The sequence below is a fragment of the Acomys russatus genome, chromosome 6 (genome assembly GCF_903995435.1).
Source record: "Acomys russatus chromosome 6, mAcoRus1.1, whole genome shotgun sequence".
Lineage (NCBI taxonomy): Eukaryota > Metazoa > Chordata > Mammalia > Rodentia > Muridae > Acomys > Acomys russatus.
In genome coordinates this window covers 70,796,251-70,867,988 of record NC_067142.1, presented here as the reverse complement: position 1 = coordinate 70,867,988, position 71,738 = coordinate 70,796,251, and the positions used below count along the sequence as shown (strand labels likewise).

Sequence of the window (71,738 nt, the reverse complement as noted above, 5' to 3'; positions counted from 1 at the left end):
TGGCTCTGTGCATTCACTTCATTTCGTTGAGCACTAGGCTATTTTGCAAAGCAGAAACCCTGACTCTCCTCCCAGGGGCAGTGTGATGATGAGAGGGGCAGGCAGTGTTTGCTCACCGTTGGCTCCCCTTGCCTCCACTTTGCTGAAGCTACATGTCCACAGCAATGTGTGAAGGGGCTGGGCCAGGTGATCCCTCCTACCTCAGTCAATAGTCTAACAACCCCTGAAACCAGCACAGATGTCCCTCAGGGAATGAGGAGGTCACATCCTAAGAGACCTGTCACAAGCTGGGTCTATGGTTAACACACCAAAGCCACAGAACACTGGCCTAGCGTGTGCCCCATCGGACAGTAGGCTGTCTCATTTCCATGCCCCACATGACAGAAAAAGAATTAACTCACTCACTCCCACAAGTTCATACACATAACACACACACACACACACACACACACACACGTACACACACATGTGTGCACAGATACATTTTGTTTGTGTTTTTCTTTTTTTGGGGGGGGGGTAGGTTCAAGAGAGAATGTCTCTGTGTAGCCTTCACTGTCCTGGACTCAATTTGTAGACAGGCTGGACTTGAACTCACAGAGATCAGCCTATCTCTGCCCCCCCTAAGTGCTGGGATTACAAGCGTGTGCCACCAGGCCTGATTTGACACATTTTATTATTATTAATGTGTATCACACGTATGGGGAACAATTGTTGGGATGTGAACAAGATTCTCCAGGTCACTGTAGAAGATGAACTGTGTGGGCTTTGAATGAGAAATGGTGAGGTCATTGGGTGAGACTAAGTAAGAAGAAAAAAATCTGTAATATAGGCTTAGAGCCCAAAGCCACTGCAGTGGTGGCCCTTCCTAAGGCCTACAGTGACAAAGCCTCTCTAGGTGAAATGGAAGGTGTGTGTGTGCTATCTTTAGCTTTGTTGTAGTAGCAACCAGACATTACCACAGAAGAAACCACACAGGGTCTTTCCAAGTGCAGAAGTTGTTAGATTCATGTCCAAAGAAATTTCAGCAGCCTTGTGGCTAAAGAGAATGGACTGAAGAGTCCAGAGGTGGCAGGTGAGATTGGGGCAACTAGAGGAGGTGTGGTGTCCCCAGCTAACAGGTGTCCAAGAGCACATGAGCCACCTGCTGCGGGTCCACCCTGCTGAGAGCAAGGGTTGACAGGTGTGGTGGTCTACCTGTAGCTACTTGGGAGACTGATCACTCAAACTGAAGAGTTCAAGACCATCCTGAACAACCTAGGCATATCTTTTCTCAAAAAAAAAAAAAAAAAAAAAAAAAAGTGGAATATTGGGCCTGGAGAGATGGCTCAACAGATAAGAGCATTTACTGGTCTTATAGTGAGCCTGACCTTTGTTCCCATCACCCACGTTAGACAGCTCGTAAATGCCTATAACTCCAGCTCAGTGGGCTCAGTCACCCTCTCCTGGCATCCGAGGATGTGGTGGGTAAACTAAGAATGGTCCCTAGAGGTCATGTTATTTGAATGTTTGGATCCCAGTTGGTGAAGGACTAGAAGGTGTGGTCTTATTGGAGGAGGCATGTTATGGGGTGGGGGTGGGCTTTGAGACTTCAGAAGCCTACATCAGGCCCAGTCTTGCACTCTTTCTGCATTTCGCTTATGGATCGGATGTAAGTTCTCAGCTACTGTTCCAGCACCATGCCTGCCAGCCAGATGCCATACTTCCCACTATGGTGATCATGAAACCATAAGTAAATCATAAGTTAATTGCTTTCTTTAATAAATTGCCTTGGTCATGGTATCTCTTCACAGCAGTAGAACAGTAACTAAAGGCAGAAGGTACTCACATGCACACATGCATATACATACACATACATATAAGTATAAAATAAAGTAACAATGTGAATAATAGCAGTATAAAACATTTATTACATACATGCATATATATAAAAGAAAATGAGGCACTTGGGAGGCAGAGGCAGGTGGGTCGCTGTGAGTTTGAGGCCAGCCTGGTCTACAAAGTGAGTCCAGGACAGTCAAGGCTACACAGAGAAACCCTGTCTTGAAAAAAAAACAACAACAGAAAAAAAAACAAAAACAAATTAAAATTTTTAAAAGAAAATGAGGCTTAACTCTGAGAATGGCATTACTGATTGCTGAACTCATTTCAAGCTAATCTCTTATTTCACACTCCTTAATTTTTACATACTTAAAAATGAAAATGAATCGTGAATATCAGAGCAGGGCATTGTGGCACCTAACATACCTGTAATGTTCAGCTTTGGGGAAGCTGAGGCAGGAGGATCAGGAACTTGAAGGTGGTTTAGACTGACAGAGAGAGAGAGAGAGAGAGAGAGAGAGAGAGAAAGAGGGAGAGAGAGGGAGAGGGAGGTTGGGGGCATGGGGGGTGGAGGAACCGGAACCATCAGGTAGGAGAGACATCACATGATTATTACATTATCAATCCCAAAACCAAGTATTGAGCCTTCTCCTGCACATCCTCTCCCCTCTACAAATGAGTAATTAAAAGGAGACCTTCATAGAAATGAGGAGCTTAACAAGCGCTTTTCTACTGAAGGCCAGAGCAACCCAACCCTGTGAACTAACAGTTCAGAACTCAGCCTTGAGCATCAAGTGTGGTGTGACATCTAGTGGGGAGAGATGCTAACTTCTCTTCCCTCTTAACTATTCATAAGTAGACACAGTATTCCCCAATACCAAAAAGCATGGAGCAACTACCACATGTAAACTGCCATACTGAATGCTGAGAGGCGAGTCAGTAGTGGAAATGTGCCTGTGCTGTCTGTTTCCTTTGGAGCCTGCAGACCTGATAGAACGCAGAGAGGGCGGTCTTTAGCTATTTCAACACTGATGTAGGCTTGGCCTCGAGGAGACTCAGGGCCCATCTGCAAGAAAGTGACTATGGAGACTTGAATGTGGGTGACACACAGGAACACTTAGTGAGTACAGGATAGTAGTTCAGTATATATTTCCTATTGATAAAAATTGCTCAATTAAAAACAAAGTCAGCCCAATGTGGACCCGTCATTGGTTTGCCATTCCCTCAATCTCTGCTGCATCATTATCCCTACACTTCTTGTAGGCAAGACAAATTTTGAGTCAAAGATTTTATGGGTGGGTTGGTGTCACACATCCCCTCCACTGGAAGTCCCACCTGCCTACAGGAAGTGGCAAATTCAAGCTTCATGTCCTCCGCTGTTTCCTAACAGCTGATATCCCTTATCAGCTACAGTCATGTCCATAGACTTCTAGGGGCCTTCTCATCCCAGAGATGCTCCCCCCTCCCCACTGATTTCTGATCTCTCTTCCCACCCACTCTACACCTGATGCCCTGCCCCCTCGTACCCTCCCCACCCCTTCCCCCACCCAGCTCCCTCCCTTCACCTACTTCAGATGTCTATTCTATTTCCTTTTCTGTGTGAGATTCAAGACCCGCCCGCTCGCTGCCCTTGGGTCATCCTTGGCTTCTTTGGGTCTGTGGTTTGCAGCATGATTATCCTGTACATTGTGGCTAATGTCCATATACTTACATATACCTGAGTTTTGACAAGAAAGCCAAAACTATACAATAGGAAAAAGAAAGCAGCTTTAACAAATGGTGCTGGCCTAACTGTATATCTGCATATAGAATAATGAAAATAGATCCATATTTATCACCCTGCACAAAACCCAAGTCCAAGTTGATCAAAGACCTCAACATAAAAATCAGACATACTAAATCTACTAGAAGATAACATGAGGAAGAGCCTTGAACTCATTGGCACAAGAGACAACTTCCTAAACAGAACACCAACAGCTCAGGCTCTAAGATCAACAAATAAATGAGGCCTCATGAAACTGAAAAGTTTCCGTAAAGCAAAGGACACTATCAATAGGACAAAACAGCAGTCTACAACTGACAGAGACCTAATATACAAAAGATACAAAGAACTTAAGAAATTAAACACCAACAAACCAAATAACCCAATTTTAAATATGGGGTACGGAGCTAAACAGAATTCTCAACAAAGGAATCTCTAGTGGCCAAGAAGCACTTACAGAAATGCTCAACTTTCTTAGCCATCAGGGAAATGCAAATCAAAATGACTGGGAGTCCATCTTACACCTATCAGAAGGGCTAAGATCAAAACTTCAAGTGACAGCACATGCAGGCAAGGATATGGAGAAAGGGGAACATTCCTCCATTGCTGGTGGGAGTACAAACTTGTACAACCACTTTGCAAATCAATCTGGTGCTTTCTCAGAAAACTGGGAATAGCTCTACCTCAGGACCCAGCCATACCCTCCTGGGCATACACCCAAAAGATGCTCCACCATACAACAAGAGCACTTGCTCAACTATGTTCATAGCGGCTTTATTTGTAATAGCCAGAATTTGGAAACAACCTAGATGTCCCTCAACTGAAGAATAGATTAAAAAAAAAAAAAAACTGTGGTACATTTACACAATGGAATACTACTCAGCTATAAAAAAAACCAAAGACATCATGCAGTTTGCAGGCAAATGGATGGAATGAGAAAGGATTATCCTGAATGAGGTAACCCAAACCCAGAAAGACACATATAGTATATACTCACTTAGATTTTTAAACAGATTCTCTCACTGCACCTGAAGCTTGTTTTCAAATTTCTAATTTTTACTTACAAATATATTAATCTAATAATTTATCTTGCAAAACTATAAAACAGGGCTGGAGAGACGGCTCAATAGTTAAGAGCACTCACTCACTGCTCTTGCAGAGGACCTGGGATTGGTTTCCTAGACCCATGTGACAGCTGACAACTGTCTGCAAACTTCAGTTTCAGAAAATCTGATGCCCTGTTCTGACGTCTTGGGCATCAAGCATGGATGCGCTGCACATACACATGCAAGCACAACACTCTTACACATAAAAATAAATAAATATATAAGTAAATAAATAAAAATGTAAAGCTATATGGAAAAGCCAAGACTTTTAAAAAGAATGTCAGAGGTGAGCTGGCAGTCTTTGGGAAGTTCTTCCATGGCGCCAGTTACTCTATAATGTTCTTCACCTGCCCGGAAGCATTCCCAGCTGTGCTCTCCATCTTCCCGGAAGCACCCCAGCTGTACTCTTGGCCTGAAAAGCACCTCTGAGGCTTGGAAACAAACAGGCCAGAGGCTGCACAAGCACAAGACAAACAAAAGAAACGGTCCCCTCCTACCTTCCCAAAGACGGGAGACAACGGGTCATGCGCATCTGCATTTATCTCACGCAATCTCCACTAACTGTTGGTTCAGAATAAGCCAAGTCCAATCATGATGGCTGAACCCACGAGCACACTGAAAGTTAAATATAAACATGTACCTGGCAGCACTGTCACCACAGGAACTGTTAGGAGAGAAAACCTTTGCTCTAATGCAGTTAAGGCAGACTGGAAGGAAATATACTTACCAGGAACATTCAAGGTGTGAGAATTAAACCCAAGGCCTAAAAAAGGAACCAGGGATGGGCTTAGTGGGTCAGGAAGAGCCTGAGCTGGAGGGGATGCTAAGGCCGGTGAACTGCAGAGACCGAGACTGTGAAGGCTCCTGACGGGGATTTGCACTGGACTCTGGGTATGAAGATTCATAGTTAAGATTTTACAAGCCAGGTGTGGCTAGCGCACTCCTTTAATGCCAGATTTTGAGAGGCAGAGGCAGGTGGATCTTTCTGAGTTCAAGGGCAGCCTGGTATGCAAATCAAGTTTCAGGATAGCCAAAGCTACACAGAGAAACCCTATTTCAAAACAAACAAACAGAAACAGAAACTTAAGAACTTGAGTAATTGGAAGGCAGAGGCAGGCAGCTCTCTGTGAGTTCAAGGCCAGCCTGGTCTACATAGAGTCCCAGGATAGCCAGGACTACACTGAAAAACAAAAACAACAACAACAAAACAAATTAGATTTGTCTTCCTTTCTCTATCCTTCATTTTACTATTCCAGAGGAGGTTTTGTTTTTCACGTATTACATTAGTTTATTTATTTGTTCCTTTATTTATTGTGGGGCGAAGGAGGAGGAGGAGACATGCCTCTGGAGGTCAGAAGATAACTTGGAGGAGTCAGTTCTCTCCTTCCACCATGTAGACACTGGGAATTGAACTCTGGCCATCAAGCTGAAATGTCAGAGGCTTTACTGACTAAGCAATCTCACCCTCGTCCAGGAGCGATTCTGAATACAACAGGTAGAAGGTACACGTCAGCCTGGCCCGAACTGAACAGGCAGGCTATAACTCAAAGAACAGACTGTCTCTGCATTTCTCATTTCCGTTTTGCACTTAATCTTTCCTTGTCACAGAAGCTTGGAGACTCCTGATGAGCCACACACAGAGTGGGGTATGGAATGACAGCAACGCCGGGAAAAGGGCCTCCCAACCCCTCGTGCCTTTTCTCTTCTGCTTGTCCCTGCATTCTCTTTTATCCTCCACATCGCTCCATGTTCCAGCATGCACAGAGCCCTGAGTTTCATCTCCAGGATAACATAAATCTGGCATGGTAGCACATACCTATACTGCCAGTACTCTCTGGAGGAGGAGGCAGGAGGCAGGAGAGACAAACATTCAAGACCATTCTTGAGTTTCAGGCCAGCCTGAGTTGTATGAGACTGTGTCCCAAAACATGATAGTAAGACATGAGTTAACATAAGAAGCCATGACTGATTGCACTGGATCTTCAGACTCCGCCCATGTGGAATGTTCAGTCTTCAGTGTCAACATGGCAGAGCAGGTCAGCTCAGGGCTCTTCCTATGCTGTGTGTTCTCCGTAGCCATCACAACCATACCATGGCTATAACTCACTTCAGTATAGATGCTAAGCTCCATATCTATCAACTAACTCTTCACTGGCCTCAGTCACGAGTCTCAAAGGCACTCCAATCTAACCATAACTGATACCCTACACCAGCTTGACCCAGTTTCCCAGGCATCTGAGCACTGATTATGCAAATGGCTGTAGCCATACACTCACTAACTAATGACACGATCCTCTATCTGCTCTTAGCCGCTAACACTACCATCTCCTCCTTATTTTCTTCATAACATTACAAAAGTGTCTAATATTTCCATCTAAATCAAAACCTTCTTGAGCAAAACTTGCATCTTTCCTCCTTCACCCACCACAGTGCTCTGCTTCTTGTCTGCACTCCATGCTGAGTACCCTCAACACTCCTACCTCAATAGATATTCTTTTCAAGGTCCAAATGGAACCCATTGTCCCAGTGGTCCCCATGGACTTACCCACTGAACGGCCGGTGGGATTCACCAGAGCCCTTCATCCCCTCTTGCGTGGAGTTCTCCTAGGGCGCATGGACCTCATAACTACACAGCCCCCAGCACTTGCTCAAACCCACAGCATCCCTCTTGGCTCACAGGCTCTTGCCCTGCCTCAGCCTCCTTCTACCCTGCCTCATATTTCCACCCTCATCACTGCCTTGCTCTACCTGGCTAATAAGCTCACGTCCCGTGCCTTCAGAAAACTTTCTCCCGCATTCCTCTAAAAAATCATAGTTCCAAGCCAGGCGTAGTGGTGCATGCCTTCAATCCCAGCACGTGAGAGGTAGAGGCAGGCCTGGTCTACAAATGAGTCCAGGACAGGTAAGGCTACAAAGAGAGACCCTGTCTCAAAAAAAAAAAAAAAAAAAAAAAAGAAAGAAAGAAAGAAAGAAAGAAAATCATAGTTCCTAGAAAACCATGCCCTAGCACAGAGACCATGTTCATGTTTACTCCTTTGGCATCTCCCCAAAGTCTCTGAGGGCATTTACCACAGGTAGGTAGCCAACGATTAGATGTCAGGTGTGACGGTTCCTGCATAGAACCCCAGCGTCTGGAAGTAGAGGGAGAATATTCTCTTCCCACCCCAACAGGTCCTAAAAGTGGGTTTCCTCTCGTGCAACAGGTACACTCCTGGTGTCTTTGAGGGTTATGCAGACCCTGGGTATAGCAGGAAATGCCTCTGGCTCTTAGAAAAACAGGCTTAATTCTCTTTTTCTGGTTGCTTCCAGAAAGGCTGCTCTCCAACATCCTTTTCCCTCCATACCAGAGTCCCTTTTCTTTGTCCTTTCTTTCAGGTCCCTCTGTGTCTGAAGAATTAGTAAGCCACAGAATACTTCCTGCTGCCAGCATATCATTTTCCACCCAGGGCAGTAGGGATGGGAGTCAAGAACCCACAGCTGCACAGCTGAGTCAGGGGAAAGGGGAGCCAAGCTCTCCAGCTGTGGACATGGGATCCTTGAAGCCAACCCGCAGCTGGTGTCCCCTGGCAGCAAAGACTCTGGATTGTGCCTGCTCAGCTCCAATCTGCACCACTCAGCCTTAACCGCAAAGGGTTATAATGAGAGGACAGTGACTTGATCTGGGCTATGTGTATTCGGGGGGTGGGCACACAGTCCATTAGGACTAAAGTTATGGACCTCATCAGCAAAGGGAGAGGTGCATGTGAACTTGTGAGCCCAGTACTGCCCAGTACTGCCAATGAGAATGCTTCAAAGAGTACTTTCCCAATAACCATCACGGCCCCACTCTAAGCTAGAGTTAAATTCTACAATGTGAAGCCTTATCTCGGGAATGGGTTTGATAGCATGTGATCATAGGTTCAAATCACCACCCCAGGCCATCCCAGCGCCTAACCTAAAGCTCCCTGAGTGTCAGACTGATGACTTGTAAATGACAAACTAGTAAGAGCCAATAATGGCAGGGGTGCCGACTGAGGAGGCTGCATTCCACTACAGGGCTCCCTGCTGTACTGAAGGGTGGGATAGAGAATTAGGTAAGGTGGAAGGATGTGAGAACTAAAGATCAAAGAGTAATCATATGGATTATGGGATTTCACACCTAGTGCTGAGGGGTATTGATGCTTTCCAGACCAGAGTAAAGAGAACACTGAAAGTGATTAATTAAAGGGCAAAGTAGAAAACCCAGAGGGCCTCCTGACAGGGGAGACACTCATGGTAACTCTATAGCACACAAAAGTGAGGATTAGGCCCAGGGGATAGATGAACCAGCAATAGAACACCCAGGAAAGTTGAACTCTCAAGCTAAGCATGTTTGACATTCCAAGGTCAGGGTACTCAAGACGGGACATTGTGGAAACATCTGGTTCAATCCTCATGAAAATCTTGAACCTCAAAGTTTGCCTGAAAGATCTCTTCTGGGTGCTAGAGAGATGGCTCGGTGGTTAAGAGCACTAGCTGCTCTTCCAGAAGACCTGGGTTCAATTCCCAGCACCTATGTGGCAGCTAACAATTGTTTGTAACTCCAGTTCCTGGATCAATCTCTCTCTCTCTCTCTCTCTCTCTCTCTCTCTCTCTCTCTCTCTCTCTTTCTCTCTCTCTCTCTCTCTTACACACACACAACACACACACACACACACACACACACACACGGGGGGGGGGGGGGGGGAGGAATAAAACACCAAAGCACATAAAATAAAAATAGTTTTAAAGAAAGATTTGCTCTGTTCTATACAAGCCATGTTAAATCCTTTCCCTTCCCCCCCCCCCCCACCAAACCATGAGATCTTGGAACACAGCAGATATCCCTGCCTAGGAGATCCCCGTCTCTCCACCTGGACATTCTATTAACAATTAAGTTCGGGCATAAGCCAGTTGCATAAATTGTACCTTGAACCTGGTCATTAGGAATATGGCCAGTTGGAGCGCTGGGCATGTCCTTTTCATGCGAGCTGCAGGACAAAGGAAACACATGTACATACCCCCAGTAGCCTGGACTGTTGATTATGTGAGAGGAGAGGTGAATGGTAGGAATTCACAGATTACAGTCAGATAACGGATAAGTTCTTTTTAAAAAATATTTATTTATTTATTATGTACACAGTGCTTTGCCTGCATGTACACCTGCATGCCAGAAGAAGACATTAGATCACATGATAGATGGTTGTGAACCACCATGTGTTTGCTGGGAATTGAACTCAGGACTTCTGGAAGAGCAATCAGTGCTCTTAACTTCTGAGCCATCTCTCCAGCCTGGGATAAGTTCTTTGTAGATGAACATTCTCCCATCACATGGACTTGTTCTACTGCCAAGGAACGAAGAAGACGCTGTTGCTAGTGCTGTGCCAGGGTGCCTCTTGGAAGCTCAACTAAGTAGAAGCCCCAGCTGTGGCTGCTTCTGACAACATGTGGGGTATCTGTTGGTGAATACTAATGTTGCTTTGGGCGTGGGATAACTAGCCCTCCATCTTATAAGCTGCTTATTTTCCATCCATGTAAAAAAGAACTAAAAATAGTTTGCATTTAACTTGGGGTAGATTAATCCTGCTTACTGGACACACTGCAGGGCTGTGTTAACTTTCCCAAGCTCTGCCATATTGCAGTCCAAAGAGACACAGAATTCAAATGGGAAGGGGAGAGATGAGTGAAGGAATGTGGGGAGGGACAATTAAAACTAGAGGCCAGGCCAGGCATGGTGGCACACGCCTTTAATCCCAGCACTCGGGAGGCAGAGGCAGGCGGATCGCTGTGAGTTCGAGGCCAGCCTGGACTACAAAGCGAGTCTAGGACAGCCAAGACTACACAGAGAAACCCTGTCTCAAAAAAACAAAACAAAACAAAAAAACCCAAAAACCAAAAAACAAAAACTAAAGTCCATTTGAGGGGCCTTTGGAAACCTAATACAGTAGATGCTTCCTTTAACATACACATATATGAAGGTCATCTAAATGAAATCACCAGATAGTGGGAGACAGAGCCCCAATTGGACATCTCTCATCACCTAATGAAGCATCCTAGTCCCAGCCAATGACACACATTCATCCTCAAAGCCCCTCCTACTGCCCAAGGCTTATAAGTCCCCGTTTCACATGAAATAAAGAGAGATGCACCGTCGACTTCATCAATGACCGTCTGAGACTCATTTATTCTAGGGGAAAGAAGGCTCCTCTCCTCCACAAAGAATTTGCTGCTGGACCCGGGAGTTGACTGTTCGTCAAGCAGCCACAGCAGAACCACTTCCGCCGCAGCTAGAGGCTGAAACCTTCTGCTGCGGTGCCCGACTGTGCCATTAGACTCCCTTCAGTCAGGCAGGGCCCTTGGTGCCACCTGGCTCAGGTTGTGGAGCCCTGAGCTCCCTGCTACCACCTGGCCCGGTGCTGACAGCCCAGCTGAAAGAGCAGTGACCACTTATTATGAGAAATCTTTTCTCCCACACCTTGGGACTAAACCAGAGATCTTCTGGCATGGATCTTGGTTCAGTATTCCACCGTTTTCAGCCCAGAGACCCCAGTTACTGGGAGCGGCGGAACCTTTGACCTGCTGCTTCACCTTTTTCCACCACGAATTCAACAGTGCTCTGACCTTCGCTCGAGAGAGCATGCCCTTCCAGCCAGGTGACATCTGGGCCTCCTGGTAGACGTGGAACCACAGGCCACCACCAACAAATGTCAACTAGAGGGTGCAGTGGTGTCAGGGGCACATTAGCAGTGAGCTCTTCCATGCAGTGTTACTAACATGAGCATCCCTGCTGTGTGTGGAGGGCACTGGTCACCAAAGATTTTTCTACAGGAAAAACGGTTTGATCTGAGTTTTGGAGCCTTTTTTTAAGTGTTTGCCTAAGAAAGAGTTTTCAGAGTTAGTAGTAAGCTTACTGAGCATTTGGTGTATCTCAGTATCAAATAAGGCCAAGTGGCTCTCAACCTGTGGGTTGTGACCTCTTTGGAGTCATATATCAGATATCCTGAATATATCTACATTATGATGCATAGGAGTAGCAAAATTACAGTTATGAAGTAGCAATGAAATAATTTTATGCTTGGGGGTCACCACAATATGAGGAACTGAAGAACTATTGTGCTAAGCCTTTAAAAGTAGGCAACAACAACAAAAAAGACAAATAAAACAAGACTAATCAGTTTTTCAAAAACATTTATTCATTTATTATGTATACAGTTCTCTGCCTACATATATACCTGCATGCTAGAAGAGGGAATCAGATCACATTATAGATGGTTTGAGTCACCATGTGGTTGCTGGGAATTGAACTGAGGACCTCTGGAAGAGCAGTCAGTGCTCTTAACCTCTGAACCATCTCTCTAGCCCGACTAATCAGTTTTTAAAAATCAAATGAAAAAAGCCCAAAATAAACATGGTAGATAAGACGTCAGGTCTTAGAGAATTAACTTTAACTCTTGCAGGGAGGAAAAGTATCTTAGTCAGGGTTTCTATTGCTATGATGAAACTCCATGACCAAACAAACAAACAAACAAAAAAACAACCAAGTTGAGGAGGAACAGGTTTATTCAGCTTACACTTCCACATTGCCATCCATCAGCAGAGTGAGGACAGGAACTCGACCAGGGCAGGAACCTGGAGGCGGGAACTGATGCAGAGGCCGTTGTGGGGTGCTGCCTACAGGCATGCTTATAGCTTTGCTCAGCCTCCTTCCTTCTAGAATCCAGGACAAAACAGCCCAGGGATAGCACCACCCACCGCGGGCTGGGCCCTCCCACATTGATTTAATTAAGAAAATGCCTTAGAGCTGGATCTCATGGAGGCTTTTTTCCCCCATTTGAGGTTCCGTCCTTGGAGATAACTAGCTTGTGTCAAATTGGCATAAAAGCAGCCAGGATTTAAAAAAAAAAAAATTGATCATCAAATACAAGAACAATAAAAAAGAAATCCCAGCGTGATGGCGAGGTAGAGCCCATGATGAGACTCGGAGGAAGCCATAGGTCATGAACCAGCATGCTGAGGAGGAGACAAACTTTGTGAGGCAGCTGAGTTCCAGAGAAGCCACACTTTCCCTACCGTTTCTCCTTCAGGTGCTTGGCTGGTGTTTATCCTCATTTCCCTCCTGGGTCTCCTGCTTCTCCTGTAGTGGTTGATAGATATCTATGGTGGTTTGAATTAGAAATGAGCCAGTCATGGTGGCATGCATGCCTTTAATCCCAGCACTCAGGGAGGCAAAGGCAGGCGGATCTTTGTGAGTTTGAGGCCAGTCTGGTCTACAACAGAGTCCAGAACAGCCAAGGCTACACAGAGAAACCCTGTCTTGAAAAAGAAAGAAAGAAAGAAAGAAAGAAAGAAAGAAAGAAAGAAAGAAAGAAAAAAGAAAGAAAAAAGAAAGAAAGAAAAGAAGAAGAGAAAGAAAGAAAGAAAGAAAGAAAGAAAGAAAGAAAGAAAGAAAGAAATGCCCCTCCCAGGCTCTGGTATTTGGATATTTGACCCCCAGTTAGTACTCCTGTTTGAAAAGGTTAAGAAACATTTAGGGCAGTGGTTCCCAACCTTCCTAAAGCTGCAACCCTTTAACACAGTTCATGTCCTGGTGACCCCAACCATACACTTATTTTGTTGCTACTTCATATCTGTAATTCTGATAAAGTTATGACTGGTAAATATCTGATCTTGCTTTAGGGAGTGAGCCTTGCTGGAGGCAGGGCATCACTGGGACAGGTTTGGAGGTTTGATAGGCCGGTCTCACTTCTTGTTCGTATTCTTCTTTCTTTATGAGGATGAAGGTCTGCCAGCTTCTCGCTCCACACTGCCCTGCCTTCCCTGCCTGTGGCACATCCTCCACACCATGATGGACTATCCCCTCTGGAACACTAAGAGAAAATTTCTCCCCAAGGTTGTTTGTTGTTCAGACAGAGAAGTGATAGACACGATCCTCGGCCCTCTGATGTGTCAGATCTAGGCAACTTCTCCACACTATAAAATTCTCCTATTTCAATTATCTCTGAGGTTTTACTGCCTCTTTCTGCTAACCTGGGCCTAGTCCTGGAAGCTTCTATCCTCCATACAATTTAACCTAGGCCTAGAACATTTTCAGCCTCTGAGACTTACTGCTTAATAAGCTCACCCTTTCTTGTTCTTACTAAGCTCTGGGCTGGCTGGTTCAACTCAGCTGTTCTGGCTCAAACTCCTTTTCCAGCTGACTTATATAATCTGGCTTTTCTCTCAGCCTTTGAATTGCTCTGCTTGGCCTCAAACTAACTCCAATAATCTTTTCTAATCTTCTGGGTCCTTCTCATTCTCTGGCTTGTTCTCTCATTCAACCTCTCTCTGTAAAACTCTCCTGGTAAGGCTTGCCAGGCCAGGCCAGGATCAAGGCCAGCCTGGTCTACAAAGAAAATTCCAGGACAGCCAGGGCTATTACACAGAAAAACCTTATCTCAAAAACAAACAGCCGGGCATGGTGCACGCCTTTAATCCCAGCACTCGGGAGGCAGAGGCAGGCAGATCGCTGTGAGTTGGAGGCCAGCCTGGTCTACAAAGTGAGTCCAGGATGGCCAAGGCTACAGAGAAACCCTGTCTCGAAAAACCAAAACAAACAAACAAACAAACAAAAACAAAACAAACAAACAAACAAACAACAACAACAACAAAACCCAGAACAAAATAAAACAATAAACTCTCCTGGTGAAACTGCCTCTTCTCTCTCTGCATTGCCTTTTTCCTCTCTCTTCTTGGCAGAGTTGGTCATATTCTATTCTGTCAACTCTTTCTCTGATTTGCCACTTTGTATGCCACTCATAGACATCACTTTCAAACATGGTGCTCCCTTCCACAAACTAACTTTACCTTCATTGTTTGAGGTTAAAGACACGTACCTAAGCTTTTCTTTACCTGAAACTTTCTCTATACCAGGCTGGCCTAGAACTCAGATCTGCTTGCCTCTGACTGCAGCCAGGTCACATGGATCTAGAAGGTCTTTGGATGTGATCTCTTGCCCAAGCAAGCAACCATGTTCTGAATTAAAATTCCTGTACACTACACTCTTCCTTCAAGCATCCTTGGCGTATGCTAAGATGCAACACCGTCTCCCAGACTCATTGTCTGGACATATCTTGCTGCTGTTTCCTGAGCCAGTGAATTTCTTCCTTCAGTTAATTCTGAGCTTGAGAGCTTGAGTTCTTGACATCCACCTAACGTATGTGGCCAGCTCTCATCCTCTTGAGGCCAGCTTTCTCCACTTGGCTGGTTTCCCTGGGAACCCCAATGTCTAACACTGTGTGGCCATACCGCAAATGCAAAGGTTGAGTGAACTTTTGTGTCTCGATGGCCCTCACTGACGTAGCTTCCTATCACAATCCTAGCCCCTTGGCTGATGACTGTAGGGGGTACTAGGGATGCCTTGAGACCCTCTGCTGGAGTTGGTATTGTTCATTACACAACATAAAGCATAAGGAACATAAAGCAAAAAGTAGCTGTTGTTGCAGACAGGCTCAGAGCCTGTGGCAGAAGGGACGACAGTGAGCTTTTGGGTGCATGTTGCTGTGCACAGAGAAAGCTAGACTCTGCTCACATGTGTCTGGGGGGCTCAGCTATGAAGAGACGAAAGACTTTGTACTGACTCAGGGGACTGGCAACAGGAACCATCTGGAAGCATTCCAGACTGAAGCCTGGGCCCAGCAGGTTTGAGGGCTGGAGTGACTGTGAGGACTGGAGAGCCTCTTGTAGCACAGTGGCTGCACTCCAAATCCTTTAAAGCAACCGCTGGAGAACATGAGATGCAAGAAGCTAAGACAGTAGCTGACCATCTCCAGGAGACAGTCTCAGACCACGCTTCATCTGGATACTGCCTTTTCTTAGCACCCACTCGCACAACTGAAACTAATTGGCAATTTTCATGCTATGGATGGTATCACTTTGCACCTAGGTCATTTATGGTTTTCTGTTAAATTTCCCCAGCTGAGTAATTAACCTCATTGTAAGCCATGTGTTTTAAAGCTCATTCCATGATTCCCTCTGACCATAAGGTCAATTTTCTCTCCTGGGTTCTTATCCTGTGGTCTCTGTTAATGTTCCTTTGTGGATTCTCCCAGCTCTGATGTTATGCAACAAAGGGGTATCCGTTCTGTAGCCTCACAATATGTTTATACATGATGTTTTGAAGCAACCATAATATAGTTGGGTACCAGGAGGGCATGTGCAGGCCTTGACTATTTCCCAAATGCACAAGCAGTGGTCAGTGTGCATTTAATGACTGACCTCTCCCCATGGACATTTGAATTCTCTGAGACTATAAGTCTATTTAAGCACCATGCCAAGACCAAGTAAACCCCTTATGATCATGGAGCAGAACTATTTTAGGGGGTTCCTCACGGCACCAAAGAAAGTTGAGTAGCTTAGGTAGTAGGCCATCTGATCTAGGCCTGTTTGTAGATTTTGTTCTTCAAGACTTTTCCTGGAGCCAGGCGTGGTGGCACACACCTTTAATCCCAGCACTCAGGAGGCAGAAGTTTAGGTGGGTCTCTGTGAGTTCGAAGCCAACCTGGTCTACAAAGTGAGTCCAGGACAGGCAGGGATAACATGGAGAAAACCTGTTTCCAAAAACAAAACAAAACAAAACAAAACAAAAAACAAACAACAACAACAAAAGACTTTTCCTGAAGCTTATCAGGGGCGTACATGAAGAACACTTCTTCCGTCAAAAAGCATTTTAGCGTGATCCTGTCCTTACCCTTCTTTGCTCCTAAAATAGGTACAGGAGGTTTCTGTGTCTTTTGGTTCCTTTCACTGATGGGAAAAACAGTGGTGTCTGTATCCCAAACTGCCTCCCAGTTAGAGCTGGGCTCACAGGAGTCAGATCTGCATCATATAACACCCAGTCTGGGGCAGAGACGCCAAGTTTTTACATAATAAGACATCTGGGAAAATAATTCTTAGTGGTGACGCGTTTATATAGCATCCTTGGACTGTATCTAATGGGGGGACACATGCTGTACCCCTATAGTAACACCTAAACTGCCTGCCAACGTTGTCAAGTGTGCTCTGAGTGAGGAGTGAAGCACTGGTCTGGAGGCCGCTCCAAGTTTGGTCAGACAGCCGGCAGCATCAGCATCACCTCAGAGCCTGAAAGAATGTAAAATAACCCGGGTCTCTTAGAACCACTTCCCAAACCCCCAGTTTTTCAAGATTCTCAGATGATTCCAATGGCCAGGAGTTGGCAGCTCCTGAGAAAGAAATCAACAGGATGGATTTTTTCTTCCTGTGCATCCTGACTCATCTGAACTTATGATCAACTTATGGAGCACATACCTTGAGCATGCTGCCCAGGGAGGGGCAGCAGTTTGGCATCAGATTGTCCTGGGTCCAAAAGAAAGGGTCTGTGCTACAAGTCTAATAGATTAGTTGACCTCTGTCTTTTCCTTCATACCTTAATAAAATCTTCCTAGGCTTCAAAGCAGAAAAAACTTCCTAAGCAGGCCACATGGGATCTGCACCCTTCGATTTAAAGTTACCCAGTCACTCGTCTTTTCTTCCCAAGTGATAACAGCGCCTAGGTGATGGAGCTCCCTCTGGCAGCCAGTTCAGAGCCCACAGGCCTCTGCTGATGACTGTAGGAACCGACAAGTACCACCAGGGGGCGGGAGCGACCTTCTTTAAGTTTTGGAGAGCCACATTGTGGCTACTGAACTCTCAATTTTAAAAATAGTGAGTTTATATAAACATCATAAAGATTCCCTCCAGCCAAATGGAAAATCACATGTAAATGTTGGACTTGACACAAGCTAGAATCATCAGGAAGGAGCATTAACAGAAAATTCCTCCAAAAGATTGAGCTGTGGACAAATCTGCAGGACATTTCCTTATTTAGTGATTGATGGAGGAGCCAGTCCATCATGTGTGGTGCCAGCCTTGGGCTGGAGGTCCTGGTTTCTAGAAGAAAGTAGACTGAGCCGGCGTGGTGGTGCACGCCTTTGGTCACGCAGCACTCAGTTTGCAGAGGTAGGCAAATTACTGTGAGTTCTAAGCCAGCCTGGTCTACAAAGCAAGTCCAGGACAGACAAAACTATACAGAGAAACCCTGTCTCAAAAAAAAAAAAACAAAAAACAAAAAAAAAAAACCAGACTGAGTAAGCCATGAGAAGGCAAGCCAGTATGCAGAACTCTGTGTGAACTCCTGCTTCTAAGTTCCTGTCCCGACTTCCCTTCAGTGATGAACAGTGACGTGGAAATATAAGCGAAAAAGCCCTTTCCTCCCCAAACTTGCTCTTTTGGTCACATATGGTCTTTCACCACAGCAAATAGTAATATTAAGGCATGAGATTACAGAAAAATAAATGCATCCCCTTATAATAAACGCTGGCGGACTCTCAGAAAAACTGAGGAGCAAGACTTCTGGTGCTACTAAGGTAACCAGCGCTCGCGGTGATGTCATCCAAAGAGGTGCTTGCTGGTGAATTAAAGGGCGGGATGTGCGGGTCTAAGATTACTAGAATAAGCAAAGTAAGGGCCAGGATAAAAACAATCTCTGGCCACTGAAATCGGTTCTTTCCCAAATGTGGCTGTGATTGTATCTTTATAGGATGCCATTGCTGAAAGATGAACAATTATATTAATTCATCCCGGAGCGCCTAAGAGGGGAACATACAGCAGCCAGCAGCTAATGTGCTAAAACAGAATGCCACTTCAGTCTGGAGCAGGCGCTCGCCTGTAATCTTTCAGGAGATGCTGAGGCAGGGGGATCAGGAACTTCCAGACCTGGGCTGCATAGTGAGTCCTGTCAAGGCTGGTTGGAGCAACTTAGCGAGACCCTGTCCCAAAAAGTAAAGAAGTTGGAGGTGCATTCAGTGGACCTCTGGCAATCGATGCTATCCCTCCCTCCCTCACTCCCTCCCTCTCCTCCCATCCTCTCCCTCCCTCCTCTCTCACTATGTAATTTTAGCTAACCTGGAACTGACTCTACAGCCCAAATTGGTCTTGAAGTCGCATAGGTCTGCTTCCTGCATGTTGAGACTAAAGGCATGCACCACCACACCATCATGCCAGGCCTTAAGACAATCCTTTCTCTTTGTGTGTGTTGGGGGGGGGGGGGGATAGAGAGAGGAGGTGGTTGAGACAGTGTTTCTCTGTGTAACAGAGCCCTGGCTGTCCTGGACTAGCTTGGTAGGCCAGGCTGGCCTGGAACTCAGTGACACCCCCACTCACCCAGTACTGGCATTAAAGGTGTGCTCCAACACTGCCCAGCCCAGCTTTTAATACATTCTTAAGAGTCTCTGATTCAAACGCCATCAAGTACATGCCTTTAACCCCAGCACTCCCCAGGCAGGTGGGTCTCTGTGAGTTTGAAGACAGCCTGTCTACATAGTGAATTCCAGGACAGACAGACAGCTAGGACTGTGTAGAGAGATCCTATCTTAAAAACAAACAAATAAATAAACAAAACTACTGCTTTGTTGTAGTAACTAATGGCCACAGTAAACCCATCTTTTGGCACTGTAGTAGATTACAAAGTCCCAGTTATTGCCAGACATTCCAGGCACTGGACTGCACTGGCATTGCAGTATCGGGCAAGGTGTTTGCTTTAAAAAACTGGCTGATCGGACTGGCATAGTGATGCACTCCTTTAATCCCAGCACTAGGGAGGCAGAGGCAGGTGAATAGCTATGTGTTCAAGGCCAGCCTGGTCTACAAAAGAGTTCCAGGACAGCCAGGGCTATTTCACAAAGAAACCCTGTCTCAAAAAAAAAAAAAAAAAAAAAAAAAGCTGAATCAAACCCATGGCCTGAGCTGTATCTTCAGCCTTCAAAACTAATCTCAAACAGAAAGTCCTGGGTGTGGTGGCACATGCCTTTAATCCAAAAACTTAGGAGGTAGCGGCAGGCAGGTAGATCTCTGTAAAGTAGGGTACGGACTGATCCACAAGAGAATTCCAGGCTAGCCAGAGCTATATAGACTATGTCTCTGAGAAAACAGTAATCTCAACATAACATAGGCTAACTGAGAGACGCCTCTCAGTTCTATATATCGGCGAATAAATTCTATCATAATAGAAGTTGAAGCATGCCAATATTGAATGCCAGGCTAGCTTGAGCTTTGGGCAATCTTGCACTCACACATGCACATAGTTGCACTTGTCAATTTTAATCATTTAAGAAAATGTAGACATTTATTGATGAATTTCTTTCCTCCTCAGAGATGGAAAGGCAAGGCTTATGCTATACATCACAACAACGACAAAACCCAATCCCACGACCGCTGCCCTCCAAGTCCAGTCCTCAGCTTTTCTCCCCACTACGCAGACTCTGCTCATCTCCAGCCAATTCCTGCCACATCTCTAAATGCGTGCGCGGGGGGGGGGGGGGGGGGGGGGGGGTAAGGTAAATCTTATGTCTTTGTTTTTCCCTGTCGTTTTGAACGCCTGGGTGTAGGTGAACCAGAGCGGAAGAAACACGGGAGTATAAGGAAAGCCAAGTAGCAGTGACATCCAGGTCACTCTGAGCAAATACATAGTATTTCCAAAAATAGTTAGTGCTGGCAGTACCTTAGGGAAGCCCAGTCAAGAATCAACTTCAAGTTGGTAAGCATGAACTTCAGGGCCTTTGTCCACTCCTCCTCGGTGTTCAGATGGGTCCTGATGGCGTAGCGCTCCCCAGTGCCCCAGGCATCCTCCATCATGCCTTCATTCACGTGGACCCTGTAGGGCAGGCAGAGATATCCCTTGGCCTTCTCAGCCTTCTCCACGAACTGCTCCAGACAGTCCAGGAAGGCCTTCATCCCGCAGTCAAACTTGTTATTCAAAAAGACGCTGTGGCTCCCGTCGGAAAACAACAGCAACACCTCATCCCCAGTCAAGGACTTTAGGTAGGAATGGGCCCCGCGGGGAACCAGTTGGTACCTCTGGAATTGCAGTCCAGCTCTCTTGGACAAGCTGAAGAGCAGTAAGGCTGTCTGTCCCCAGGCGGCGTTGATCTCATTCCATCCCACCCGGAGTCCCGGGAGGCAGCCCAGCCTGAAATTGTTGATTACGCCCAAGGGACCCTCCACCGAGATGGTAAACGTGCTATTGAAGATACTGGTCTCTTTCAAGAGCCGCTGCTGCCTCAGGGCCCACGCCAGTTGGTTCTCTACACTGCATAGCTGGTCCATCAGCTCCAGCTGTTCCATCTTCAAGGCCGAATACTCCATCCAGTACTGCTGTTTCTGTTGATAGAGCTTCTTGTTCTCTGCCTCGGCTGCTTGGAGGTCAGCGGCCACTCTTGCGCAATGGTGGTCTACGTCCTCCAGCTCCTGAGCCAGCTTTGCCTCCTCCTGCTCCAGACACAACAGCTCAGCCTGGAGCTTCTCCTCGTCAGTCACCATCAGCTCTCTCTTCACGAAGCTCCTGTAGGTCTGGTTGTCAGACTCAGTGAGAGTGAGTTCGGCGTCTAGTTGCATCAGAAGACTATCGGTGCAGTCCACACACAGCGGGTGATCCACGTCCTTTTGGCCCGAGAGGATTTCAGCGGTCTCTATAGTAGTATTTTGGATAATGGTCAAAGATCTCAGAGAGAGAAACTCACCAAGCAGAGTAAAGACACGTTCCTGGGACTTCTCGCCACCGTCAGGGTGAGACGTGCAGGAGGTGCTGGCCTCTGGTTCCCCAGAGACCGGCATCTCTGTGGAGGGGCTGGCATGATCCTGGGCTTCTGAGGGTGCCCTCTGCATCGCAAGGAGCTCCTTTGAGAGTTTGAGGGGCTCATTGCAGCGCTGGCACAGGAAGAGGGTGCAAGACATCCTGGAGGTTTGCACTCTCCCCGGAGTCCAGGTTTTGTTCTAGCCGTTTGAACTTCTGGCAATGTATCTCTCCCACTTCCCTCTAAACCTCTTCACAGTACTGGGCCACCTATTAAGTTCCTAGAGTTCCTTACAGGGCAGTGATTCTCTGGAGAAAGAAATGCCAAAAATATTAAAAAAAAAAAAAAAAAAAAAAGAAAGAAAGAAAGAAATGCCAAAAATATTAAAAAAAAAAGAAAGAAAGAAAGAAAGAAAGAAAGAAATGCCAAGTGTCTTCCACCACCACCCCTCCTTTAAAGTCGTTGAGACACACCTTAACCTATTTCTAACCTTTACATCTGCTCATGAGTTATCCCACCTTAAAATTCTTAATGCTGCCAGGTGGTGGCTGCGGCGGCAGCACACATCTTTAATCCCAGCAGTTGGGAGGCAGAGGCAGGCAGATTTTTATGAGTTCGAGGCCAGCCTGGTCTACAAAGCAAGTCTAAGACAGCCAAGGCTACACAGAGAAACTCTGTCTCAAAAAAACCAAGAAGAAAGAAAAAAACAAAAGAAAAGAAAAAGAAAGAAAAAAACCTAAGTTGGGCACGATAGCACATGCATGTAATTCTAGCATTCAATATATGGACGAAAGATCTTGAGTTTGTTTATTTATTCATCTTTGAGGCAGGATTTTGCTGTGTAGGTAGCCTGGAGCTCTCTAGACCCCACTGCCCTTCACTTGCCTCTGGCTCCCATGTGATGGGATTAAGGCATGTACCACCACACCCATTGACCTTGGAATCTGTTACCTGCCTAAATTATGCAGTACTGGGAAAGCCTGGCGAACATACTGAGAACCTGACTTTAAAAAAAGAGAAGAATCAGCCAGTGGTGGTCCACGTCTTTAATCCCAGTATAGCAGAGACAGGCAAATGTCTGAGTTTAAGACCAGCCTGGTCTACAGTTTGAATTGCAGGATAGCCAGGCTACACAGAGGAACCCTGTCTTGAAAACCAAAAGGAAAAAAAAAAGAGAGGCCAGGTGTAGTTATACATGCCTGTGATCCTAGGATTCTTGCTACCCTTAGCTACATAATTAATACCAGACCATCCCAGTTACATAGCAAGACTGTCATGGAAACAGAAGACAAGGACATGCATGCCTGTAACCTTAGCACTTGGAGGGTAAATGCAGAAGAATCAGAAGTTCAAGGCCAGCCTCAACTATGTAGTAAATCTGAGACCAGTCTGGGTTCTAAGTGGCTGGCCCTATCTCAAAATATAAACACAACAAGAAGCCTAGTCATGCCCATGCAACTCCAAGGTCCAGACTATTGCAGCCTCCCTCATCCTGTCTCTTTACATGACTTGATTTTAATTGTCAGTATGTCATATTTCCCACCACCCAAATTGCTCTGTTTCCCTTTAAAATCAGTTTTTGAACCGCATATTTATTGCTGGGGGAGCATCCATGTACCATCATGCATATGTGGAGGTCAGAAGACGCCTTTCAACAGTCGCTTTGCTTATCTTCTACCGTGGGGGTTCCAGGTATTGAACTTAGGACATCAGTTTGTGGGCAAGGACCTTTACCCATTGAGGCATCTCCTCCAGGAAGCCTACTCTGACCTACAAATTTAGGCTGCTCTCCCAATTCACTTAGAAGACTTTATCATACCACAATCTAGCAGGCATTCATGGTAAAATGTTCTCAATCAATGAAACAAAAATAATTTGGATACTGGGTGGTGGTGGCACACACCTTTAATTCCAGCACTTGGGAAGCAGAGACAGGCGGATCTCTGTAAGTTTGAGGCCAGCCTAGTCTACAGAGTGAGTCCAGGACAGCTAGAGCTGTTACACAGAGAAACCCTGTCTCAAAAAACAAATAAAAATAGTTTGGAGCTGGGGGGGGGGGGGGTTGGGGGGATCAGGGGGGGGGGGGTGGCGCACACCTTTAATCCTAGCACTCAGGAGGCAGAGGCAGGCAGATCGCTGTGAGTTCGAGGCCGGCCTGGTCTACAAAGTGAGTCCAAGACAGCCAAAGCTACACAGAGAAACCCTGTCTCAGAAAAACAAAAACAAAAACAAAATAGTTTGGAGATACGCATTTTTATCATCAGCTCAGCTATAGGCTAAAGTGTCAGTCAATACTGTAATCCCATACTTCAGAGGCTGAGGTGAGAGGATTAGGAGTTGAAGACCAGCCTGGGCTACATATTAAGACTGTGCCTCAAAATTAATTAACTAATTAATTGATTAATTAAAAGAGTGTTCAGAGGAGAGTCAAAAATTAGCAGTTCTGGGCTAGCCAAGATGGCCCATGCCTGTACTCCCAGAACTCAGGGAGGCAGAGGCAGAGGCAGACAGATATCTATGAGTTTGAGGCCAGCCTGGTCTACAAAACAAATGTAGGACAGCCAAGACTACATAGAGAAGCCCTGCTCAACAAACAAACAAATAAACAGAAAAACAAAAATAAAACAACAACACATTAGCAGTTCTATTAACCCTTATGGCCTCCTGAAAATATCTCTGATGCAATAAATAGGAGTGTCCTCTCTCAGTCAACTATAGACCCTCTTCTCCAGCCAGCCAGTATTCCAGGGCCTGACAACCAGGCCAAAGATGAGCCGGCGGTGGTGGTGCATGCCTTTAATCCCAGAAATTGGGAGGCAGAGGCAGGCGGATTGCTGTGAGTTCGAGGCCAGCCTGGTCAACAAAGTAAGTCCAGGACAGCCAAGGCTACACAGAGAAACCCTGTCTTGAAAAACATAAAACAAACAAACAAATAATAACAACAACAAAAAATAAAGAAACAAACAAAAAAAGCATTCAGGTGGTGGTGGCGGCCCACACTTTTAATCCCAGTACTTGGGAGGCAAAGGCAGGCGGATTGTTGTGAGTTCGAGGCCAGCCTGGTATACAAAACAAGTCCAGAACAGCCAAGGCTACACAGAGAAACCCTGTCTGGAGGAAAAAAAAAAAAACACGAATGAGGCTTAAAACCATGGTGGGACATTAGCTGAGGCTTTAGCAATAACAGTTGCAAAGTCACTGAGGCCCTCCACCTCTCCTAGTCAGAGTTGGGAAAGATGTCCAGAAAGCCTGCCTTTCCTTTCACAGGGTTTTCCCTCAAAAGATTGATTTACATTCAATGCCATGGTCCTGGAGCTATGTAAATTACAGGCCAAGGCTATACCATTCCAACTGAGCCTCCATTAAAACTAACAAAATCTCAGCACACCTGACTAAGGTTGGGTCTTCTGAGGACAGTTCCTCAGAAGGGGGGGATGGACTGGTCCTTCCTCAGTGGAGGAGTAGGTGGAGCTAGCATGCTGCTCTTGGGAGAAGAAAATCCTTCTCATTTCTGGAGACTCCCCAACCAAGTCCTTCCTTCTCATCCCCAGATCCTGACGCTGAGGAGGGCCCCAAGAGACCTCTATGGACTGAAACGTGACTCCTGGAGGGTTTTTGTTTTTGTTTGTTTTGTACTGAATTGCTGGGACCAAGGAAGGTCATGACTTCTCACTAGTCCCCTGGGTCCTGTTTGCTGCAAAACTCTGTGAGGAATTATCTTCTCACTGTGTCCCAGTTCCTTCATCTTAGGCTCATTGGCGTCAACCTTCATTCTCACCACACCACTGAAGCTCCTCTTACAAGGCCACAGATGCTACCTAGTCACTACATGTAACCTCACTCATAGAACGGGGAGCATCCTAGTACTCATGTGACGCAATATTTGGATTCGGGCAGCCCCAGATGCTAATTTTGTTTCACTAACAGTTTGCTTAAGAACTTGATGTTCAGATTCTGAGTTGGGGAATGAGTGAAACACAAACTATCTCAGAATGCAACCTGGGTGATCAGGTAATGTTGCCTGTTAGACACAGTGATGCTTACTTAGGGTGTGGTGGTGCATGCCTGCAGTTCCAGATGAAGGCCAGTCTGGGCCCAAAGAGAAGGTAGGAGTGAGTGTCTGGGCAAGCAGACAGGTATTGGAGAAGGAAGACGGGAAGAGGGAAAGAGACGCCGCCCTTCGTGAGTTCAGCTGAGCAAAGCAACTGTGCCGAGGGAAGGGTTCTCGGGTATTTAAATGACTATCTCATTCAAGGGAGAGTCATTACTTCCATTCGTCTGGCTTTAGGTTTTATTACATCTGCATTTTCTAGCTTCAGGATGGGGCTGCCCAAGGGAAGCTCCTGATGTCTGCATGAAAAGTGTGTTATCAGCCGGTACAGTGGCACACACCTTTAATCCTAGCACTCGGGAGGCAGAGGCAGGCAGATTGCTGTGAGTTCAAGGTCAGCCTGGTCTACACAGTGAGTCCAGGACTGCCAAGGCTGAACAGAGAAACCCTGTTTCGAAAAAACAAACAAACAAACAAACAAACAAAAAAGGTGGGGGGAGGTATTATCAGTCAGGCTTTAATCCTAGCACTCGGAGGCAGAGGCAAGAGAATCTCCATAAATTCAAGGTCAGCCTGGTCTATAAATTAAGTCTAGGACCGCCTAGGAAAAACCCTGGAGAGAGAGAGAGAGAGAGAGAGAGAGAGAGAGAGAGAGAGAGAGAGAGAGAGAGAGAGAGAGAGAGAGAGAGAAAGAAGCGTATTATCTGCCATTAACCACACAAATTGTCTTGGAGGAAGGCATTTACTGACACTCATAAGTCTCACATGTTGTCCAGGAAGTACTTGGCTACGGGAGGACCTTACAGCCTCTTCCTTTCCATCTAGCTTTAGGTTTAAAAGTGAGAAGAATTGGGATTGGGAGCAAGACTGTGTAAAATCAGTCCTAGTCAATGTCTAGTCCTCAGCTCAGGACCAGGAGGCGGTCCCGATGAGATGTTGCATATTAGCTCAGTTGGTCAGAAGAATGCTTGTCTAACATATGGGAGGGCTAGGTTCGAGCCCCCTCACCCTATGAACCAGCAGTGGTGCAATGTGTCTGTTATCCCAGCACTCAGGAGGTGAAGATCAGAAGGTTCAAGGCCATCCTCTGGCTGTGTGACAAGTTTGAAGCCAGATTAGGATGCGAAAGGCTTGGCCTCAAAACAAACAAAAAAGGACAGGTGTGTTGGCGCACGCCTTTATTCCTCGCACTTGGGAGGCAGAGGCAGGTGGATCTCTATGAGTTCAAGGCCAGCCTGATCTACAAAGCAAGTCCAGGACAGCCAAGGATACACAGAGAAACAACAAACAAAACAAACAAACAAACAAACCACAAAACAGAAGTTGCTTCATTTCTGAATGGCTGTCATTGCCTGAGGGGACAATCTGAGGCCTGTGAGATGAGAAGCTCTATAGTATAGCCTGCCTGTTTTTAATCATTTACTCTTCTCTGTGCCATTTGACCTACCCTGCCAGGCCTCAGTGTTTCCACAATCTAAGGTGACTGCTGAGTTAGGACAAGGATTCTTTGTGGCTTCAGCCTTAAAAGGGATGAAATGGGTTTAGGGATCGCTGGTTTTTATATAGTTATACAGTCACACTTTAAACGATTAACTTCCCTGTGTGTAAAAGTAAGCAGGTGGCCCGAGGTAACCCAGACTGATGTACAGATGCCAAGAACAGGTAGAGATGCTAGTCTCCCACCCTCCACTTAGTTAAATTGTGGCTTTTAATCCTCCACATCCTAAGGAAGTTGATCTCATGGCTGCTCCCAGGTGCATCTTTGGATCTTCAGGCCTTTAGTGGGTCAGAGCTATCTCTGGAAGTGCAGCCCAGTGCATCTTCAGGAGTGTGGGTACCACAGGCCTTCTTCACTGAAGCAGAACTTAGGAGCTACTCCCCCTCTCACCCATACTTCAGGACCCCAGAGCATCCCTGGTGTCTTATCTCTGCCCCCCCCTCCCCAGCATCTTATCCGTCTGGGTCACAGCCCACCTCTGAGGTGCTCACACTGCTTTGAACACACTTTGTGTGCCTCAAAATACCAGGGAAGAAAGGCTGATAGGAACTAAAGAGGGGAGAAGAAAGTGTCAAGAATGAAGGGGGAGGGCAGCTGGAGAGATGGCTCAGCTGTTAAGAGTGCTTACTGTTCTTGCAGAGGACCTGAGTTCAGTTTCTAGCACCCATGTCAGGAGGCTCACAACCGCCTGTAACTCCGACTTCAAGGAACCCATGGCCTCTCAGGGCAACTGCTCTCTCATGCGTGCGTGCGCGCGTGCACGCGCGCGCGCGCGCGCACACACACACACACACACACACACACACACACATTAAAAATAAAATACATGAGCTGGGCTTGGTGACACACGCCTTTAATCCCAGCACTCAGGAGGCAGAGGCAGACAGATCACTGTGAGTTAGAGACCAGCCTGGCCTACAAAGCAAGTCCAGGATAGCCAAGGCTACATGGAGAAACCCTGTCTTGAAAAACTAATAATAATAATAATAATAATAATAATAATAATAATAATAATAATAATAACAACAACAACAACAACAACAACAACAACAATAATAAAAATAAACATTTTAAAAATAAGAATGGAGAAAGCTCAGAGCTGCCCTTGCACACATCCCAGGGAAGTTCTGTGTTCAGTGGGAAAGGGTACTGGGGTACTTGACTCTGCATGAGGGGTCAGGGTGCAGGAATGCTTTTGATTCGGAGTGAGAGTGCCATATGCATTGTAACAAGGCCCCAGGTCTCTTTTGTGAGGGTGTATTGTTTCAAGACAGGGTTCTCTACATAGCCTTGGCTGTCCTAAAACTCACTATGTAGACCAGGCTGTCTCAAAATCTGCCTGCCTCTGCCCCCTGAGTGCTAGGATTAAGAAGATGCACCATCACTGCTTAGCTAGCACCCCAGATCTTAGTAGTACCCTGGACCTTAGCATAACCGACTCTGTGAAGGAAGTACCACTCAGGCTATAAAACTCAGAACATAGATGGCAACATCTGGCAAAATGAAAATAAAAAATGTCCATGGTGCTGGAAAAGTCTAGATTGACTAGCCTTGCTTTTTGGCCTTTATAATTCCACTTCTGGCTAACTGTTCTTTTGTTTGTTTGTTTGTTTTTCAAGACAGAGTTTCTCTGTGTAGGTTGGCTGGCCTGTACTTGCTTTGTAGGCCAGGCTGGCCTCGAACTCACAGAGATCCACCTGCCTCTGCATCCCAGAGTGCTGGGATTACAGGTGTGCGCCACCGTGCCAGCCTCTCAGCTAACTGTTCTTGTTAACTATAATTATATCAACCCAGAACATGGATTTTGTACTTAAAACTCATCCTGAGAAAGGCTCAGGCAATACTGGTATCACGAACACCCAGTATAGTAGTCACCAGCTGGCTATTAACTTTCTATTGGCTTCAACCCCTGTTCAAGCAATTTTCTCTGGTGGACACTCCACAACAACATATATGATGTTTGTATGGTGGAGAGATGGCTGGGTCACTAAGACTTCTAAAATAACCATGAGAACCTATTGCCTAGATAGATACAAATTGGTGTGGCTGCAGAGATGGGGCCAAGTTCCCATGAGACATCCACACAAGGAAGCCCCGGGGAACCCATCTTGCTATAGTTACCAGTGGTCTGGCCTTCCTTCCTGGCTTAGCCCCAGCCCTCAGGAGCCCTATGGGCAGACTGCTGTAGGGAGGATGGGGAAGAGCTTCAGCCAGGCCATAGCTCATCCCTAGCAGGAAAATTCAGATACAACAGCCCTGGGAAGGACCAGGGGTAAGCTGGCTGCCCATCTGCTCTGGTCTAGGACCTTATCCTTTCCTACATGATCTGACCTGGTTACCAATGAGGCTACGGCAGCCTGTCTGTAGCGGGTGAGAGGTAGATCTGGGAGCCCTGCGACTGAGTGGCCTCTGGTTAATCACTAACCTGCCTAGGCTAGAGGCATCCCTCTGACTGCCATGGGTATCTCCCTTCTGACCAATCTGGTGCAGAGAGTACTTCAGATCACCTGCAGGCAGTGGCCTCTCTCACCTAGGTTCCCTGTTTCTCTCTTGCCTGGACTCAGCTTTTTGAGCCCCAGCATCCCCAAAGTACTGCTGAGGTCCCTTCAAGAGGCAGGACCAGACTCTGGGTGATTCCTTTGAGCTCAGTAGCCTCTGAGAGTCCACACATTTGGCCATTGCACTTCAACCCCTGCAGCCTTTAGAGAAACTTAAGAGATTTATAGTGTGGACCACATTAAAAAAAAGTGAAATTCTCTAGTACTTCATCAAAAAAGAAAAATAATATAAAAGTTAAATAGTTTTAGTAATATCTCTTATTTACCCCAATAGATACAAACAAGATTGTATCAGTATATAATTGATATAGGTATAGAATCCTATAATTCTTTCGAGGCAGCATCTCCCAGTAGGCTTAAACAATCCTCTTGCCTTAGTCTCCACATAGCTGGGTTTAATTTTTGTTTTGTTGAAACAGGTTCTCTCTTCATAGTGCCAGCTGTCCTGGAACTCACACTGTAAACCAGGCTGGACTTGAATGCACAGAAATCTACCTGCCTCTGGCTTGCAAGTGCTGGGTTAAAGGTGGACACCACCACACCAGCACACTACACAGGTTTTGGTTTTTGTTTGATTTTATGTTAAAGGAAACAAACATACAAACAAACAAAAAAAAAAAACTTGTACTTTTTTTTCTTTCATCTTGAGTCTTTGAAACCCAGTATGTATTTTTCACTTTTCACCCATCTCAGTTCAGATCATTAGCGTTTCAACACTTCAGGCGCACTGGCACTAGGACAGCCTGAGGAGAGGGAAGCAGTATGCTTTCTCTCGGCCTGGTTTAGGAAAGTTCTTGGGCACCCCTGGACAATGATGGTATTTAATTTAATTTTCATTGTAATAGAGTCCTTAGTTCAGAGACTTTGAATTTTAAGACTTTGGGTTTTTAAAGAGATTGGCTATTTTACAGAGGCTGAAATGTTAATGTGCTTTAATCCCAGCACTCGGGTAGCAGAGGCAGGTGGATCTCTGAGTTTGAGGCCAGCCTGGTCTACACAGCGAGTCCAGGACAGCCAGGACTACACAGAGAAACCCCGTCTCAAAAAAAAAAAAAAAAAAAAAAAAAAAAAAAAAAAAAGACTATGGGGTTTTAGCATTAGTTATGATTTTAATGTGAGATCTTGGGGACAAAGAGAAAGGAGGGGCTATGGCTTAATAATGATGTATTTGTATATCAAGTGCTAACTAGGTTTATGTCAACCTGACACAACCTAGAGTTATCTGAAAGGAGGGAACCTCAACTGAGAAAATGCCTTCATAAAATCCAACTGGGTGACATTTTCTTAATTAGCGATTGATGGGGGAGGAACCAGCTCATTGTGGGTGGGCCCATCCCTGAGCTGGTGGTCCTGGGTTCTGTAAGAAAGCAGGTTGTACAAGCCATGAGGAGCAAACCAGTAGGCAGCACCCATCCATGACCTCTGCATCAGCTCCTGCCTCCAGATTCCTGGCCTGTTTGAGTTCCTGACCTGACTTCCTTCAAGGATGAACAGTGATATGCAAGTGTAAGCCTAATAACCCCTCTCCTCCCCACTTTGCTTTTTGGTCAAGGTGTCTCATCACCTCGCTAAGACACCACCTAACAAGCCAGTTTACAGATTTTAAAGCTGAGGCCCAGCCTGTAGGTTCATTAGTCTGAAATCACATGAAGAAGCAGCATGGTGCAAGGCAAAGAATCTCCTTTAGGAGGACGCCATGTACTCTGGGGGCTGGGCGATCGATCATTCTGTTGTTCTTCCTCCTCCATCACCTGGAAAGGAAACTCAGGGCGGGTCCCCAGGGCTGACCTAAACCTGCAGCTGCTGCCTAGCTCAGCCACATCTATACAGCTGATTAGAGTAGGAAATAGTGCCTGGCAGCCTCGAGCTCTCCCTACTAATTAGCTCTTTAAATATTTTTTTCTCCCATTGGTGCACGGATGGAGGTCAGAGCCATTTCTCTCCTTTGCCTTCAGGGGTTTCCAGAATGTAACTCAGGCCCTCCAGCTTGGTGGCATGAGCCCTTCCTTACCTGTGGAGCCATCTCACAAGCCCAGTGTATGACCTTTGACAAAACTTGAGCACCTCTCACGCAGGTGTGCCCAACCTTTAGATATTGCAACAGGTCATTGTTATCTACACACTGCCCAAAAAAAGTTACAGAAAAAGCGACACAAAGAAAATGTCATAGGACTTAAAGTTTGGAGTTGTGTGTTGGGCCACATTCATAGCTATTCTTAGTCACAGGCTGCCAGAGGGCCATAGGTTGAACGCATCTGATAGGCTTCACAGGATAGAGGCTGCACTCACTCCTTTTGATTGTAACAAGGTCCCAGATCTTAGTAGTGCCCCCCCGGCCCCGCCCCCACCCATTAGTACAAATGACTTTATGACAGAAGTACCTTTCAGGCTGTAAAACTCAGCACATAGACAGCAGCAACTGCCAAAACTATAACATAGGTCCACTCCATCCATTCTGTAGTCTGGGGAAGTCTCTAAATGGACTAAACTTGCTTTTTGGCTTCTATAGTTTCAATTCTGGACCAACTGTTCTTGTTAACTGAATGTCAACCCAGAATATGATTTTTTTAAATTAGAAGTTCACCCTGTGAAAGGCTCAGTGATACACTGGGATCCTAAACACCCAGTGTAGTTTGCCTTCTGGTTAATAGACTTTTTTTTTTAAGATTTAATTATTTTTTTATACAGTATTCACCTTCATGTGTGCCTACAGGCCAGAAGAGGGCACCAGATCTCATTGTAGATGGTTGTGAGCCACCACGTGGTTGCTGGGAATTGAATTCAGGACCTTTGGAAGAACAGACCTCTTAACCATCTCTCCCAGATTCCTCCCACTTTTTTTTTTCTTTTTTTCTTTTTTTTGAGACAGAATTTTCTGGCTGGCTAGCCTCAAACTCAGAGATCTGCCTGTCTCTGCCTCAGTGCGTGGTCCACCAATAGCTGCCTAAAAAAGACTTTCTATTATTGGCTTAAACCGTTGTCCAAGTAATCTTCCCTGGTGGATACCCAACATCGATCCTCTCCAAGTGCAGCATAGAATCTGTTATCGATAAGCTATGACTTACAGGGCATGGCTGTGCATGCCTTTAATCCCAGCACTCAGGGAGGCAGAGGCAGGTGGATCTCTGTGTAGCCCTGGCTGTCCTGAACTTGCCTTGTAGACCAGGCTGGCCTCAAACTCAGAGATCCACCTGCCTCTGCCTCCCAGAGTGCTGGGATCACAGGCATGCACCACTGTGCCTGGCTTAAAATTACGTATTTATTATTACTGGGATTTGGAGACAGGGTTTCTCTGTTTAGCTCTGGCTGTTCTGGAACTTGGTCTGTTGACCCACCTGCCTCTGCCTCTGTGCTAGGATTAAGGGCATGCACCACCATGCTTGTCTTGGAGATAATTGATTTTTTAAGACATTTATTTTTATGTGCATTGATGTTTTGCCTACATCTCTGTCTTCTGAGGAGTCAAATCCTCTGGAACTGGAATTACAGACAGTTGTGAGCTGCCATGTGGGTGCTGGGACTTGAACCAGGGTCCTTAAACTGAGCCATCTCTCTAGACAATATACTGTCATTCAATAGACTTAGGAGCTACGTGCATGACTTTTGGCTGTTCTCTTTCCATCTTTATAAGCACTGATAAGACAGCTTCCTGAGCAGACAGGATAAACTGAACACAAGCAAAACACAAGGCAGAGTTGCAAGCGTGACCTGGAATGAAGATGGAAGATGAGGGTTGGGGATTCTGACTGGAAAACAGTCCAGCTAGTAACTCCCGGCCTTACCCACTTCTGCCTTCTGCCCACTCTCATACAATAGGAGCTCAATGAAACTCAAAATTAAGAGTGGAGACGGGAAGAGATACTGGCTATGCAATGCTTCCTCCCATGACTTCATCTTCAGGCTACACTCCTGTGTCTGAACTTTCTTTCTTTCTTTTTTTTTTTCAAGACAGGGTTTCTCTGTGTTATCTTGGCTGTCCTGGACTCACTTTATAGACCAAGCTGGCCTAGAACTCACAGAGATCCACCTGCCTCGGCCTCCTGAGTGCTAGGATTAAAGGTGTGCACCAACATGCCTGGCCCCGGCTCCCCGTTTTTAAAGGTATTCCAAACTTCCCTGTTTTAAGCCTTTCCTTCTACCGCTGGCAGACAGGAGCTCGCCTGTTTCTCCACTGACAAGAGGCCATCTCTAACTACCTCTTGGCTCCTGCCAGTAGAGAGCCCACCCTTCCTTTACTCAACACCCCTTAGCTTTCCCTAACGGCTCCTCCATTAGGTATTTTCCAAATTCACCCAATTGTCTTTGCCCTTCCCCTACTCCCTTTTAAAGATTACAAGTCTTGGTCTCTCAAATATCCTCTGTATCATAAATGCCTTCATTACTACTTGCCTTCTGGCTGTATCAGACTGGCCCTGGGGTAGCTGGTTCCTTCCAAACCTCTGCCTGTATCTTTGCTGAACGGATTGATCACAGGCCGTGCAGCTTCAGCATCTTGTGCTAGAGACCTTTTGGGCCGCTCTTCAGAGATACACTGAGAAAAGCAGGAGGTGGATTTGAGACCTAAGTGTGTTAACAAGTACAACCCCACAGAGCTCCGACTGCCCTTCCCACACCAGCAACATTATTTCCAGTTTATTAAAGGGCAGAGAGGAAAGGCAGCTGGGATAACTGAAAGCTGGCGAGTTAGCTGTTCTTGGGTGTAAGTGACTATGGAGGTCTGCGGCTTTCTACTTATGACATACAAGATGTTACAGAGTCCCTTAGATTGCTACCACAGTCAGGAGATTTGCCCATTTAGCATTCAAACTTCCCCAAAATGTCAAAGATAGATTTATTCTTCTATTTAGCTTTCTATGAAAATATAAAAAGCCAAGCAAAAGAAAGTCACAGAGTTAATATACAAAATGTATTCCATCTTAAAAAACAGCACTGATAATAGTGAATCTCTTGATAAGAGTCTCCTGAGGCAGCGGCCTGCACCTAGTGGAATATTGCTCTCTGAGCATGCACACACTCAGGCTTGTTAAAGATCTCATCTTCCGTCTCTGGAGTGAGTTGGATGTTGTCTTTGACTGGAGACAAGGGCTTCTTACTAGAAGCAAGCTTTTCAGAATCTCTGCAAAAACAGAACAAAACAAATTTGACTTCAGGTACTGACTATAAGGGAAGCAATAACCTAAGTAGAAAAAACAGGGCCACTCAAGCCCAGTACAGTGTATTTGTATAGAGCATATCAAGGTTTTATTCTGAGTGCTTCCAACTATTGAACTTTCCTTCTTTGTGTCTTTATATCTATGTCTTTCTATTTATATATAGAGAGATGGGGAGAATTTATATGTGTGTGTGTGTGTGTATATATATATATATATATATATATATATATATATATATATATATATATATATATGGAATATCTGTAGACAGGGTCTCACTGTGTAGTCCTGGAAGACCTGGAACTAGCTATGTAGACCAGGTGAGCCTCGAACTCAGATTCTCCTGCTGTGCCTCCAAAGTGCTGGATTAGGTGTGCATTTTAATAGTGTCCTTCAAGTTGGGCTAAGGATGAACACAAACAGAGCAAGGCTAGCAGCTGAGCTGCAATTTTCTTAACCAAATTCCTTCTGGTGGACTCTTGCTCTACACCCATTAAAAATTCTATTATGACAATAGCACAGTAACATTTTGTCTCCTCTCAACAAAAACTAAACACCACTAATTAATTTTTTTCAGTCGATCTTTAAGAATGCTATTGTAACTTTGATCTCTTCTAACGCCAGCTCTGTATGTTCTATGCACCCTGGAGATTTGAGTCCCTTTCAGGAACTTTGTAAGATCAGGTTATTTTCGTAATATTGGGACTTCATTTACCTTTCCTACTGTGCTGATATTTGTACCAATAAATGCAAAAGCAGAATTCAGTAAAAGCTGTCTGCACTCAGCCAGGAGTTTCCATCCATTCTGACCACCTCCACCCCGGGCAGCTACAAGAAGGTAACAGCCACAGAAGCATACCCAATCTCATCAGAGACAGAGGCGGAAGGAGTTCTGTGAGTTGAAGCTCGTATACACAGTGAGTTCCAGGGCAGCCGGAGCTACACAGTGAGAGTCTGTCCCCAGAGCAGACAAATAAGGAAAGCCATTTAAGCGGGGTGTGCGTTGCATGCTGTCCACCCCACCTTTGGATGGCAAAGGCAGCCTCGCAATCACATGCAAAACCAACTGGTACAGTTTTGACATGCAGGTGGCGCCTGTGCCATGAGGTATGTGGAAGTCAGCTTCCTCTGGGAGCTGATTCTTTCCTCCTACCATACGGCCCTGGGATCAAACTCAGATCAGCAGGCTTGGAGGGGAGCATCTTTGATGAGCTATCCCAATGGCTCTCCTAAATTTCTTCATTTTTTTTTTTTTTGTTTGTTTTTGTTTTTGTTTTTTTGAGACAGGGTTTCTCTGTGTATCCTTGGCTGTCCTGGAACTCACTATGTAGACCAGGCTGGCCCAACTCAGAGATCTGCCTGCCTCTGCCTCCTAAGTGCTGGGATTAAAGGCATGTGCTACCACTGGCCAGTTTCTCTTTTTAACTAATTAATTGGCTAACTAATTATTTTGAAGGAAAAGGTTTATTTTATTTTTAAGTATGTGTATGTGTCTATGCACGTTGAGTGCAGCGGTGCAGAGGCTCCAAAGGATGTAGTACTTCCCCTAAAGCTGTGGTGACTTAGAGGACATTGTGAGTTGGCCGACAAGAATACTGGGGAGCTGGGAACTGAACTTGGGCCTTTTGAAAGAGCAGCAAGTGCTCTTTTCTTTTCATTCTTTTTTTTTTTTTTCTTTTTCGAGACAGTTTTAGACCAGGCAGGCCTCAAACTCAGAGATCTCCCTGCCTCTGCCTCCTCTGGTGCTGGGAGTACAGGTGTGCTGTCACCACACCTGGTGGCAGCAAGTGATCTTATGGTAGCCATCTCTTCAACCTTCGTCAGATTTTCAGTGTATGTAGTAAGCATTGCCTGTAACAAATGGAGTTGTCCTATAGGCACCCTTTAACTGCAGCACTTCCTTGGGTTAGGGCTCAGTGTCAGCCAGAGAAATACCAGTTTATAGTGAAGTGTCTTGTCCTTGTCAATAAACCAAATGTCCTACAGTAGAGCTGGTAAGAGTGGGAGGATTTGACACCTGCTGCTCAATTCATGTTGTGAGAGTCTCTCCCACAGGAAGCTTACTTAGCAGTTGCCAAGCTCTGCCTTCTAGAACCAGCCACGTTCCTGAAACGTTACTGGGCCCCAAACTTTTAACTGTCTCAGTTAACCACGTAGGAACACAAGTTAATACAATGCAGACCCCCTCCCTCTCAGCTCCTGCCGAACCCCTTCTCATCCTAGTCCTGAGAAGAAAAGGAACTTCCGGTCTGGAAATGCAGCTCCGAGCTGGACTGGGAGCTGAAGGTGAGAAAGAGAGGCTTAATCTACGAAAGCAGAGACGGGGGTGGGTGGGTGGGTGGGTGGAGGGTGGCGGGGCTACAAAAGTCAGTGCTCTGTCCTGCTTCAGAAAAGGAAACTGGGAACTCACTTCTTAAAGCCGAAGTTTTTCCAGAGCTCGCTGATCTTTATCTGCAGCCCCGGCTTGTTCTCAGCATCATGGTGTTTTCTTTTCAGGATGCTTCCCAGCTTCTTGCTCAGGCCACTGACCCTGGCAGGCACCAGGGGCTTGATCTTAGTGGTAGAGAGAGAGTCCGTAGAACTAGATCTACACAGACCAGGAATCTGAAGATAAATTAGAGTTTCGTTACTGTTATTTTGCTTGCTAGAGATGGGAACCTGGGTCTTCCCAATCGCCAGTTTTAGCCCTGTGCTTCATCTAAAAGAAGTGCCTTTAATTCCTAGAAACAGTTATTATTTTGTTTTCCCTGATCCCACTTAACGATACATTTTAGAGACTCTTGCACTTTAACCTGAAACTGAATTATACTTGAGTAAGTTTGTCTGTTCTACCACTGTGGGAAGGTAGCACAATCGATTTACATCTCTTGATATTTTTGTTTCCACTCAAGGGCTGATATTTGTTTGTGAGAGGATCTCTGTACATAGTGCTGGCTGCCCTAGAATTCAGTAAGCTCCTCCTGCCTCTACCTCTCGTGTTCTGGGACTAAAGGCCTGTGCCAGCATACCCAGCCTTTAAGGGCTGACTTCTGTCCTGTACACAGTAACACTGTTTCTCAGGACAGAGAGGGAGGTGTGTGGACACATCTTTATAACCAGATTGATCTGGCAGAGCGTAGATACAAGGCAGAGGCAGGTGGATCGATGTGAGTTCGAGGCCAGCCTGGTCTACAAAGTGAGCCCAGGACAACCAAGACTACGCAGAGAAACCCTGTGTCAGAAAAAAAAAAAGAAAAGAAAAGAAAGAAAAAAAAAAGAAAAAGAAAAAACAAGTCAGAAGTTAACACACAGAACCCCACAGCTCCGTCTGGGTCCACAGCGTGTAGGGTTTTGGCAATGACAGCAAGGCATTCTCACCCGAGGGACAGCCCATCACTCCATGGACTTCACTCTCATAGGCTAATTCACAGAGCAGCATAAATGCTGTCTCAAGAGGTTTGAAAGCAAGCATTAAAAAAAAAAAAGAACACAAGCCAGGCAGTGGCAGCCAATGCATTTAATCCCAGCACTCAGCAGTGAGTCCAGGACAGCAAGAGAGAAACCCTGTCTCAAAAAACAAAACAAACAAAATATTCAGAACACAGGTATTTTAATTTCCAATTTCTCATTTGTTTCACAATAACTACACACGGCTTCTGAAATTTAAAAAAAAAATCTAAACGTTCTACCTTGTTCCTTACAAGCATGTCTTTCTTTGAAGAGAGAGGTAACTGCTGCTTGGAGTTCTGATCTTCTTGGTTATCAAGTGACTTATCGTTACAGTCCGATTCCTAGATCCCCAGATGAAAACAAAAGTTTAATCTGAGTTTTTATGACAACTCAAACAATACTCAACATGTGAAATGGGAAACTCAGGTAAATAACATAATTTCACAAAAAGACATAAGAACATGGGAAAGAACAAAAGACAATGAACTAAAATGGGAATATTTGTCAATTTCATGGAAGAAAGTACTAAAACATAGCTGTAGAAATATTCTATAAAATATACATTATGATTTTGAAAGCTTTTTATCTGTCACTTGAGGGGCCTATAAAATGCTGATGCTTAGCCCTAAATGGGATCTCTTCCTCATCCCCCAAAGCCTGCCAAGGGTCAGGGGAAACCACAGAGGAGAAGGCAGAACGTGCTGTGAAATGCTGTTTGGACATGGTGTGGCTACTGCACACATGAACTCATAGCTGTGCAAAACCAAGGCAGCTAAAATTCCCAGAGAGCTGTTTGAAATGATCTTCAGACCTGACCCCTCCCTCTACTGAGGAGCTGTTGGCAGGTGACAGTTTCAGGGGGAGGGAGGCATTCTGTGTGGTTCTGACTACTAGCAGGTTTCCATGCACCAACGCATGGCTCTCAACTATGCACACGTGGATGTCCCACACCTGTGCACATGTGAGTTATCTCCACACCTATGCACATGTGAGATGTCCCCACACCTATGCACAGATGCATGTCTCCACACCTTTGCACTTATGGGATGTCCCCATTTGTATATCTGATCATATTCCATTGTGTGTACAAAATTCTCAAAGAGAAAATTAAAACAAACACGCTGGTGCAAAAGCCACTGGACTCTCCGGCTGTGAGGGGACCCACTCTCCCTGGCAACAGCTCCAAGACACTGAGTACAGAAAGCTGAACCAGCAGTCCCACTGTCTTTTAGCTGTGTTGTAAAAAGGCCTACACTAGAAAGAAAAAATGCCTCCTCCCTCAAGATGGGCCCCAGTCTGAGGTGCTGTGTCAAATGCTCACTTCACTTCAGCAGTGAGTGTGAGGACTCCCTCCGCCTCTGCTCCTGGCACAAGACTCTCCATACACAGTGAAACTTCCCTCAGGGTTTACTCCCATACATCAAGTAGGAAGGAAGGTCAGAACGTGGAGCCTGTACTTGGCGTTTCTCTACTGTATTTCTCTTGGGAGTCTATACTGTATTGTGCACTAACACGAGACAAGACTGCCTGTGCCTTCAGATTCACCTTTCTCTGCTGTAGCAAACAGTAGTGCTGTAAGTGGTGAGTCAGCTGAAATCTTTTTTCCTTTTTCTTTTTTCTTTTGGAGACAAGGTCTCCTGCTCTGTAGCTCTAAATGGTCAGGTATTCAGTATACAGACCGAGCTGGCTTCAAACTTACAGCCACCTTCTCGCCCCGCTTCCTAATTTCTGAGACGACGGTTATACAGTGTCACACCCAAATTAAATGATTTATTTTCCAGACAGGGTCTTGGTGTGTAGCCAAGATTGTGGCCAAATTTGCAACCCTCAAAATTTGAGGTTCTAGAGCTGCGCCATGCCAGTTGGCTAAACAGTTCCTTACAATAGGACCATGAGTGAGAGTCTGAGATTACTTTGACTCTCCTTCGTGAATGGCTGCTTTTTAACAATGAAATCCCCCCAAAGGCTCTGACACTGCTGAAACACTTTAGAAGTATACAACGAAAACTGATATTCAAAACAGAGGCTCAACACTTGTGTGGACTGGGAACATTTGTAAGTCAAAGAAACACCATGCCTAAGCATATGAATTCAGTTTTTTGAGCATTAACCATCTCTCCATGTGTGGTGGCAAGAGGCTATTCAGTGAATAAATCACTTAGTTTTATTTTTGTGAGGAAACAAAGTTATTATTTCTTTCTTTCTTTTTAAGTTTTGTGAGACAGGGTCTCAAATCCATGATCCTCCTGTGTCTGCCTCCCAAGTGCTGGGATTAAAGGCGTGCACCACCACTGCCCAGCATTGGTCCCTATCGTAACACAAGCTCCGGCTAGAAGATTTTTATCCCAGAAGACAGAGAGGCTCTCAGCAGGAGCAGCCCATAGCTTGTGAGCTGATGAGGACCTGTTACTCAGCTGAAAGCTCACAAAGTAAGTGAAACGGAAAAGCATGTGCTGAAGGAAGGAAAATAAGCTCCCCCTCCACACAGGACTCAGCAGGCTTGCAATGCCCTCCAAACAGCCATGCTTCTATGGACAATGGTCTGGCACCTGCCCTGGTCACTCAACTGGCGCAAAGGGGCAACACTGCATGTAATGAGGGTTCACATTAAATGAAACAAAGACTCCAAGGTCACAGGACAGTGTTCGACATGGAGCGATGAAGACAGAGAAAGAGAAATGGAGTTGGTGAGATGCAAGGTAGGGCAGCCCAAGTCCAATCCCTGTGGTAGAGTGATAGCTCTGACTTCATGGGTTAACCTCTGATCCCGTCTCATATACCAGGGCACATGCCAGACACATACATATATGCATGCTTGTAAGATAAATAAACCTAGTTAAAAAACAAAAACAAAACAAGATAAAGGGAAATAAAGGGCAGAAGTCTGGATGGCAGCCAATAGCAGTCCTGGCAAGTTCCTAAAACACTAAACAACGACAAATGGGACAGACTCAGAATCCAAACATGTAAACCGATTTCAGTTATCTTCAAGTAGAAACGCTTTAGTCCCACATTTTAATGGCTATTTTTTTCTTTCTTTCTTTTGTTTTGTTTTGGTTTTTCAAGACAGAGTTTCTCTGTGTAGCCCTGGCTGTCCTGGAACTCACTCTGTAGAACAGGCTGGCCTCGAACTCAGAGATCTGCCTGCCTCTGCCTCCGTAGTGCTGGGATTACAGGTATGGGCCACTGTGCCTGGCTGGCTAATTTTTTGATTGAATACAATAAGATTTTGAGTATTTTCAGGTTAGCTTCATGACTAGGCTGGTGATGTATTTTCTCAGCTTTATGGATTAACTACTATTAAATATTAATTAATGCCATTAAATATTCAGTATTGTCAGGCATCAAAGTTTTGCCAAATATTACTGTGAGTTGAATTGTTCTTACAACTTGGTGAAGATGAGACAGTATTAGCAACTCTGAGTTGACAAACTTAAGAGAAAGCCTAAAGCCATGACATCATTTTAGAATGTCACTTATTTATAAGCAACATCCAATTAAGGTTTTGATGTCAGTCAAATCAAAGACAGAAATAAAAAGACATCAAAGTCCGAATGTTCTACATATGTAAAAGGATTAAATGCTTTTAGAATCGCAAACAAAAAAAAAAAAAAAAATGCTATTTTGTCTTATAAAGAAAGTTTTCTAGAAATAAAAAAGAATAAGGGAAATTGCTTCTGAAGTGCTGAGATGCAACACACAGGAAAACATTAACACAGCCATTTCTTTATATCTGTGAAATGCAACCAGAATTAAATTTTATATTAATAGCACATTTATAGAAGCTTAGAAGAAGCTTGCAACAAGTCAAATAGTCCCAGTCAGTGGAGCGCACAGGCATCCAGGAAGTGCTAGTCTAGGTGTCCAGGTGTAGAAAACATGAATAGAGAGAGGCCCTTTGAGTGAGTAAAATGCTATCTTTCTACACAGGAGGATTATTTTAATGAATTTTAAAATTTTTATGTCTACTGGTGTTTTGCCTGTATGTATGTCTGGAGTTTTAGACAGTTATGAACTACCATGTGAGTGCTGGGAATTGAACCCAGGACCTCTGGAAGAGCAGTTAGTGCTCTTAAACGCTGAGCCATATCTCCAACCCTGAACACAGGCGGATTCTGAATAAAAATTGTGGGGGAAAAACAAACAAACAAACAAACAAAACAGTTCATTTCTATAATGTTGGCAAAATTCCCTCCCTGTCTGATCAACACTCCAGTTTTCCCTGCGTTTGTGTCTGAAAACAGACATCAGAGACAGACTCACCTCTGAATCCAAATCCTCTATGGAAGGCTGGGAAAGGGCCGAGAAATTTAAACTGCGTGGTGAGTCTATGCTTTCCTGAGACCATGAGGGCCAGTCTGCTTCATGCAAAGGCTGAGTCTGATCACCTGGCACCTCACTCTTTGGATGACACGTGTCAGTCACGACACAGCTCTCGGGAAGACAGGTTGGGGGCTCGCTCTTCCTTCGGAACTGCTGCAATGCAGAGCTGGCGGAGGGACTTGGAGTTCTTGAAAAATCACTGAGAGTTCCAGACCAACTGAAACAACTTCTTAGTGTCGTCAGAGTGGACGGGCACACGGTCCCCATGAATTCGCTGGTCTCACAAGACTGAGTCTTGTCATCAGGAGACACAGAGGCATTGCCTGGAAGCTGAGAACTTAGACTTTGTGTCCCACTTGTGCCAGCTGGGGCTGGCTTCTGGCCTTCCGTGTCTGGGCAGTCTGGTGCCCCAGGGCTGGTGGTGGCTTTGTCTGTGACAACAGCTTCATTTGGAGACTGACTGCTTCCTTTTTTTAGTACAAAGTCATCCAAATCTGGAGAACTGCAAAAAAATCTAACAAGAAACAGAAAGAATGGATTATTTCAAGTATTTTGGGGTCTACTCACAAATCTAGATTCATGTATTGACTCTCACACAAAAGCACAAAGACCTCAAGTTTTAACTGAGGTTTTTTAGTACAAAGTCATCCAAATCTGGAGAACTGCAAAAAAATCTAACAAGAAACAGAAAGAATGGATTATTTCAAGTATTTTGGGGCCTACTCACAAATCTAGATTCATGTATCGACTCTCACACAAAAGCACAAAGACCTCAAGTTTTAACTGAGGTTTAAATTCTACTTTTTTTGCTTTGTTTTGCTTTTTTTTTTTTTTTTTTGTTTTTCGAGACAGGGTTTCTCTGTGTAGCCTTGGCCATCCTGGACTCACTCTGTAGACCAGGCTGGCCTCGAACTCACAGCAATCCGCCTGCCTCTGCCTCCCAAGTGCTGGGATTAAAGGCATGCACCACCATGCCTGGCTCTGTTTTGCTTTTTTGAGAGAGTCTCTCTGCACAGTACTGGCTTTCCTGGAACTCAGTATGGTCTCAAATTCAGAGCTCTTCTTGCCTGTGTCTCCCAAGTGCTAGGATTAAAAATGTGTGCCATTATGCCCCATGAGGGTTACGTTATAAAAACATATACATTTTTAGAAAGTTATTTACATAGTGACACACAGAGCCCAGGATTCTTTAATGCCTGTATTTGAAAGACAGTGACAGTGGTCTCAGTGAGTTTCAGACAAGCCTCATCTACATAATTCTAAGCCAGCTAGAAAACAAGAGAACCAACCCAAATCCCATCTCAATTCACAGCCGCTCTTTCCCAATTAGTCTATGGTGTTATTCTGCATATTTCTAGATCTTAAAAATATTTATAGGAAAAATGTTAACATTAATAAAGGTAATTAAGATAAGACAGATCAGCACCTCAAGATACTATAAAAGGAGAAACAAAGGAAGAGAGAACCCTAAAAGAACAGAACTCCAGCCACAGAGTGGAGCTGCAGGAGCTGCAGTCCTTTGTACTTGGATTCTGCATGGGCAGATCACAGCAATGCAGTCTGGTCTGAACTAAGGTGAGATGACTCATGTGGACTAGAATCACCTAGGAAGGAAGGGAGGCTCTGGACGTGCTAGTGAGAATCTTTCAGATTGGGCTGAGGTAGATGAAGACTCGCCCTATGTGAGGGTCACACTATTTTATGGCTAGAGTTCTGAACTGAACACAAGAGAGACGGGGAGCTGGGCAACAGCGTTTACTGGCCTCCTCCTCCTGACTGTCGGTGCAATGTGACCAGCTGCCTCCTGTTCCAGGCATTTTTTCACAGACATGATGTACTCTTGAAATGTGACCTAAAACAAACCTTTCCTTCCATAAGATACTCTGTGAGGCATTTTTGTCACAGCAACAGTAAAAGTAACTGATAAAATCGATGTGCAACAGGCTTCCACAAACGATGTACCCAGCTTACATACCTGCTTCTGGTCCCTGGAACTACAACTGCGCTACGTTCTTCATTCTTCCTCTGTAAAAATGTTGCGAATTTATTCCTTGTCCTGGATGGGGTGTGCCTATCTGTCTTGTGAGCAGTCCCACCATCTGGGTTGGGTGCAGGCATTTCAGAAGAGTTAGACCATGTGCCATCCCTGCAGCTAGTTTGCTTGGCCTTCTTTGTGAAGGAAGAATACTGACTCAACAGGTCATCTTCGGACAGCGTTTCTAAACAAAACCAGAAGCAGGAGTAAACAGCCGGTGTCTTCCCTCACTGGCTCTTTGCCCTGGTTTTCAGCCCGGATCCCGCTTCCCACTTGTCCTAAAGACGAAGCATGCTTTCTTCCTGTACACGCTGGGCAACGGTTCTACATGGAGCCATATATTTAATCCTATTTTATTTTTTGAAAGCTATGCCTCCTTGTAAAAGGAAGGATTAAGAATAACTGAAAATCCATTAGCTTAGCTGTGTTTTACCATTTTCCAAATTGGTTATCATTTAATGATGTCAAATATCTGTATGGTTTTATATGAGATTACCCTGTCAAAAGATTTCAAAAGGCCGTAACAGATTCTGAATGACCTGAAGGGCAGCTATCCTGTATTAAAGGCGTGGGATTTCATCTTAATAATGACTCAATTGGCTGGGAATAGTGATGCACGCCTTTAATCCCAGCACTCAGGAAGTGGACAGGCGGATCACTGTGAGTTCAAGGCCAGCCTGGTCTACAAAGGGAGTCCAGGACAGCCAAGGCTATATGAGAAACTCAGCCTTGAAAAACAAAACAAAACAAAACAAACAAACAAACAAAAAGATGAAATCCCAGAGCCTTTTCTTTCTTTCTTTTCCAAGACAGGGTTCCTCTGTGCAGCTCTAGCTGTCCTGGAACTCTAGACCTGCCTCCCGAGTGCTGGGACTAAAGGTAAGTGCCACCACTGCTGAGCTGCACAGCCTCTTTTTAAAAGAAGGTGACACGTGAATCCTAAAATTTACAAAAACCAGGAAGACCTTCAGACAGCCAAAGATAGCTTTTAACAAGCAGAACCAACTCCAGGGATTAACCCTGGATGGACTTGAGTGCCAAGTGGTGTGTGTTGCCAAGGTCGGGGTGGACAGGAGGAACAGAGTGAGTGCCCACCCAGGATGCACTGCACAGTAAGGGATTTCCAACAGCTGAAAGGCAGCTACATGAAAAAAGGGAAACCCGTAGGTCAATAGCACTGCCAACCACACTGCGAGGAGCCTGGAGTCTTACTGTCCACCCTCTATATTATCTCCAAACAGAAGAGGCACAAGTGCAAAACTAACAGCATAAATCAAGGAAACTGCAGTGACCTGGGCTTGGAAAAGATTTCTTCAATCTGACCAAAAAATACTAGCATTTGGAGAAAATGAAATACCTACCATTCCTTGGTCTCTTCACCACGGCACACTTCCTGGGAAGATTTAACCCTTTACTGCTAACCACTTGTTTAAGGCCCACAGGACTTGGATTTTTCTTCAGTTGAGGAGCATGGGAAACAGCATTCACCTCAGGTCTAGGACAGTAATTCCTGTGCCAAATGCTACTGGCAACAGGTGACTTCTGATGTGCCTTGTCATTCCAGCTGTGACTTCGTGTGTGGGCCGGCTAGAGAAGAGCAAAGAAGGTTACCTGAGCAGGAGAAATGGCCGTTTCTCTGTACCTGCTTATAGTAATGTTCAATTACTGTTCAAGAGAAAGCCCTCTGAGCCTGGCCTGTTACCCCAGCTACACGGGAGGCTGAGGCAGGAGGACTGAGAAGTCAAAGGCTGCCTGGCCTACACAGTGAGTTCAGACCCAATCTGGGTGACTTCGCGAACACTAAATTTTTTTTTTTTACTTTGAATCTAAAAGGGCTCAGTGGTAGAGTGCTTGCCTAGCATGTGTGAGGCCTGGTGGGAGAGTGCAGAAGAAAGAGAGAGGGGGAGGGAGGGAGGGAGGGATGGAGGGAGAGGTTCTGATGACGTCTGGGCTCTAAATAAAATGTCTTGCTTTCCTCCACCAATCTTATCCTTCTCCATTAAACAACGTGTCTATGTTCCTAGGCCTGTCTCCTAAGCTACCCACAGGCTCATTTCTAGGAAAGAAACCATGAGTTCCCAAGCCTGAATAAAAATTTGTTGAGTTCAAACCAAAACAATCTAGGTTGAAAAGTACTGGTTTGTATCAGACTCACTTGGTACCACACTGAGAAAGAGACATAATTTGCTGTGTAACTGATTTCCCTATGAAAAAGAGCTGGGATAGATTTGGCCTTCTGAACCATGGCTATCTTAGCAGCTCAGAACCTATAGAGCCAGTGCAACCATTTGTGGGCTTGAGACAAACCTTTAGCGGCACCCATGGAGAAATTACAGAACTGCTAATCCAAATGTGTAAACACAGCACAGCCAGCACTTTCCAGACTCCTGTTTCAGTAATGACTCCCCCAACAGCAAACTAACGCAGGCTTTGTGCACAAATGGCATCACACTGTAACCACGTACGGGGCTCTCAAAGAACAAAAGAAATTACAGCAACAAAAAAGAAACATGAACTGAAGAGGCGGTAGAAACTATCAGGACACAGCATGCTCAAGAGTGCGTACAATAAAGACAGTAGTGCAAAGTTCAGACACACATGGTGGGCGCGCCCATTAAGTATCTGCTAATTTATGAATAAGCCTAAAACAGCTTGTACTGGAGGGTCATGTTTGGGGTTTTCAGTAATGCCAGGTACCAGAGTCTGAATCATACATCGGTCTTAAAATTACCATGTAGCCACTCTGTAGTATTAAAAACCTAACTATGACACCTCCTCTGTAACAGCTAATTTCTTTAGAATCAAGTTAATCATATCTTTTTAGAGTGGCTGGCTAGATGTGGTGGCGCAATCTTTAACCCCAGCATTCAGGAGGCAGAGGCTGGCAGATCTCTGAATTCTGGTCTCCAGAGTGAGTTTCAGGACAGCTAGGACTTCACAGTGTGACTCTGTCTTAAAACAAAACAAACAAAAAGACAAGAGCTCACTATATAGCCCAGGCTAACCTTGAACTTGAGGCAACTTTCTTGTCTCATGGCCCCAAGTTTGGGATTACAGACCCTACCACACCAGGTCAGGTTGTTTTCCATGCACACTCTGCATAGCACAGAATACAGAAATATTTCGCAGCTGCTTAGCAAAGAAAGACATGCCTCAAAGTCCTTGAAACAAACTAGAATGTGCTTTTATGTAACATCTGTTCAGTGTTACCGTGGTGTCTGGACTGTAGTCATCAATCTGCTCGAAAGTATTTATATCTCTATTTCCAAGGGCTATTTGAAGAGCCAGAGAATCATCAACATACCTAGTTGGTAAGGTTAAGGGAAAATGTCCTTATCAGCGCAAGCAACCAAATCCCGCTATACTAAGATATGAAAACGCTCGCTATTGACACGAGAGTCTTCAAGGCCTATGACGCACATACCTGCTCACTGTTCACATCAGCATCCCTGAGACAACAGGCAAGGCTGCTGGCCTGTGTCCCTTGGGCTTCTTGAAGGGAAGCCCAAGTCATTCCTCCCTTCCAGAGAGCTATGAGGAGAGTTCTGGCCACTACCTAAGGAATTCAGAATTCTGCAGCTGCCTGAGTACTGGTGACCAGTGGCCACGGAAGGGGCACCCTGCCCTGGTGTACCGGAGACCCTCCTGAGGAATCAAGCTTGCCTCAGTGGCTCTCAGCTGACACTTCTGATGTGCTTGCTCAGAGCGTCTGACCCGCAGCCAGTTCTCTCAATAGCACTGGAGCAACCGCTCACTACACAGATGAGCCTCAGGTTTAAGCTCAGATACCTAACTTTCACTAGCATGATTTTTTTTTAAAGACAAGTAAAATATGACAATCTGTACCATGAAAAATAAAACCAATTTCCAAGTTTTTCTGTCCTTTTTACTAATGTCTCATTAAAAAATAGTACACTACTACCAATAGTGTTAAGAGAAAAGTGAAAATTTCAACCACATGGCTTAGAAAGGATACCGCCCAGCATAAGTCAGTGTTTCAGGATTGACGTCATCTCTGTAGGCATTCAGAGGGACCAGCTTCCTTTGGATGGGGTCGAACACGAGCTGGTAGAGGAAAGTATTGTTGGCTCGAATAAATCCTGTGACGTAATCCTCTGGCACCGTTATGTTCATCTTGAGATAATGTCCAATTTTCTTGATAACCTAACAGTGGATATAAAAATAGTTCATGTAAAAGCCGGGTGTGGTGGCGCATGCCTTTAATCCCAGCACTCGGGAGGCAGAGGCAGGCGGATCGCTGTGAGTTCGAGGCCAGCTTGGTCTACAAAGTGAGTCCAGGATGGCCAAGGCTACACAGAGAAACCCTGTCTTGAAAAACCAAAAAAAAAAAAAAAAAAAAAAAAAAAAAGTTCATGTAAAGCTAAAGACAGGGAGTGGAAAGAGTTTATTGATCCCACACCTGACACTGGACAGTGAGAGGCAAAAATCAACTAAGTTTATCTACACTAAAAAAACTTTTTAAACAGAAAACATGGCCACACAACATCACTCAAAATTCTATGGTCTCGTAAGCACTTCTGGACGAGCACTGTTCATCCAAAATGCCAAATATCCAGCCCGTGTCTAGTGTACACTTCTAGAAATAGTTTCTTAAAGTCCTTTCAACCCAGAAACAAACAAACAAACAAACAATAAATCTGAGAACTAAAGAGTTCAAGGCTATCCTCAGCTACATAGCAAGTTCAAGGGCAGGCTGGTATTCACAAAACCTTGTCTCAAAAAAAAAAAAAATAATAATAATAATTTTAAGCAGGGGATTGAGATGGCACAGGAAAGGATAAGAGTGTTGGCTTTATGATTTCTGTTAACATATTAAGAGCTTTTGGGTAGTTTAAATGAGTATTCAAATTTTTGTTTAAATTTCTGATTCACTATATTGATAGCTATAATACATGTAAACAAAAATTCCTACCGCACAAACCTTCTCAGAACATGAAGATCATTAGACTAGAAAGCCTGAGAGCCACTCCCAGGCACCAGGACGCGGGAGCATTCTCATGTGTAGTCACCCTGCTCTTTTCTTAAGGCCCACGGGCTATAGACATAGTACTTAAAGCCCATTTTGAACTTGTTCTTTTACTGCTGCTTCATAAAGCGAAGGTCTCTCCTACCTTCACGATATCCGGGTTGTTGGCCAGTCTCAGGACTTTGCAGGCCTTCGCCAAGCCAATCCCACGCAGGGAGGCGAGGTAGTCACAGCCTGACAGGATGCACATGTACCGGAACTTCTCCTCCGTGAACACATCCCCAAGTTGCTTGCACATTCCCAGCCGTGCCTGATCCACTTCCAGCCCGTTTCCAAACTGATCCATTTTTAAAATCACCTTCACAGAAGAGAGATGGTCAATACCTGGAAAGCCCACTTTATCACCATCCCCTAAGTCATCACAAAAACTCCACGGCGTCGTTCTTGCCCTGCACTGTAACACCGAATGCAAGGATTTCTTCTAACCTTCCTTATGCTCCAAAGTGGCCAACCTTTTTATCATTGGTATTGGGGCACTATGTGCTTATTGCAGGAAATAGGGATATGTGGAAAATCTCAAAAACCTGAACTTGTCCACACCCCATCTCTTGGTCACCCAGTGCTTATCTTCTGATAAGCATCCTGCAAGCAATGTGTGAGGGTGCATATACACATCAGACCTGTTATCAAAATAACTTCACCTGTGGCTGTATATCTTAATTCCCCGCTTAATAGATCATTATAAAGTTTACCATTAAATTCATTTATACATTATTTCTAAATCCTGAGTAATATCCCAATCACGGATAAGTCAGTTTATCAAAACTAATTTTAAAAATGTAAGGCAAGTTTAATTAATATTAAAAAGGAAAACTAGTGGGGCCTGGCAGCACAGGAAGGAAGGAGAGCTCAGGTTCAAGGTCTGCCAGGCTCTACTGCGTGAGTCCAAGTCCAGGCTGGGCAGCTTAGCAAGGCCCAGGCACAGAGCGCAGAGCAGAAAGGCTATAACTCAGTGGTGAGGAGTGCTTGCTGGCAGTCACAGGTTCCAGTCAGGACCCCATACACAGTCGCCCAAAGGACAAGCTAAACACTAGAGGAGCCTCAGGCTGGATGTAGTTTACCGGCAGACACTTGCCTAGCATGCATAGAACCCCAGGTCTGATCACCAGCACCCAAAAAAGCAAACTAAACCAAAACCCAAGGGACAAAAAAGAGCCCTTTAACCTGAAGGCGTGCAGAACCTAAATCATCAACTAGCAAAACCAAAAGAACACTATAAAGACGACATAGATCACAGACATTAAATGACACAGACAGGTACTCCAGGCAAAGAAGTCTTGAGCTCCTTGCCACCCACGACTCTCCCCCAAAAAGCACCATGCGCAGTAACTGCAGTTCAATACCTTCTTACAGCCAAAGGCGAGGAGGTCAGAGTCCTCCGTGATGACGGCTTGCACGACACCAGCTTTGTTAAGGTAGGCCAATTGAGCATCGGCTTCATATGGAGCCACGAGGCAGTCCACTCCCAGGGCCCGAGCAGCCTGTGAGAGACCACAGTGAACAACAGCCTGGCACCAGAACAGCACTGAACAGCATTACCAGTCTCCACTTGAGCGCTAACAGTGCCCTCCTAAAACCACGCCCTTCCAAGTAGAATCTTTCACTTTTAGTTGTAATATATTTGACCCTGATCTCAGAAGTACTGTCTTGTTTTAATCATCTTACAGGCTTGGGTGACACACAATTCTCAAGACCTCAGTCCCAATCCTAGAACTCATGAAAACACAGAGTGCAATAGAGCCTGTGTATACCCTGGCACTACTACAATAGATGAGAAAGGAGAATTCGTGGAAGCTAGCTGGATAAACATGGATAAACACTGACAAGTTACAGAGACCCTGCCTCAGACAAGAAGAGAAAGGGAGGACTGACAGGCAACACTGTCCTCTGACCTCCCCACACAATCTGTGCATGCCTGCATATGTGCGCACACACATCTAAAATATCATTTGTAAATGTGAAAAGAAGTCCCGCTATACATTTGGTGGTATGATGTGTCTGTAGGCTACAACCATGATTCCGAATTACAAAAACTCTACTATAAGAACAGGTGTATTCTGAAAGTATACAAGACACTCGTTTGGACCTGTCCAAGCACTCCTCCCAGTCAGGAGGCACGCCTGTCTAACACGGTACTGATAGAGTCAGGACCCCCATGGCTGCCTTTCTCCTTTCTCTCTTGCCCACCAAGTGTCCCTGTGGCACCAGTCAAGGTTTCTCCTCTGCTATACATGGGAGCACGTGTTTTCTGTACCCCTCACTCTCTCCTATATCCCCCCCCCCCCACCTTCTTGATTTCCAACCCAAGCCATCGTCAACAGTCAAAAGAAACGTCCATGTGATAAAGGACGATGGGATAAGCCCGGGGTACATATTTTAGCTCAGAGCCAGGCAGCAGGACACCATGACACAAGGACTGACCCTGCCTGGAGCCTAACTTTAAGAAACAGTTCCACTACAAGCCTAGAATGAAAACGGGGTCTGGGACTAAGATCCAGGTTGCAGGGGGAGGTGGGCCACTAAGAAGCTTCTAAGCCGGGCAGATTACAGGGGTTCTGCAGAGCGCTCAGTGGAACGGGAGTTAATGGCTGAACAGATCCGACCACAGTGGTGTAAGAAGCAAGCCCGTGTGAATAGTCCTTTACACTTCTACGCACAATAGCCCGATGCAGTGCGTGCACGTACGGAAGCTCCTCTCCTTCCATCTCATTAACAAACAGCTTAAGGCAAGCTCCACCTCGAGCGAGCTTAGCCATTTGTTCTTGCGGCTTTGCTGGTTCTAACTAACTCACTTTTATGACTTTGTGGGCCATGGCGTGTGTAATGTTGACAGAGCGAGTGAAGCACTCCCGGGCTTCTGACACTTTCCCCTCTCGAAGAAGCTGCTTCCCTTTCAGAAGGTTGCTTTGTCTTCTCCTGAAAGGGAAAAACATGACTAAGAAATACTTATAGCCAGACTCAAGAAACAATAATAAACCTGCAATTGTAGTCATTTTACTAGAATGAAAGAGTTCATTTGCAACTGCACTTCAGATCTGCACTATTAGCCCAGACTAGAGCATATGAGCCTACTTACTTGTTTGTTTGTTTGTTTATTTATTTACATGTTGGCCAGATAAGAATTAATGAGGTCATTGATTGATTGATTGATTGATTGATTGATTGAAGACTGGGTCTCATATAGCTCAGGCTAACATCACACTCACTAAGTAGAAGATGAGTTAGAGCCGCCGGCCCTTCTGCCTCTACCTCCCAAGTACTGGGATTTCAGGCAGCATTACCACTCCAGCTGAGTGAGTGATTACTAATGGGGGCAAAATGTGCAATACAGCTGACAAGACTTTTCCACAGCAACGTTTCATGTCAGAAGATAATTACTTTTAAAAGTGATTAACAGTGCAACACAAACAGCATTTAAGGAAGTCTGTTCATGTACTATGCTATACACAAAATTAAGATTTTAGAAATTTGTTATCCCAGGGACCTACAGCATCTGGCCTTAGCACAGTTCAGCCAGATGTTCAGTACGGAGTCAACTTACTCTCTTCGAGATCGCTCTACTTCCTTTTTAGAAGGTAAAGTGCATCCATCAAATATAAGAATAGGCTTGACCCCGTAGGCCAGCAGCATGTTAACTAACTTCATACAAAATCCTACATACCTGTGGGATGGAAAAAGAGAACACATTTGCGCACTTTGAATCTCTTACATTAGTATTTTGCTTTATTTAGTACCAGATGAAACACAACCACGAAGAGAATCTTGAGTTTTGATACTGAAGTTTCCAAAGGAAGTGACGAGTTACATGAGTTCAAATCCCGCTGTGGATACTTAGGGAACACGTGGTAGCCAGGAAGTCATTTGACTCTTAGGCCTTTCACCACTGCAGATGAAAAGGCTTTGATGCCCTACGGTTCTCACATTTTATTGTTGTTCCAAATAACTTTTATTTTCCATTAAACAAAAAATTGGTTTGAAACATGTCAAATCCATTGAAAAGTTTTAAGAATACAACACTTGACTTCTCCCACAATGCCTTATCATTCCCAAGAGATCTGACAGAATAATCTACAGTGAGCCCCACATGGAATTCCCCCGGCAGTGCCAATCATGTCTCTCAAGACCAGTGATATCCTGGTTAATGTTGGACAACATGGTGCTTGCGGTGTCCAATTGTCACAACTTTCCACACAGCAACATGTGAGCTCCACCAACTTGCAGCCAGATTACGGGGAAAGAGAGGCTGGATGCCAAGCTCCCGGGGGAAGATGGCAGCAAACTGTGCCGTTACTGCCCCCACATCCAGGATCTAACAGCACTTAGGCTGCTGACTTTTCAAATCAAATGTAGCTTCTCTGTGACCACAACTGCACAAGTGGGCACAACTCAATTAAACACCAAAGAGCGGAGAAGAGCGAACAGGAACTGTCAATTCTTAGAGCAAGTTTGTCTTTCTACCTTGAAAGCATCCCATCGGGTACCACCCACTCATTTTACTTCTGCATTAGCATGAGTTGATGTCCATCTTTCTAAAGCCCATAAATGCTTATCATTTGCTTATCCCCAAATCCCAAAGTGATGACCGTTGCTGGCTAATACTGCTGTCCCAGTAAGGAAGAATAGGTAAAGCAATTAATTATACCAAGGCTAGTTTCTAAGTTGTCAGGAGAAAATTTAAATCCATAGCAGCTACTACGCATTTGAGTTAAAAAAAAAAAAAAAAAAAAAAAAATATATATATATATATATATATATATATATATATATACACACACACACACATACACATACATATATCCATCCCAAAGTGGAAACTAAGTTTTCTTAGTTAAGGAACTACTTAAAGAAAGGCAGCTTTGGTTTGAATGAAGACGGCCCTCAGGGCTCATATATTTGAATGCTTGGTTCCCAGTTGGTAGAATTATTTGGGAAGGATTAGGAGGTGTGGCCTTGTTGGAAGAGGTGTGTCACTGGGAGCAGGCTCTGGGGATGTAAAAACCCACAGCACCCCATTCTGTTAGTTCTCCCTAGCCTCATGCTTGTGTTTCTAGACGGAAGCTCTTAGCTACTGCTCCAGCACCATGCCCACCCGCCCGCCGCCATGTTCCTTGCTATGATGATCATAGATTCTAACCCTCTAAAGTAAGTTCCCTTGGTCACAGTGCTTTATTACAGCAATAGAAAATACATCTGCTATAGTGACATAGCCCCATAAGCCAAGCACTTGGGAAGCAGAGGTGACAGCAATCCTGTGCTATAAAGTAAGGTGGAGGCCCACTGGGGCCACACAAAATTCTTGTCTCAAAATGCAAAAACACAAAAATCAAACATGAAAAGTAGTAACCAAAAAATATGTGGGCTTTTCCTTTGGGAAAGCAGAAGTGATATGGCTTTATTTTCATATATTAAAAAGGCACATACATAGGTATGTGCAATAAAAGGGGGAGTTAAAAAGAGCGTGGCTTTATATGTAAATACATGTGACTCTTCTAAGAGGAGGTCAGAGTTCAGACTGGATGGTAACAGGAGCCCCAGTTTTGCACAGACTATATTGTTCCTTCATTTTGCTAACAGAGATTAGCAGTACTGTGGGAAGACATAGCGGATTCTGAAAACATTGCCAAAGTTTATCAAAGGGGAAAAACAAAAGTTTCTCTTGAGGTAAGAATAAGGAAATAATATTTGACTTTTGCCTGTCTGATCCTGCCACTCTGCCTTCTGAGAACAAACGTCAGGTCTGTACAGCAGAAAGAAGTCTGGTAACGCTCTAAATGCAAGCCCCTAATAAATGCTAGTATTTATTGACACAGTGACTGGAAAAAAAAAGATAAAAAAAAGCACCGAGCATCTGGTGGTAGTAATACACATCTTTAATCCCAGCACTCAGAAGACAGAGCTAAGCAGATCTCTGAGTCTGAGGTCAACCTGGTCTACAGAGTGAGTTCCAAGAAAGCCATGGCTACACAGAGAAACCTTGTTCTGGGGGGAGGACGGGGAAGCACTGAGATGCTGGGGATCGCACAGGTCCCCAGCATCGTATGAAACTGGGTGCTGGTGGTGCATCTCAGCTCTTGGTAGCTGGAGGAAGAAGGAACAGAGGTCAAAGGTCAGCCTTGGCTATAAGTTCCAGGCCAATCTGAAATACTCAAAACTAAAAGCACCAAATCATCCTACTTCTTAAAGGAATATACTCCAAACCTACCTATCTGTAGGTTCCCCTTTGGCTAGCTTTTCTGCACAGGCGATAGCTCCTTTGTGAAGCCAACAATAGGTATCCACAGCCACCGCCTGCCCTTTGTACTTCTTCACGTTGACGGGTTCAGAAGCTTCTTTGATGAACTGAAGTAATCCTTGGATCCCCATCGTGCTAAGTTAACTAAAGGATACAAAGGGACAAACAGCAATATTAAAGCAAAACTTATTTACCAAAATGATTTAGAAAAATAAACCCAGCTTGGAGTCTGGCACAGAAACTTGTATTTAACTTCTCCCCAACTAGGTCCATGGCTTAGAGCTTCACCCATTACCAACGCTAACCTGAACAGCACCGGGTGTTGCTTGGTTAGTCTTTCCATACTTGGAATCCTAACATGGTCTCTCATCTCTTAACACAGTCCTAGGCACACGGAAGGCATTAAACTTTGAGTCTCCTTTCACTACCATAGTGTTAAAAGCCTACAAAACTGGGCATGCTATGGCATCATAGTCACCCCTGCATTAAAGGGCCACGCCCAAAGCTGCAGTGTAGAAACTCAAGTTTGGAGAAAGTCAGATATCTCAATGAAAAGCAATCAGTTATGTAAACAGATCTGTATGTTATATGATGGCATCCAACACCATCAAATGCATTACTTAAAAAAAAAAAAAAAATGCTATGGTAACCCAGCCATGGTGGAGTCTAGCGACCATTTCATCAGATCCCCTGAAGGCTGTAACAAAGCAATGTGAAAACATGCTTGCCTTACCCAAAAAAAAAAAAAAAAAAAAAAAAAAAAGGCCTCAATAGATAGAAACACTTGAAAGTCCCACCTGGTACAAGAAATGGTGACTTCATGGTTCATGTCCCCTGCTGTCTGTTAGGGATCTCAGCTAGGGCAACCTCAATAGAGGTAGGGTGACAAAAACCCACCCACAAAACCTTCAACCCAAAATTTGTCTTGCCTACAAGAAGTGTAGGGATAAAGATGCAGCAGAGATTGAGGGAACGGCAAACCAATGACTGGTCCAACTTGAGACCCGCCCCATGGGGGAGAGCCAACCTCTGACACTGTTAGTGATCCTCTGTTATCAGACAGGATCCTAGCATAACTGTCTTCTGAAAGACTTCATCCAGCAGCTGATGGAAACAGATACAGAGAACCCCCAGCCAGACAACAGGCTGAGCTTGGGGAGATTTGTGGAAGAGTGGGAGGAAGGATAGAGGAGCTGGAGAAACCAAGGACACAAGAAGACCTACAGAGTCAGCTAACTTGGGCTTATGGGGGCTCAGAGACTGAACCACTAACCACAGCACATGCATGGGCCAGACATAGACCACCTACACATATGTAGCTGGTGTGCCGTGTGGTCATCATGGTGGTCCCCTAACAATGGAAGTAGGAGCTTCCTTCTGAGTCTGTTGCCTGCCTTTGGATCCCTTCTCCTAGCTGGGATGCCTTGTCAGGCTCCAGTGGGAGAGGGTGTGCTTAGTCCTGCTGTGACCTGAGGTGCTAAGGTGAGCACCCCTGGGGTTCTTAATAGGGGTGTTGGGGATTCTGACTTAGGTTCTCATGCTTGCAAAGAGCAAATGCTCTGACAAGTGTATGATGCATGTGTATCGGAAGTTGAATTGGGGCATGTCGAGGGCAGTTCACCTTGCTTGAGACAGTCTTTTAGTAGTTGTTTGCGCTGCATATGCCAGGGTAGTTTGGCCTTTAGTTGAACTTTCTGGGATTGTCCATTCTTAGCCTCCCTTCTCTCTCTCAGCAGTGGGGGTTTACAGAAGCAGGAACTGGGCCACCAGGCTCAAGATCATATTCTTAAAAATCAAGCCGGGCATTGGTCACCAAGGCCTTTAATCCCAGCACTTCGGAGGCAGATCTCTGTGAGCTCGAGGCCAGCTCGGTTTACAGAGCTAGTTCCAGGACAGCTAAGGCCATACAAAGAAACCATCTCAAAAGCCAATTCCCCGCTCCCTTCCCCCACAAAGACTACAGGATTAGGCCACGCCCAGTAGCTAAGATTTCCCTAGAAAAAGCATGACTTCTGAATTTTAAACACCGGAAAATTTGGACGCAGGTGGGCCTTCAGCCACGATCTGTGTAAAACAACCAGCCCACTACTTTTAAAGACAATGCCTCTAAAATGTGTTTTCGCGCATGCTGATGCGGGGGCAGGGGACGGGGGCGGGTAGCGGAGAACATAATTACATTTAGTGAAACTTCGGTAAGTTTCTTCTAGGCCAAGTAAATCTCGAGTAAGTATTTGCTCTTTAGCACAGGAGTGGCTGAGCGCCATATGGCACATCAACCCCAGGAGATCGCCGGTGGCACCCAAGGTAACAGCAGCAGCAGCTTTACAGTAGTACTGTCTCCCGGGAATGAAGAGACATGGCCCGCAAGCCCATTCCAGGCGCTGTGGTTCCTCAAACCTGCATATGACAGGAAACATACAAAGGAAATTCGTCGCCAGAAGCAGTGGAAGCAAGGACACTTGCCATCCAGCCTCTGCGGAAAACGAGAGACCAGGCGCGCGTCTAATGCGCACACCACGCTCGCATTCTCTTCCCGGAGATCCGAGTCTCCCGCCGAGGGACAGAGGACACGTGGATCTGGGGCGCGAGGAGCCCACTTTCCTCCACACAGCCCTCTCCTCTTGAGACCGCCCGCGTAGGGTTCACTCACCTGGGGCGCAGAACACTAGCAAGCCGCTGCAGCTGCAGGCGCAGCCTTGGACCTTTCAATTTGCGCGGGATCGCAAAGCCCCGCCCAGCGGACATGACGTTCATGCCTGTTCTAAGCCTTAGGCTCCACCTCCTGCTCTCTGTGACCCCGCCTTCCTCTCTTCCGGGTTCTGTGCCCTTCCTCACAAAGTAGGTTCTTCGCCGCCAAAGGCCAATCAATGTCATCGCGAACCCGGAGAAGCTGGAACTCATAGGCGCCGCTTGTCCACAGGGAACCGGCGCCCCGGAAGTTGCGTTCTCACCGGTGCTCCTGGGAGTTGTAGTTCTCACTTGACCAAGCCGTCGTCCACGTACTATTTGTTTGTGCTCTAAAGAACGCCCAACTTGGTGTTAAAATTGTTTTAAGCCTGGAAAAGGAGCCTTTCTTATTAGTTGCTTAGTCCTAGGCCAATCCCACGATCTTTTGTCTCGCTGAAACGTCCTCACCTTTGTGCAAACTGAAGCTGAGTATGCTACAAGGTTTCATGTTGAAATAGCATGATTATAATCTGCTCTTAGCCACTTTATCCAATATCTGGTTTTATCTCTGATACGAGTTCGGAAAATGTTATCTTTATAACTAAACAACAAAATGGACCTTATGGTTCACAGTCATTAAAGACATCTTGCGTTTTGGTGGCTGCACTGGGCCACATTTCCTAATGTTATCAAGGAAAAACAAAAAAAAACCTAGTTTCACATCCTCTTGACTTTTAAAAACTCACTAATTTTAGAATTCACACAGCCAGACTGTGCACAATGTAGTCTCTAGCTGTCTTTGCTGTAGTGGACCCCTTTGACTGGTGCCATCTAAGTGCGCTTAAGAGTCTTCCCTGCCCATATCCTTTGGAGAAAACTTTTCTCTCTCTTGCCCTCCAGGTAAAGGTAACCATTTGCGATCTTCCCTGCTTTCTGAGATCACCTTTAATACCCTAACAATTAAGTGACGAATTAATTATTCCTGGGGAAAGGAACTCAAAAGACTCACATTGAGATTTTCTGTGGTGTTACTTTTCTTTAGACTTCAGAATCCCAGACATCCATTAATATATAAACATTAATTAACCCAGGTGACCATCCCATAAGTCCATCCAACAAGTTCCTAGATAGGAATTGTGTAGGAAGCTGGTCTTGGTTGGGGAGCTGCTCCATCTTTGGTTTGCTAGCTTTCCAAGTAAATCTTCGTCTTTGCCCAAACAAATTTCCTGTAAGTCATTGGGCTTTTTGAATGGAGCAATGAATGTGTAGTTACAGTTATAGAAAATTCCCACATCTGGCTAATGTTCCCTTTTCTTTGTAATATTGTGGTAAAACTATATATATAATCATTTGACTTATGTAAATGTAAAAATAATACATATTTTATAACTTACAGAAGCAAAAGGATACTCATTGAATACATTAAGAAAGCTGCATATGTATGTGGGTGAAGAAGGAAAAAAAAGATGGCCCACAGTTTACAACTGGCTGCTTTTCCAGAGTAGCTGCATTCAGTGCCCTGACTCACATGGTGGCTCACAACCTTCTATAACTGTAGTTCCAGGGGGTCTGATGCTGTGTCTGGTCCACCAGGCACCAGACATCCCCAAGGTGTACAGACATACATGCAGGCAACACACACACACACACACACACACACACACACACACACACACACACACACCGAAATGCTGGGGCTGGAGAGATATTTCAGTACTTATGGAGAAGGTGTACTCTTTCTAAAGGTTCTTAGTTTGATTTCAATACCAACACTGGCTGGCTCACAACCATCTGTAAGTCCATAATGAAGGTGTATAAAATAGGACACTAGTGCAAAAAATGCTCAGGATATCACGATAGAAGAGAAGCTTCACATATTTTATTTATATACATTGTAGAGGCAAGCTTATCAAAACAAGCTCATAGTCACACATTAAAAGCAGATAAAATGAGGAGTTAATAGCAGATATTTCTAAGTAGTAGTATGGCTGAAGAATTTTTATTTGTTCTCCATATGTTTGTGTTTTTAAATTAGTTAATTAATTTACTATATATGTGTGTGCTTGCTTCTCCTTCTCTGTGTGTATATGTATGTGTGGGTCTCTGTGTGTATGCGCATGTTTGTGTGTGTGTGTGTGTGTGTGTGTGTGTGTTTCAGTCAGAGAACAGTTGACTGAGTCAGCTCTCGCTTTCCACTACATGGATTCTGGAGACTGAACTCATGTCTTGAAGCCTGGAGGTGGGTATCTTTACCCACTGAGCCATCTTGTCAGCCAATAGAAAATATTTGAGTTTCTACTATAATTAGAAAATGGATGTTAATCTTGAGGTAAATTGCCATTGTGACTTGTGATGAATGAGCAGCAGGAGAAGGAAGGACGTGACATTTGGTCCGAGTGCAATACTGCCTCAGATGACAGAGTAATTGCTAGAAGCATCTTTGTAGATACCATTCTGTAGGAGTCAGAGCTTTACAAAATACACAGGAAGAAAAAAATAAAATAGAAAGGTGGGCAGAGTCACTATTGCCACTGCTGGATGATTCTGAGGAGCTATGATGTACAAGTGAAACAGAAGCAGGATACAGACTGTTCCACCATGAAAGGTCACCCCCAAATAAGGCACTCATGACGAAGACAGCCAGCACCTCTGCAAGCAGGAAGGTGTGTTATAGACTCTATATAGTTTCTACACCAGGGATGATTTCTAAGTAGTCCTGAGGATTTCTAGGAATCTCTGTCCAGCGTTTCACCAGTGCAATTTACAGATACTCCTGGGTACCCAATGTTTAAAGTCATTGTATCATTTGAAGAACTATTGAAGATGGGATTACAAAAACAAAATGTCACAGAGAAAAAGGTATTTCCATGTGTGTTGTGCAAGTGCAGAAGTGATTATATATGTTAGAGATTCCATACTGCCTTATAGGAATTGGGATGTGGAAAATCTAATCTCGTGCCTAACAGACACAAAGCAATGTTTTCTGCTTTACAGAATTGTATCGGCAACCTAGCCAGTGTTACCCTGTAACCGTAGGTACCACAGATGACTGGAGCCTTCCAATCATAGAACCTTCTCGCTTTGGTAGCAGTATATCATTTCCCTTTAGGAAGTTACCCTTCAGCATGTCATCAAGTGATGCTAAGTCTTTCTGCCTCTTTCCCCAAACCTGCATTCTAGTGTAGGACCTGCCATGAGCCACGTTAGGCGGGGAGCATTTGCTTGGGGCCTGTTACTAAAATACTTGGTACAGCCTTTTATTATTATTATTATTATTTTTAATTATTATTCCACTAGGGACAAGAAGTAACTGAAAGGTTGAGACCTGCCATGTAGGGGGTCAGCAAGATGGCTGGGCAGGTGAAGACAATTGCTGCCATGCCCTACAAACTGAGACTGGTTCCTAGAACCCATATGGCAGAACTGACATCGGGGTATCGGCAGGGTTGGGTTTTCCTCTGGCTGTCCTTGAAAGATCTGTTTGGACCTCACTCCTGACTTGCACAGGCAGCGGGCGAGGATATACCTTGGTTGGTGGAGCATTTGCCAAGCTTGCAGGAAGCTCTGTGGGTCCAAATACTGAGCACAGCATAAAACGAGAAGCAGGGTGGTGCATGCCTGCGATCGCAGCACTTAGGGGTTGGAGAAGGAAGGTCAGAAGCTCAAGGTCACTCTGGAGTCCATATTGAGTTTGAGGCCATCCTGGGTTATATTGAGCCCCCATCATAAAAATTAAATAAAGAATAATAGATGAAACCTACAGGCATGTAAATCTAAACATGCACATGTAATCACAAAAGAACAGTGGGAAAACTGGCCCCAGATGTCTTAGTGCCAATACTTATTAGATTTTTAAATGGCAGGATTAAGGCATGTGTTTATGCCCTGCTTCTGAAAATAGAACTGCTGGCTGAGTAAGTCCCCTGGAGGCGGAAAGGCCAATAACTGCACAGAAATTCATTATGGTGTCATTCTGAGAACAGCTGCTGCATACAGACCCTGGCACTCACTGCCCTGCCCTGTGATCAATGCGACTCCTTTGTGCCCAGAAGCCTCTCCAGCTTGCATTTCTCCTCACTAAGCTTTCTGCTACGGGTTGCTTCCCTCACTCTGCTGATTTATTGGTACTCGTTTCATGGTTTCAGGTTATGTTTCACTGAGTTTTCAATACAGGTGTCCCTTCTGGCTAGCTGGTGAAGGAATGCCCTCCATCATCTTACCTTCTTGGAACTTCAGTCTGATGCTCCCTTGCAACCCATGCTTTTCCGTTAAATCTAAAGGAGCTGTACCTATTATTGCCTAGGATGGAGTCCAAAGCTCCCCAGGGAAACGGAACAGCATCCCTTCAACTTTAGCCTGTGTATGTAACATTGACACCAAGATGGGTGAATTCCCCTGAGCTGTGACAGACCTCTGGCATCACCGAGCCATTAGAGATGTGTTTGCTGCTCCACGTGCTTTCTCGGCCTGGACCATTGTGTAGTTATGAAGGATCTCATGAAGGATGAAGAGTTGGACTTGGTGCTGAGGCGTGGATGAAGTCCCCCCTGTCCTAGGACTTGGACTTGTGTCAGTCTGCAATGGGGCCATAAGAAAAAGTAATGGGGTCTCTAACAGGTGGAGCTTACTTCTCCGGCCTTTGAGGTAATTAGGTCATCTGTGGTGCTGCTTAAAGGAGGGACTCAAGTAGTTCTTGTAGGATGCCCACGGTTCTGAAAGAGTTGTCACAAAAGGGGAAGATAGCCCCTCCCTGCCCTCTAGCCTCCTGAGGTTTTGCCATGTGACCTGGTGCCATTGCCGTGCTGTAATGCTGCCACTTCTTCCCTAAAGCTGACTGGAGGATGGCATCGCACTCTTGGACTCCCTGAACGGTGAGTTAAATAAGGCTTCTTTGTGAGCCATCCCTCCTTAGATGTTTTGTTTCAGCGGTGGGAAATGGAGAATAGGTTTGGATCCCAGAGGACACACCCACTTATTTATCTTGACTTACTGGGAAGAGAACGCTGAAGACTATGTTGCTGAGCACAGAAACATTCTCTAATCTGGAAACAACTCAGATCGGCCAGCAGTCGAAAGGATAAATTGTAATGCATTTAGATGACGGAATTCTTCGTAGGAATGTAAAGAAAAAAAATGGAGAGGTTCTCTAAGTAATATGGATATACTCTCAAACACAATTTTGAGGTAAAAAAGGTCACATGCTAAAATTTAAGCCAAGGAAGTCCTCCTAATTCTACGGCCACTGTAGCTACTACCAGCTGGACCTGTACATTCCTCCTCCACTCTGGATGCTCCTTGTTTCCTAGGTGGCCAGCTTCACGTTGTCATGGTGAAGAATTCAGGCTGGTGGAATGAGGCAGGTCCAGCCTGAGTCCCATTTTTACTCACATCTGATAACAGCTTTAGACCAATAACAACACCTATTTTTCTTGGCTTCAGAAACTTTTCTCCTGCAAAAGAGGCAACAATAATGAGATGTTCCTTGGATCTGCCTTGGGCATCCCATTAGGGAACATATGCCAAGCACGGTTCTAAATAAAACTGGATTCTTTCTTTCTTTTTTTTTTTTCTTGCCAAATCATATTCAAAAAAGAAATTCATAAAAGTATTCGGGTAACTGATAACTTTGAAGAAGTTTGTGTAGACCCTTTGTGTTCCTGCCTCTACAGAGTGGCGACCCTCCGTGTAAAGGCACCAAGTGCGGGGCTGAAGCACAGGACCTTCAGGTCCCTTTGCACTCCAGCTGTATCACCTGTAAAACTGGGATAAAAATGCAACAACACCAGAGGGCGCCCATGAGCATTAAATAAGTGTAAAATTTGTAGGACACATTTGAAATGTACAAAATACATCCTGTGTATTATACTTCAGGACAGTCACAGTCAAACTTATTTTACAGAAGGGCAGAGATATAGGTGCAGGTAGTTACCAGATTTCAGTCCTCTGAAAGACACCTTTGCCATATGCCTTTTTACAAATACACTTTTGGTGCCAGCCACATTTATTTTTCAGAAGTGTCACTTAATGATAAGATATTATACAGTGGTTTTATTTTCACAGTAGAAGAAAAGGAACAAACTCAAGGTTTTATGCACGCTACACAAGCATTCCAGCAACTACACCCCCTAGCCAATCTCTGACTATTTTAGATGCAGGGTATTGACTAATTTAAATTTTTATTCGTTCATTTTTGTCAACATGGCCAACAGACAGATAGTTAAAATATATAATATGTCAAGTTATTGTACGTATCATGGAGAGACATAAGTCAGAGTCGAAGATTGGGTGACTCAAGGTAGGAGTAGCTTTAAAACAGCATGACACGGCTAGCGAGTGACTCACCAAGGGAGGGCGCAAGAGCACCTCTGGTGCAACAGCATCCTCAGAAGAAAGGCAGAGGCCAGTGTGGCAGCAGTGAGCAAGAGCAGCAGTAGCGCTGCTGGAAGTTAGCACAAGTGGGAGTCTGGGCTGGGTGTTTCCTGGTTCCATTCATGGCCCCTTCTCCAAAGAACCAAAGACAAAGGTTCATAAAGAGCTGCAAAAACAAAAGGATCCTTTTACTTGGAGCAAAGAGATAGTGCAGATTAAAGAGAGGGCAGATAAGAGGACACTCAGGGGCCCCATTGTTTCTTGCTCCTTGTAGATGCTTCCTTAACACTTCTGTTTATAAATGTGTTATCACTTATTTGTTATTCTTATTTATTTGTAGTGTTATTTTTATGGTGTACAAATTTCCATGAATATAGCCATCTATTTCTAAACTCTTTTCAGGTCCACTGATCCTTTATTTATTCTTTAAAATCCATACTTTCTTACTACTATGAGTTCTGTATTTTGCCTTATGGGCAGGACAAGCTTTACCTTTTTTATTTTTAAAATTATTTGTATTTATGTACTTATTTGTGTATGCTGGAGGATGCTTGAAGAAGTCCTCTCTCTCCTGTCAACATCTAGGTTCTCCAGGATGGAGAACTTTGACATTAAATCAACCCATTTGAAGTCATTTGCATATGTGATCATCAGTGCCATTTTTATCACTTAAAAATCCCTCCAGCAGACTGGGTATGCTAGTTTAGATCAGTTTTGATACTTTGTTGCTTTGATTTCATTGTTATTTTGTCTTTAAAAAGTTTCTGACAGGTTAATGCTGATGCATGAGAGTGCTATTCAAATGGCAGAAGTTCTTTTTATATTAAGAATGTTCACTGTTTATATGTTATAGTTATTTCCCCCAGTTTGTCATTGTTAATTTTGTCTTTTGTATTTCTAAAAAAAAAAATATTTCTAAGCTTTAAATTGACCAAGGGTGCAATTCTGTTGACAATAATTTGTGGTTTTCTTCCATTCATAAATGATATTTTGCAAAATGTTTTGTTTTGTTCTCTTCTGCCCTTGCCATCTGCTTTCCCAAAATAAAGAATGCCATACCTGTCACACTTTGTGTATGCACTTTTGATCCATTAGAGGCCAACACTCCCTTAAAAGATACTGCTGTGCCATCCTAAAACTTGTATTTTTCTCTCCAAAGAGAGAGAAGTCTAGCTATGGAAACCTAGCAAAAAATAACCAGTTTCCATTCTAATTAGATGGCTAGAAATCAGTCAAATTAAATGTCAGAAGAATCTAAACAGAAACCAAAAGCTACCATGGAAGGCAAGAAGTGACATAAGAAGGAGACAAAATTGTTTTTGAAATAGATAAAAATACAGATACAAAATACAAATAAGACAATTTAAAGTTTTGTTAAACTTTGACTTAGAAGGAGAGAGGACTACAGGAAAAGAGGATCCAGTTTCTACTCAAAATCCACACTGAAGTTAGGCCTGCTGGCACACACCTGTAATCCCAGCCCTCAGGAGGCAGAGGCAGGTAGAGGCCAGCCTGGTCTACAAAGTGAGTCCAGGACAGCCAAGGCTACACAGAGAAACCCTGTCTCAAAAAAAAAAAAAAAAAAAATCCACACTAAGTGCTAGATAAAAAGCTTCAAAGGCTTTTCTCCATTTCCCCTTTCTCTGTGTTGGCCCAGGAGTGGGCTAACCTGCTCCCACATGCTGGGCCAGGGGTAGGGCTAACCTACTCCCACATGTCCTAAGATTCTTGCACAGGCCACTGAGTCAAAAACAATTTTCAAACCCCAAACAATTCAATGCAAAACAGTGCAAAACAAAACAATGCAGGAGGAGGGGCCTTCAATTCAGTGAGCATCTGTAGGCAAGGATGCTCCCAGGGCACTGAACTGGCCCCACACAGGCCATGGAAAGTGATATCTCTCTGAATCTAATTAACGGTCTCAAAACTCTCATTTATCACATGAAAGTAGACAACTGTGAAAGAAAGGAAAGCAAAATGGCTGGGAAGGAAGAAACTTGTTCAGACTAATTGACAAGCTACAATTTACCTTATTTGTGAAAACCAAAATATCAGCTTTTTTTTTCTTTAAGAGCTCCTTACATATAGATGGTTTCTTATATTTAGGTCTGGCATGGAGAGATCAAACAGGGCACATGCAAACTGCTATAAAAAGCAAGTACTGTGGTTACAAAGGTGCATATTCCAGCTCGAAACCTGTCTTCTGAATGCCCTTCTTAAGTAGGGCAAGTACGTCATATCAAATATGAGAACTCATTCCATAAAAGGAATTTATTTTTACATCAATTAAAATAAACGTATGGGCTGGGGAATGTAGCTCACTTAAGCAGAATGTGTTCCCAGGCCTGCAGGAAGTTCTGGGTTTACCCTCCACAGCTGCATAGAACAGAACTGGAGGCTTACACCTATAGTCCAAGCATTCAGGAGGTAGAGGCAAGAGCATCAGGGCTTTGAGGTCATCCGGTATTTAGCCAGTGGGAGGAAGGCTAGGCTAGAGACCTTGTTAACAAACAAACAAACAAACAAACAAACGATACATTTGTTTGCACATAAGATAAAGTCTAGTTTCTAAACAGAATATTTCATTTAATATTTATAAATTTGTGCATGCAAATATATGGCATCTTTAATATATGCCCTTACTCCTTTTTCCTACACTTCCAGATGCAGGTGCCCTAACTCTTTCCTCTCACCTCCCCATAAGGAATAATCTTAAAAACTAAACTAAAGTATGTCTTGAATATGACCAATTGGACAGAATGCACTTTCGAATTAATCCATTTTCTGCTGCTTTGGATATAGTACCTTCCAAGACTGAGCATGCGCACAAGAACTAATGCATTTAAGAAACTAAGCCACATTTACTTAATTCTCAAGAAAGCTTAGCTTTAAAAATCCTTTTTATTTATTTTTATTTCATGTGCGTTGGTATTTTGCCTGAATGTATGTCTGTGTGACGGTGTCAGATCCTCTGGAACGGGAATCACAGACAGAACCTCGGTCCTCTGAAAGAGCAGCCAGTCTCCTTAACTGGCTAAACATCTCTCCAGCTCCTAAAAACTTATCTTTATGGGTAATAAATGCCCCAGGGAAAAAAGTACAATAAAGTGATTTTTTTTTTTTTTCTTTCTAAGAAGCAGGCTGAGGCTGGAGAATCACTGGGTTCTTGAAGCAAGTCTGGGCTACCGAGTGGGCTCTGGGGCTAGCCTCAGTTTGGGCTACTACGTGAGTTCCAGGCTGCCCCTCATTCTGCGTTACTAAGTTAGACCTTCAAAGGGGGTGGGGATAGCACAAAGTTCTTCCACTCCATGAACAAGCAAAGCAGATTTACCTCCTCTCCCCTTGGAAGACAGTTGTCTCATGTTTTGTCACTGATGGTTAAGGAACCCAAAACAATCACACAAAAGCACTGATCGGTTCTGTAGCTCTATGTGTCTTATGTGCAATGTCATTTAGGGGCAGATTCCTGAAGAGGAACGGACAGACCAAAAGATATTGTCTTAGTTAGGATTTCTATTTCTGTAATAAAACATCATAATCAAAAACAATTTGGGGAAGGAAAGGGTTTATTTCACTTACACTTCCAGGGACAACCCGTCATGGAGAGAAATCAGGGCAGAAACCAGGCAGGAACCTGGAGGCAGGAGCTGATGCAGAGGCCATGGAGGGATGCTGCTCTCTGGCTTGCTCCTCAGAGCTTGCTCAGCTTCTTTCTTACAGAATCCAGGACCACTAGGCCAGGGATGGCCCATGGACCTCCCCCATCAATCACTAAGAAAATGCTCTACAGACTTGACTACAGCTCAGTCTTATGAAAGTGTTTTCTCAATTGGGGTTCCCTTCTCTCAGATGACTCTAGCTTGTATAAGGCTGACATAAAACTAGCCGGCACAGGTGTAGGCATTTTAACATGCAGAGATTATTGTCCTTGTATGGATGGTACCAACCTATATTCTCACTGCAGGGTTCTTTTTCCATCATATTCCCCCCAAGATTGACTTTTTTATCAAATATTTTGTTCTTTTTCTTTCGTTTTTGGTTTTTCGAGACAGGGTCTCTCTGTGTTAGTTTTGTACACCAGGCTGGTCTCGAACTTACAGCAATCCACCTGCCTCTGTCTCCTGAGTGCTGGGGTTAAAGGCCACCATGGCCAGCTTAGAAAAATTCTTATAGTAATTTTATTTTGTGTTTACTCCATTATGGTAAAAGTTTAGCTTTTGTTTTGTTTTGTTTTGTTTTTCAAGGCAGGGTTTCTGTGTAGCCTTGTCTGTTCTGGTCTTGCTTTGTAGACCGGGCTTGTCTTGAACTCAGAGATCTGCCTCCTTGAGAGCTGTGATTACAAGTGTGTGCCATCTCACCCTGCAAGTTTGGCATCTTTCAGTTCTAAAGTCATCTGGAGACAGAGGAGCAGGAAGGGACCCAACTCTCTCTGTGAATGTTTGGCTAAGTGTGAAGCACTGTTGGATAAAGTTAAGGATGCTTAGGAGTGTCCTTGCTGTAAGCATCCTTTACTATTTACTTTTCCATTGCCTGGTCAAAATGGCTTGAATATTCAATTGATTGGTGCTTGGCTGTCCTGGGGCCGGCCCTGCTGACTGAGCGATCCCTGTTAGCCACCAGTTAGATTGCCATTAGGACAGCAGAGCTACTTTGAGCTCTGCCAGTCTCGAGGAAACTATACACCAGCTATAAAACATACTGGCTCCCTTCCTCTTCCCCAGTGATCTCCCTTCTATTTCTATGAGCTATTTAAAATTCACAATATAGACAGAGAGAAGAGGTGGGAAAAGGAGGAGTGGGAGGGAAGAGGGAAACAGGTTGAGAATTTATCAGAAAAAAATTAAGTAGTGAGATCTTGGCAGCCAAATATATGAATGTAAATGAAATGATATGATCATTAATGTCTGGTCAAACTTTTGCATTTTGGCATCTTGACTGACCCTTCAAATGAAATCCTTAATTTGCAGCAGACACAGTCAAGCTCTGTGAGGAATCCACTAAGGCTGCTGTACTGGTAGCTAATGCACGGCCCTCTCTGCCCTTCCCTGGGGCAGGGGGCTGCTGCTGCTGGGCACAATCTTTCAGACCTGCTTCTTATTCCTCCTTAGCTGATAATGGAAGAACTTTTGTAGACTCTTAGAAAAGGGAAGTGAGAGGTAGGAGGGCACCTCTGGACTCTGTTGGCCTAACTGGGGCCTGGGTCGGCTGGCTGTGAGCATATTCAGGATGGCCAGGCCTACAGTGCTTCCTGCCTCATTCCCACTGACTAGTCACCTCTTTTTACAGGCTGTGTGAGCTCTCCCTCTCCTCTCAGATACCCTTCCCCCAAGCTGGCTTACTTGAAGTTGGCATTGTGCATTGGCAGGCAGCCTGCTTCTCCCCTGACCACCCCCCAAACCCCCCCCCCCAAAAAAAAACCCAAAAAACAAAACAACAACAACAAAAAAAGAACTTTGCATTCAATTCATAGCTTGTTTCTAGTTTATTTTTATACTTAAAAAAATTGGATAGCAAATATGTCCAAATGCATCCTCTGTGCGTTCAAGCATTTCTGTTAGTTAAGCCAATGACATATCCAGAACTTTTAATTCATTTTCATATAAGTATAGAAATACCTGAAGACAGGGACCAGTAGAAAAAGAAGAGAAGTAAACTGATTAAAGAATCTTCATTTTGCAAATGGGCTTACACAACAACTGCTTAGACCTGCCCTCGTCATTTTAAGGAGAAGTGAAGACAGTCCATATAAACAGAACTCACTTCTATAGACTGTACGAATACTGTGATGTATCTTATCAATTCTCTCTGACATGAGCTTGGCTTGTTTTCTAAGATGTATTGCACCAGGGCTGATGGTGGAGCAGGGGAGGACCCCCCTAGGCTCCACCCCGCTTCCAGACACTGCCCACCAAGCTCCTGTTTGTCCACTGTCTGTTGTCAGCGTTGAGAACGAGAGCAGCAGTGCCAGCATCCGAGCTCCAGCTAGAGCAAGGACATTTTCTAGTTAGAGAAGAGCCATCAGGTAGCAACCTGGGTCAGGGAAGACCTACTATGATGAGGGTCACCCAGTTGATGACCTTGGTGAGTGACTTGGCACTAAAAGCCACAAGAGCAGCCAGGCTTATAACTTCAAATCATCAACATTGGGACAGGTGACAGAACACTAGCTGTATTTATTTTTATCATCCACAATGCCTGTAATAGCACTATCATTAACAGCATGTTATGCAAGTTGTCATCATGTTGGTGCCAGAACCTTCTATACATTGTCCTGACAAAATAATACATTTGAGGGTGAGATAGGTAAGAGCTATTCGTCTCTTACCTAAATCCCTCTAGAGTAACAGAGGAATAAGTTGAAGCAATTTCTTGTATGGAAAAACAGCCTATTTCTTTTTTTCAAATTTTAGTTTATTAATCTTCCATATATTGCATCCTGACCACATTTTCCTTCCCTCCTCCCAGTCTCTCTCCCCAATTCCTTCCTCCATGTCCACTCCTCTTCCATCTCCCTTCAGAAAAGAGCAGGCCTCCCAGGGAGATCAGCCAAACATGGCACGTCAAGTCGCAGTAAGACTGGGCACTTCCACTCATATTAAGAAAAACAGCTTATTTCTAAGAAAGTAGATTGGTGCCTCTCAGGGAAGAAAAGGAAGAGGAAGGACCACAAACTTATGAGCCTCTTCAAATTTTCTTATGCTTTTTCTTCCTCACTCTTCTTTTTAAAAAAGGAGTATTTCTTTTATTGTGTGTGTGTATGTGTGTGTGTGTGTGGAGAGAGAGAGAGAGAGAGAGAGAGAGAGAGAGAGAGAGAGAGAGAGAGGGAGTCTATGTGTTTATCTGTATACCACATGTGTGCCTGATGCACCTGGAAGTCTGAAGGAGGCATTAGGTCACGGTACTGAGTTACAGATGGTTGTGAATGGTTGTGAGTCACCATGTGAGTGCTGGGAATCAAACCCAGGTACCCTACAAGAGCAGTCAGTGTGTTTAACCACTGCCCTGCCCTATTTTCCCTAGAGTCACTTTCTGAACTGTTATATCCATTTCATTCAAATTATATTAAGGCTCTCTCTCTCTCTCTCTCTC

The 71,738-nt window shown here is 44.7% G+C and overlaps 2 protein-coding genes across 2 annotated transcripts; both read right to left on the bottom strand.

Moving 5' to 3' along the window:
* Positions 1-20,199: 20,199 nt before the first annotated feature.
* Positions 20,200-21,447, bottom strand: Becn2 (beclin 2). Its single transcript, XM_051148370.1, has one exon. It carries the CDS (start codon positions 21,445-21,447, stop codon positions 20,200-20,202), a length of 1,248 nt encoding a protein of 415 aa, XP_051004327.1.
* A 12,771-nt stretch (positions 21,448-34,218) lies between these two features.
* Exo1 (exonuclease 1) lies at positions 34,219-58,423 on the bottom strand. The gene is made up of 15 exons (XM_051148277.1): positions 58,264-58,423; positions 57,790-58,010; positions 55,584-55,757; positions 52,923-53,042; positions 52,174-52,297; positions 50,725-50,862; positions 49,467-49,679; positions 48,311-48,498; positions 47,545-47,638; positions 45,696-45,921; positions 44,275-44,518; positions 42,240-42,813; positions 38,216-38,317; positions 36,958-37,151; positions 34,219-34,510 (listed from the first exon to the last, which is right to left on the bottom strand). Exons 3-15 carry the CDS (start codon positions 55,742-55,744, stop codon positions 34,375-34,377), a joined length of 2,514 nt encoding a protein of 837 aa, XP_051004234.1. The 5' UTR covers positions 55,745-55,757; positions 57,790-58,010; positions 58,264-58,423; the 3' UTR covers positions 34,219-34,374.
* Between the last annotated feature and the right edge of the window lie 13,315 nt (positions 58,424-71,738).

Excerpts from the sequence above, each read along its gene's own strand:
- Becn2 (XM_051148370.1), bottom strand. The coding sequence starts at position 21,447 with ATGTCTTGCACCCTCTTCCTGTGCCAGCGCTGCAATGAGCCCCTCAAA.
- Exo1 (XM_051148277.1), bottom strand. The coding sequence starts at position 55,744 with ATGGGGATCCAAGGATTACTTCAGTTCATCAAAGAAGCTTCTGAACCC. Across the intron at positions 53,043-55,583 it reads AAAGGGGAACCTACAGATAG|GTATGTAGGATTTTGTATGA; the intron begins GTAGGTTTGGAG and ends TCCATCCCACAG. Across the intron at positions 42,814-44,274 it reads GTTCCAGGGACCAGAAGCAG|ATTTTTTTGCAGTTCTCCAG; the intron begins GTATGTAAGCTG and ends GTTTCTTGTTAG.